The following is a 72,089-nucleotide window of genomic DNA, read 5'->3' on the forward strand; positions in this document are numbered from 1 at the left end:
CGTAGAATTTATGCTTTAAATTAAAGTGGAAAGAATTAATCTGCAATTAATATCATAATATTTTTTACTGAAACAAAGCATTTTTTTATAATATGATTACTGATAACAGAGTCACTGCGCGTTTAAACTTTATGGGCACTAAAGAATATCTTTTTTAATTTATGCAATATCTCAAGACTTTGTCAACAAAATTTTCTGAAATTCATCATGAACAGATCGATTAATTAACAATGTTTCATTTTAAATGCATCAAACACTAAGAAAATAAAACGAATCGTTTAAAGTAATCGGTCGAACACAGGTTTAAAAAAAGTACTTAAAAAACGATGTACTTAAAACTATAGGCATATACAAAAAATATATAATTAACATAAATACAATTTACTTACAAAAGCATGCAACTAACCTAAAAATAATTTAAATCATTCGTTGGTTGTCATGCCAACAGTCAGAACATAATGCGCATGCGTGAATTTTCTTCGCCAGTTACGTTAACGCAAATGCGTGAATTTTTCTACGCCAGTTGGGGTAACGCTATGCAGATTATACATTTTTAATTTCTTTTATTCTGTGTTATTTTAATTCAAAAGTACTTCAGAATGAATCTGAAACATGGATTAATTAACAATGTTTAATTTTAAATGCATAAAACATTAAGAAAATAAACAGAATCGTTTGAAATAATCCGCCGAAAAATATTAACCCTAGCCTCATTACTGTTGGGAGAAAAAAACAACTGAAGCCTTACTCATTTGGCGGTGGTAAAAATGGAAGATTTTTTTGGCGGAAAAGTTGGCGGTGGGGAAAATGGAAGATTTTTTTGGCGGGAAAGTTAGTTTTTAATTAATAATTAAAATTCTAATTAAAATTTCAAAAAAAGGGACCCCAGGTGCACATTCCCGACCTCTAAGGTATACATGTACCAAATTTGATAGCTGTATGTCAAATGACCTGGCCTGTAGAGCGCCAACACACACACACACACACACACACACACATTGAGCTTTATTATAAGTATATAGATTAAATTTTTTGTTTTTGTTTATATGTTAACTTCATATTTATCATTCAGAGAAACTGTCAGGCATTGAGACTGTATTATTTTATCTTGCATATGTTTTCACACGTTACATGACATCATAGCGCTATTAAAAACATAAGTGCGCGGTTCATTTATTTTCTAAATTTCAAATTATTGTAATTTCGCTTCTTTTATTCGTCTCGTAAACAAATTCCTTCTTTTTCAAATTTCAATGATGGAAAAAAAATGAAGCGATTAAATATTTGATGAAACAATGGAAACGGTTTGAATTTCAAGGCAGCAATGTAATCTGTTGTTGAAAATTAAGCATATATATATATATTTCAAAAATTACCAAAATATAGGAAAAGTTCGCATGATTATTAAATTGGTATAATTAAAAAAATTAATTTAAAAAAAGTTTGAAATGATGTGAAATTTATTTTTGTACAATATTTTCGAAAGTTATAGCGGAAAAGCCATCAAAATGCAGTTTAATTTTTAATTAATTAGAATTAAAATAATTTAAAAATCTCTCCAAAGTGCACATTTTCACCCTTCAAGATATACATAAACCAGATTTGGTAACTGTAAGTCAAATAGTCTAGCCTGTAGGCCATCAAACACATACACACACACACACACGCACGCATGCAAGCGCGCGCGCACACACACACACACACACACACACACACACACCTCTTTATTATTAGCAGAGATAGAACACTTTGATATCAAAACCAGTCATAAAATGTCATTTAGCTCATTCATTGTGTTTCTTAGTGTTTTCATGAAGAATAAGTATGCATATAGAAAATATACCTTTGGCAGTTTTTTTTTTGTGTGTGTGTATATATATATATATATATATATATGCTTAATATATACTAAATTATTTTATGCCATGGCTCAAATGTCCTCTTTAATTGGTCGCATAAATTTAAAGAGAGGTGAATTGTCTTAGGTGCCATCTGTTCATCTTACTAAAGTTCAAAATTAAGCAGTCCATCTTGAAATGATTCTGGTGTTACTTCAAAACGTGATATTAATGCAATTAAACTAAATAAGATTATCTGAAATATTAAGTCGTTTGTTATTATGGAAAATACAAAAGAATTCAAAATTTTGGATATTAAGAAAGAAGTGAAAAATTTATTACGAAATTTCATTTTCACAAACATAAAATAAATTAAATTTAGTAGAATTTGTTTTTAAAAATACTCTTTTGTTAGGGTGCCTAAAAAGCAAATTTGTTAAAATTTTAGGGTTTTTTTTGTTAATTTTTAGTTTTTAATTTATAATTCATTGTTATAAATACACTTGCTTCATTAATAAATAGCAAAAAAAAAAAAATCACTAATTTTCGTACAAGAAAGTGAATTGCCATTGGTCAAATGGAAATGCCAGATATAGTATTTTATTGATAATGAAAACTGCATAGATGTCGTCAATAAAATCTCAGGAATGAGAATTGATTGATGGATTTTATTGATATATACAAATATTGTGAACATTGAAAAGAGTCGAAAAACGAATTATATGCAATGTAGACATGATTTATGTTTTTTCTCTCTCAACTAAGCCAATACAATATGAATCACAGAACATATCTAGAGTTTGAACTCTTTTCGACACGTCAAAGCTATTGCAAATAAGGATCGGTATATACTGGTTATTGCGAAAGGAAACCATCTAATTATTTCTGTCAAACTAATAGAAGGGATGCAGATAAGACTAGATGCCAGAATACCCCGTTAATCGAAGAACAGGAGATGGAACAGCAATTTTACAAACTAATTAGATGTCATTTGTGAAGTATTTCTTACAAAAGCAAAAAGAGATGGGAGCAGTATCGTCAATACATCATTTGGACTGATTAATAGTCGAGAAATTTCTATAAGGAAACAGATTTTGTTTAAGGTTCGTTTCAAGATACCAGGATATTTGGCATCAGTATCGAACTACCAGTTCTTTTGATAGCATTTCGGGAGTTGACCTTCTTCTTGCGTACAGCCGACCACCCCGCCACCACTGAAGTAGCAGTATCGACAGGATTTTCAGGAGTTGACCGTTGCCTAATTGATGGTGCTATGGTAATCATTGGTAATCACAAATTGACTACGCTTACCCTCCCGAAGGATACAGATAAAACTGAATGACTGAATCCCCGCCACAGCAACACTGGCGGGAACTGTGGTTGAGTCTTAAGGGCCGTCACCGGCCACGGTACAATCCTTCCCTTGGGAAATACGTCCCATCATGTGATGTGATCGATGTGAGGTAGCCAACCCCCACCTTCTTCTGTACCTACCAAGGTGAAGAGAGACAACCACCATACCTGAAGTTTCTCATTCTCGTTTTTGAAGGGCCGCCATTGGAAATGGTACTATGAAAAAGACAATAGACCTACGGAATAACAATGTAGTGTTATTATCTAGACAAGTATGATACTGAATGCGAATGAGCAATTTTATATCTCGTATAAGGCACTGCAAATACACTAACTTATTATAACTTTTCGTTCCACCAAATATTACGGAATATGTAGTGTTGAAATCTAAGCAGGTATGATGTTGAATAGGAATAAGTAACTTCACGTTTTGCAAAGGGAACTATGAATGCCCTAACTTATTGCCAGGACATTATATTTTATCTTAGATTCAATACTTGCGTCAATATCGGAATTTATTTCATCTTTACTAATAATAATGTGAAATATCATTTACGGCATGTATGAACGATATTTTCGAAAGCAAAAAGTGATATATGGAGGAATAGGTCTCGCAGAACATGTATGAGATGCACTTGAGGGACTCATAGTATAGAACAAATTCTCCACTGCTCAGAAAAGATTTTGTTTCGGTTCTTAAGAATTTGTGGAAGTTTTCCCACAGAATAATGATGACATAATTTGGTCTAGCCTATAGGCAATTGATGTTGCATATTCATTATGATGTACGAATGCATGCAACAATTTCAATTTCTACCCTTATTCTACCAAGGTTTCCTAAAAGACATTGCAATAAAAGTCCTATGATTCTCTGATCAAAGTGTAAAGATTTTGTTTATCCCAACAAATACATAAATGTGCATGACTTAATTTTGTTCACTGCATCCTTTGACTATTTCTATAAATCTATTATGTTACGTTGTACATTTTTACTTTGGAGTTGTTTGTATTTTATATGTATGGCGTTAGAAGCATAAAAATCACAGCATATTATTTTCTTCACTTGAAATTTCCCAGTGAGATCTTAAAATATTTTTTCCTGGTTTACAAGCAAGTACTAAAAAAGAAAAAGAAAATTAATCGATTAACTTGTAATTAAATTCAAAAATGCTAAATGAATGCATTGTTCTTGACAATATATGTGTAAAAAGTTTCAATAGCGCAGCCCATTCGAGAATGTAAAATCGATTACGAATTTCTTCTTTATAAAAAAAAAAATGTGTAAACCTAATAAGTAATTCATTGAACTATTTTAATTTCATACAACAATGTATATTATACACTATCAAATATAACAAAAATCGGGAAAATACTGAAAAGTGCTAATTTTTTAATGATTATTTTATTACATAGAACTTATAGCATTGTGTTGTATGTCCCAAGAGCAAAATGAAGTTATTTTCTTTTTGTACTTTTTTTTCTGTTTCTTTTATTTTCAGTCATTTTTAGCTCCATAGATATCTTAATACTGTAATTCCTGTGCAAATGCTATTCCATTTATTCTTTAGAGTAAGAAGCGATCGGCCCTTGGCTTTCATTTTTTGACATCAGGGCTGTAGAATATCTGATAGATCTTCTGGAAAAAGAAAAAAAAGATTAAGCGTGTGATTCTTCAAGAAAACAGAATCATTAACAAAAGAAAACCAATTTTTTAAAGCAGAGTTCTAAGTAATACTGTTATAAATCTATAATATTATTTCCTTGACATGCTAGTCTTATGATTGGAAAGAGATTTGTAGACATTCTTGCTAGTCTTATGATTGAAAAGACATTTTTGTAGACATTCTTGCTAGTCTTATGATTGAAAAGACATTTTTGTAGACATTCTTGCTAGTCTTATGATTGGAAAGACATTTTTGTAGACATTCTTGCTAGTCTTATGATTGGAAAGACATTTTTGTAGACATTCTTGCTAGTCTTATGATTGGAAAGACATTTTTGTAGACATTCTTGGTAGTCTTATGATTGGAAAGACATTTTTGAAGACATTCTTGCCAGTCTTATGATTGGAAAGACATTTTTGTAGACATTCTTGCCAGTCTTATGATTGGAAAGACATTTTTGTAGACATTCTTGCCAGTCTTATGATTGGAAAGAGATTTGTAGACATTCTTAATGGATAACAGTCAATGACCTCCGAAGTTGGCGACAAACTTGTTTGGCAACAAAAATTAACTATTGAAAATGCAAGAAGTATGGTTCTATCTTAATTAGGAGCCGAGATCCGAGGATTTTTCAGAATAATTCCAAGAGATGTCATGTAAAATCGGGAAATCTACATATCTCCGGAGAGCGAGTGAGAGAATTATTCTTTCTCTAACGTCGTGTTCCCAGAACGAATCGTGTACGCTGAACGCTATTACTGTTTTCAAATTAACGATTAATTTTTTTCTTTTTCTATTAGTTTCTGTAAAAATTATTTCTTGAATATATCTTGGCTGTTTTTTTTAAATCCAGGTGTAATTTTTCTTGGAATAAATGTAGAAGTATTATCCAGCTCTTGGATTTAATTTAATTCATCGCATGTTTATGGGGAAAATATAGGTAACAATATGTAATAATTAACCTTTAGATATATTCTATGTGTTTTTCACTATTTTTTATGTAAAATGTAAAAAAAAAGAAAATACTGTAATTGTCGAATATTTCAATTAAAGATTTTGATTAATTTCCTTGTTATATAAAATTCTCAGAATCATTAGGAATTACAAACATCAATGAGTAGGATAAGTCGAAAACGCTGCGAGTACAAATGAAATTTTGTGCGTAGTATCTGTACTAAAATTGTAAATTGATAAAAAAAATTCTGGCTGAAATTGTTTACAAAAGTCTGTGTGCTGTTCCTAATGCTTGTGAAATAAATGATTAAATGATCCCAAACAGTTTTACAACTAGAAATCAAGATGTGTGTGTCATATTTTGGACCAATTAAAGAATCAATTGCCTGTAACTCTGTATATTTATGTATTTGTGAATTCTAAAACACAAACACGCAATGATATGCCAGAAAAAGCGCTTTAATACATACTGAAAAAAGTAGATAGTATAGGATTATGAATACAAACTTGTAAATTTGTATAAGATTTTTTAAAAAGTATTCATTCTCCAGAGGGATCGTATTATCGGAATTTTGGAAGAACTGTTAAGAAATTTCGGTCAGGGATTCGGAGACTATTTGTTCAAGATCTGATTCTATTAAATATCCAATCTGTACTTGGACTAAACTGGACAATGGTCGCAGATTACTTGTTTGTACTGAAGTTTTGAGACATGAATGCCTGCTCATGGAACATAAAAACTACACTCAGTCGGTGATCAATTCAGGATGCTGTAATTTCGAAGTATAAATGCCTGTTCATCTGTTATCCTCTTCAAGTGGCATTATCCTGCTCATGTGATGTTAAAACTATTCTGCGTCCGAATCAAATTATTGAAGCTGAATATTTGAAACATCAGTGCCTACTCATGTGTCATATTCGTCGTTTGACCAAGTCTTAGATTTATGCAATCTGAATATGTGGATATCTGTTTACTTGAAATCACACTGATATGCCAAAAATTTTGGAGATTTCTTATGAGGAAACTGAAAATACGTCTTAAGTATTTACAACACATAATCTTTAATCGTTACATCAATAAACATGATCAACGAAAAAGTAATTGATATAAGCTATAGAGTATATGCACTTTTGTATGTGTGTGTGGGGGGGGGTGAAATTTGATGACAATATGCACACATTTAATACATGTTTTAATTGAAATCAGTGTAATATTGCCAGAAGACTAATATTGTAAGAATATCATTGTTTTTTGTATCGCATGTCTTATGTTTATGAAAATTTTCAACAAATTTCATGGCGCTTTTTTTATAATTACCCTTTTATAATGTTTACAAATTTATAAAATGCCCATGAACAAAAAGTACGAACCATTCTATAGAAGATACTGTTATTTAATATGTATATGTTCATATATCCATACAGCAAAATGACACTAGATTTTGAATTGCAGAATTCATGTCTATGTACATTCAGTGAAGTGTCTGCGTGAAATCATGAGGATCTGATCATACATTTCGTTGAAGTGGATGTCTAAATTGAAAGATTTCATCTAAAAAATGATTGCACATAAGTAAAAAAGGACTGAGACTACATTCATAACTCTGCTTTTTCTTGATCCAGTATAATTTCGATATGTAACGATATCAATATATATCCAAAATACAAACATTTAAAAAGTTAAAATTTCATAATTCCTTTAAAAAAATTTTTCACATGAAGAATATATCAAACGAAACTATTTACTTCTTAAAATAGCAGAAAAGTAGTAAGGACACGATTATGAGCAGAATGATTAGCGCCATAGATATGCCTATAACAATTCCTAAATCATGGAATTTCCTTTCAGCAGAGATTCTAGTTTCGCACTTTTCTCCCGTGAAAGATGGGGTGCAGCTGAAAATATAAAAAAAATTACAATGTAGAGATCGAATTAAACAAGTTTTAATTATAAATGTTACAAATCCTGGCTACATTACTTTCTCATATATGAAGTATAGATAATGTATTGTCAAAAAATTCTTACTCTGAACTCCACGTTTTAGACCCCCAAACACATTTTTGATTATCTGATTGCACGTTCTTCGGTCTGTGACCAACTAGATGGATGAAATCTGGCATATGATCTTTATCACAAATTTGTAGATTTTTATCAAGTTTTGTGCAAAATCTGTTCAAAAGAAGTCCGTCTGTCCTATGTTAATATAATTTAACGCAATAACTACAAAATGAAGAGAGCTAGATGAATAAAATTTGGTACACAAATTTAACGTGTATAGTGTAGACACTTTCAAATTTTGAGCCGAATCCAACAAGTGGTTGACCTGATAACTCAAAAACACATTGACTTAACTATATAAAATTTGGTATGCGACTTTGTGACTAAAATTGAAATTCTTTCACAAATTTTAATTTAAACCGGTTGAAAAAAACACATCTAAAACAGAAATTTGATTTTTCGATATCAGGGATTAAATGCAAAGGATGATACGATAGATTCAGTACAAATGCTAAATCCTCCCCTAAAGATTAATATTTCATAACTGTTGTACCCTGGTGTCATGCAAGGTATTGTCTGTCATAATACCTTTATTAGAAATATGCGGGAAAATTTTGGTGAAATCACTCCCACTAATATAAAGGAGAATTGTATGAAACTATAATATTGTTTCCCTACGCTGTTAGTGTCATAGACAGATTTACTGAAATTCTCAATGGATGCTATATGGTAATAGCCTTGCCTTGAAAACCATTTGAAGACGAATTGGATGATTCTGACAAAAGTGCAGCTACTAGCAATTACAAGAATTATGGCGATATCTCTATTAAGAGAAAGATTTGAGATCTTTCTAAAAAAATTCGGTACCCTGTGAACGGAGATTATATAAACGGAGGAGCTTACATGAACGCAGAGAATTCTCTTTTTATAAATATTTTTTTATTCCAAAGAAAAATTTTATAATGCTGCATTTTTTATTTACTAGTGTCTTTAATTTATTTTGTTTCAAAATTATAATAAGCTAAAACTTTTCCTTAGTCATATATAATGTTTGAAATGTGTATGGAAAAACGCATGTTTGGTTAAACTAAAAGCAGTGCACTGTTACTGGGTATGTGCAGAGGAAGGAAGTCAAGATTGGATAAAAACCGAATCCTGGCATATATTTTTTTCTCTGGACAAAGGGAACTAATAATTTCGTTCATTGAAAACATTAAAGGATAAATTGCGGTAGTATAACCTCAAAATTAAATTAGTGATACAATTGATACATTGAAAAAAGGAAGGTACTATAGCTACATAGTGCCTTTCCACGGATCTTTGAAATACTTCAAGTAAATTGTACTTTTTACTACATTTAAAACATAAACTTTTTAATATTAATGAATTTAGCGAATTTTCTATCTCATAATAATAATTGTGCCTGGTTCTAGACAATATTGCCTTTTATCATATCATATTTTTATGATTTTTATTTGCTTTTCAGATTTTTTAATAAAATAAACTATTTTATAAATGTAGTACCCAGCTTAAATCGTGTTTATAAATATGTTTACTACTATCTAATGCTTCATGAGTTTCTATTTTAATTATTTTCTACTTTCATTAGATTTGCGTTCATTATAATTGGATACGATTAAAACAAAATGTCATTAAAAACTTTTATTTAAACTCACAAAATTGTGCTAAATACCTCTAACAATCTTTTACTTGGGTAAAAGGTAGGTTACGTACCTACTTTGTTCCATTCCTAAACCTTTATTAGAAATGGTTAACGAAAAATATCTGTGTCTGTTTGCTTTCATATATCCTCCTCCTCCATTGACCTTTTCAATTCATGTACTTTCTAATTTTTAATATTGCTACAAATCTATATTATTGCTTTCTTGCAATATTAGAATCATCACTGGAAAACAAGAATTACGGATTCTCTTAATGGATATTAAATAGATACTATACTCTGTTTCACCCTAACTTGGCAGTAGTGTATATTCTAGGGATGCCGAATCGCAGTCGTTATCAGGGGAACTGGGTTACTTTAAAGTACAAAGTTACTAGAAATGCAAATCACTGGCGAAACTTTATCTCGCAAATTTTTCGCCAAATAGTAAATATTTATTTACTTTATCATATTATCACTTTATCGGAGAATTAATTGTTTCCTTATTTTCATTATTTTTTTAATATTATTGATACATTATTTTAATAAATCATTAATGTTATTTCATTTCGTTTCATCGTTTCTGAAAAGAAAACCCTAAATCTTTCAATATTCGGTAAAGCGTAGTTCGGCTAATGTTTTTCGAAAAGATATCTGTATAATCATTCACATCTTTTAAAACTTTATCTAATGTTGGGATTTCATTTCTACGAAAATATGCATGGATTTTTCGTCAAATACAGAATAATGTAAAATCATCATATTTTACAAGACCTGAATGTTTGGCGGAGATGTAAAAGAAAAGTGCGCCAAATATTTGACCTTGAAGACCGGTTCTAGCCAAAGTGGAATTCATTATGTCAATCTTTTAGTTTTATTCGTTCGCTTTATTTACAAAATACTTAACATATAAGCACTTCTAACTTGAGAATAATTTTAAATACATATTGATAAAAAAAGGATTTCTGTAATTTATGATATTATTTGATAAATTTCTGCGCATTTTAACTATTTTAAAGTCGGAATTGATAGGGAACTCTTTCCCAACGCGGAGCGTCACATTTTCTACCTTTTACAATACTGCCAAGTTAGGGTGAAACAGAGTATAGGTCAATGATCTCTGAATTTATCGATCATTTGGCGATGAATTTCGTGACTCTGGAGGCCAGAATGAAGGCTCTCGAAAACACAGGAATTATGGAGATATTCTATTATGAGCCGAGATCTGAGAGATATTTCTAGAAAATTCTATCCCTTATTTGGAAACAGTGAACAACGAGATAGATCATTGCTGTTTTATAATGAGATGGTATTTAGTTAGCGATTTACCATGGGTTTAATCTCTACAAGTAACGTTCTTTTTGTGAATATTGGCTTTATTTTTAACTCCTATGCTCAATTCTTTCAAAATATTCATAGACTAAAGCATCATCTTCAACAACTAGTACTGGGCTATTTTTACTGAACTCCAACCACGCTTTTTGCGTAACAATATATTTTATTATTGAATAGTACGAACATTAAAGAATCTTTTTTTTCAAAGTTACAATAAAATGGTGCATAACTTTTATGGTATAGACTTTTGATTGAAATTAACCATTAATTTAATTTTAAAAGATTAAAATCCATTAATGAAATAAAGTGAGGTTATGTGTTCTCATCGAGAACACGAATTCCAAATTCTTACTCCAACACGAACACACGAGAAAATCCAAAACTCTTGCTCATATCAAATTTTATTTATGTAGTTTATCGCAATTTTGTGTCACCGTGTTCATGTAAACAGGAATAGACGGACGGTAGGACAGTCAACCAGATGAGATATTTTGTTTTTAATTTCATATTTAATTAATTCTAGTGATAAAATTATATGCGAAATTATATGTTTAGTTCGTCGCGTTTTTCTCTTACTATGTCCACAGAGTGGTTGGCATTATTCATTATATTTATCTAATCACTGATTTTTTTTTTCCTTTTATTCACTTATTGAAGAATTTTAGAATCCATGGAAATCGACTATAGAAATTTTTAATGAATTATACCATTTTATGTTTGCACAGTTTTCTTCTATTCATATTATATCATAAATCAAATCTCTTAAACCATTTACCTAGAGTTATAAAAAATAATTTATCGAATTAGTCATTAAAGTATACTATCTAAAAATTTGTATTAAAATTTCATCTTTTTTTTTTAAAAAAAACTTTCTTTATGTACGTTATTGGAACAAAGAACATGTTTTACACATAAAAATTTTATAAACATTATAAGAACAATTTCTACTTACATGCAATAGTATCCCCCCTCGATGAGGACGCAGTCTGCCCCGTGCGTGCAGTAGTTGTCTGGACATGACGGTTCCGTTGTTGTAGGATTTATTGTGGTTGAAGAAGTAGATGAATACTCTGAAGAATACGAGAGTCGTTACTTAAAACATTCGCATAAAATGTTTCGAGACTTTTTTTTAAATCTAATAGTTAGCTGTAAAAAGTGTTTTTTGTATGTGTATGTGAAATCTCGTTTTTTCAGGAAAGGCACCTATATAGATAAAGTTAAAAAGCAAAAATATTAAACATAAAAATTAAAATGAAATCTACGATCGCAAATTTTAAGTTATCATGTGAGAACATTATTATTTTTATGTCATTATTTGTCTTCACTAATTTAAGTATTTAACCAGTTTAAACCGGTTTGAAACAATATATATATATATATATATATATATATATATATATATATATATATATAATATAATATAATATAATGATAATTTCTTTAAACTTTCATTTTCAATTTTTCTAGCTGGCAAACAAATTTTTGGAGTTCGACCAATTTTGAGAGGAAATAACATCTATGATGTCATAGTTCTACGTCAACCTTTTAAAAACGCATCTGCTGTCAAAGAAGAATACGTAATAATAAAGAAATACTGGTAAAAGCAGGCCAACCTTATAAAAATGCATCTGCTTTGAAAGAAGCATACATAATAATAATAATAATAATGCAATGCTGGTAAAAGCAGGTAAAAAAATATATGCAATTAAAAGATGATGAAAATTGCCATTTATGCTTTATTCATTGTCTACGCGATTTCCAGCTTCAATATTCATTGCCTACGTGGTTTCGAGCTTCAAAACTTCCTAACCAAATCAACATGATATTCTCACATGATAAAAAAAATGTTGCAATAAAAATATTTATTTATTATATTCATACTGCATGCACACAGAATGGCGAATACATATTGTTTGATAAATTATTGTGAGTGTGACCTTTAACATAAATAAATCTGATAAAGAATTATAAAGATGATAGACATTCCTTTAAAAATACATCAAGGTAGTCGTAATTTCAGTACGTTATTAGCTTAAAAGCTTCATAGCTTAACGAAAGTGATTTAAATTTTAACCACTCTGTCTCTAAGGGAATTAGATGAAACACATTACAAAAAGAAGTTATAAACTCTTTCTATTTCTTGTTAATATAAATAAAGATTCAGTAATATAAAAAGTAAAAATAATAATAAAAGAAATAATCTCACAATTAAGTACTTCGGATTTTTTAACGAATTTCCAAGAATTCTCTATATATAATATTTTATATAAATTTACAATTTTAGTACAAAATTAATCAGCTGGAGTGATCTCCTTAACACTTTCTCTCATATTCTCTAATGAAGGTGTTATCTCAAAGAACGTCTTGCAAGCAATTGATATACAATAATTGCGAAATATTGGAGTGAATTTAGCATTTTGACTGAATTTATCGTTACATCCATGGTGAGTCATTTGGCGATTAAACTCTGGCATGAGTCAATAGTATCCAAGAATCAAATTTGTGTTTTAGACGAGTTTTTTTCAACTGATTAAAACAAAAATTTGACAAAAATCTCCCTTACATTTAGAAAAATCCTTATAAAATTTAATATATTTTAAATCATTGCATTTTTGAAACATCGTGTTTACATTTTTCTAAAAGAACAAACCTATAGACAATCAACACGTTGTTGGATTTGGCTCGAAACTAGACAGTTGTCAACACTATAGATCTTAAATTTGTGTGCCAAATTAAATCTATCTAGCTTTCTTTATTTTGTAATTATTGTATTAACTTCTATTCAGACAGACAGACTTCCTATGAATAGATTTTGCTCAGAATTTGAAAATCTGCAAATTTGGTGTGCGAAGTTGTTGTTGTTTATAATGGCACTTGCCATGGACAAGCTCGCTGACGAAATCAGTGATTTTAAGCCAAGGGAGCGTCTCTTGTTTCAGTAGCACCAACTAGGGCCAAGAGTACGTCTTAGCTACTCACGCATCACATTCGCTTGCACAACCCCTTTTTACAGGGGGGCACATTCACACATCTCACAGATAGAACATATGAAAAACAACCATGCCCGAACCGGGACTCGAACCCAGGATGCACAGGTCACGGGGAAGACGCGCTACCCCTATGCCAGGACGCCCGTGGTGTGCGAAGTATGCATTTCAATCGTCTAGATCAAAGCGTTTTTAAGTTATCTTTGTCATAGACAGACGGATATTTTCCAAAAATGTATTTTTCGAACTCAGGGTGGTCTAAAACGTGGAAATTCATCAAGATTTCGATTTCAAATTTAATTACTATACCTTCTCGATACTATGTATACAAGAAAGTAAATAATTTAGTTAGTGAAACCAATTCTTACCACAGTGCATTTCGTCAGAACCATCGTCGCAATCGTTTTCGCCGTCGCATATAAATGCTCTAGGAACACAGCGGGGGTCTTTTTCACAAGGAAAGTGCAAGTATGGGCAATTGTAAGCACGACCTGAAAAGAAAAAAAAAATAACCTTAATTATTCATCACAAAAAAAAACATTAAAACTGTGCATTTAATCTATTGTTCATTATTTTCATGCTAGGTTAATAATTGTTAGGGAGATTTCATATTTTAAAAATTCATGTCCAATTTTTTTGTATTTAAAGAAATTTTATTCTCCTTGAATACGAAGTATTAAAAACACAGTGCCCTGTAATGTTTGACAACGGATTCTAAAAGGTGAAATATCAGAGCAGAAAGATGGGTCATTCTCCACTTACTGATTTTAATAATAGAAGTATAGCTTTATATCAAATTTAGGATCAAATGTGTCAAAGAATTAACTGTACTTAAGAACTAGATTTGAGTCCTTTCTGAAAAATTTGATATATTGTCATGGAGATTATATAAGCGAAGGAGCTCACACGAACGAAGCGAATTCTCTTTTTGCATAGTACTGCTTGTTTTTTTTATATCTTTGTAAAGAACAAAGATTTAACTGTATTTGTTGATTATGCATTAGCTCAAAATGACTTCAATATCGATAGATGAAACGGCCTACATGTTTATCAAAAAGTTACATGGTTTGTATCCCTTTCACCAAAATTATGTGACTTTTTCGAATTTTGAAAAATATTCATCAAAATTTAGTGTGCCAGCTCGTCTTTCTTGACAAGTATTTATAAAACGAACTTCAATATGAAATTTGGTGTGTGGTTTTTCTCAATGGGATTTCTGAACTTCCGACAACGATTGCTGATTCTTTCGACACTTTTTCATTGCAATTGTTATTAAAATTTTCATTCCATGAAAGCTGATGTCAAATCTTGAAGTATTGAATTATAAAACGGGTCCAAAATTACTTATTTTCTTCTAGAAAAAACAGAATTTAGGGAAAATTATCGGAGAAATTTTTTTGCTATTAATGAAATATGAAGATATCTTTGATAAGACTTTACACTGAACAATGATCTTTATTTCAACAAAATATCTAGAGAAAAAAGTAAAAGTCACTCTTCTTCAGGTAAATTTAAATTTTATTCAATCAAGCTTGCCCCTGGGCGTGATAGATCATATAATGCCTTAATGTAAGATTGTCCACAAAAATAAGCAAGCCCTTCTTTTCTTGATGCACCAGCGGAAACATATCCACACATCTGCTTTTGTACCTATTTACCAAAATTTTCTAATTTTCTAATGAACCCATCGAACTTTTGAAAAAAAAAAGGTTTAGAAAGATAGATAAAGGTTCAGAACTTGTTTTATTTAAAATTATGCCAGTACTTTCCCTAAAACTTTGCTTTGGTTTTTAAAGTATTCTAAAACCAACTTTATATAACATAGATAAAAATACTAATCTCTGATTTGTATTGAAATACGCGTTAATCGTCTCGAAATAATCTAACGAATGATACTTACAGCTCCGCTCGTCGGAACCATCTTTACAATCGACATTTCCATCGCAGCGTTTCATGATATAAATGCATTGTTTGTTCTTTAAACACTCGAACTGATAATCTCCACAGGCTGGAACTGCAATAAAACAGAAATTTACATTTTGATACTGAAGAAACAGCAGTATCAATAGAAATCATGAATTTTTTTAAGGTATCCACCGTTTTAATAAAGGAATGAAGTTTTAATTTTGTTCTTCATTAATAATTAGAAAAACCGAAGTGTAATAAGTATTATTTTATAAAATATGTCGAATACAAATTGATTAAAAAGCTAAGATTGAATTAAAAGTCTTATAAATAACATTTTGAAATTAAAGTAAGATTTATGATTCAAAATGCTCTTGTAAAATTATTAATTGCATTTATCTTGTTATTTCAATGAATATAAAAATCAATGTCTACAATTCGAATATTAATTGGATAATTTTCGATTATTAACCGAAATAATTATCCATTTTTATATGATATTTTTCTACTAACAACACAATGAAAACTTATGATTTAAATAAAATGCTTATAAATTAAGGCAAACATTATGATTTGAAATGCGTTCATAATATTTTTAACTGCATTCATATTTTCCTGAAGATTATTTCATCACATTTAATAATTTAAAACATCGGGATAAAGAAAGTCGTGATATTAAAGCTATTTCAAGAATTGGAAATGTTCTCATTTTAACCAGCTGTCTCTTGGCCAATTATTGGTCATTCTCATCTTAACCAATTGGCGTGATTCCGGGAAAATGTTTTTCTTTAAATGTCAGTATAATATATGCTTATCGATAAATCGTATGTATGACTTGCTGTAATGAGTCCTTCAATAATCCAAAAAACAATGCTGTAATGATTCCTTCAATAATCCAAAAAAATAATGCTGTAATGATTCCTTCAATAATTCAAAAAAATAATGATGTAATGATTCCTTCAATAATCCAAAAAATAATGCTGTAATGATTCTTTCAATAATCCAAAAAAATAATGCTGTAATGATTCTTTTAAATCCCAAACTGAGATAAAAAATTAAAGTCGTATTATTTTGTTTATTGTTGATTGTTTTGAATGTTTTTATAAAACCTGGTACTGGTATATTATACTATCATTTAAAACGTAATTATTGTAGAAACATATCTGTTTGTACGTCGTTGGTCATTGTTTCAACTTTATTTTTTATTTCTCATGTTAACTGCCCTTATAATAAATATAACCTCTCTTCCTTCGATTTATACATTGGGAAAAAAAATCATTCGATTATAGATTTGTTGAAATAATGGAAACTGCTTAAATTTTATTGCAACAGTGAAAGCGGTATTAAGAATGATCTGAAAAATAATTTTAAATATTTGCCAATAATTACAAAATTGCATGATAATTAAATAAAATCATTAAAAAGACATTTTTTTAAAATTTAGAAAGGATTTCAAGGATAATTTTGAGCAATTATGTTTTTAGGTGTAATCGCAGAAAAACTATAAACTTTTGCTTTATTTCTGATTAATCAAAATTCTAAATTTTTTCTATTAAAAAGTCTTTAGCTGAAGCCTTTTTGCAAGTAAAATGCCTAAAGATTGTTGTTAAGGCACCTATACAAACAGACTAACATCCACTAACGTCTTATTATTAGAAGAAGAAATGATCATTTGCTGAAAATGTCTTCACTTTTACCTGTTTGTGTTATTCGATGATCTAAAATATTGAAATAAGTAAGATTCTGATAATATTAAAATAGTTTAACTTTTTAAATATGCTTATCTGTAATATTCAGTTGCTGAAGATATAAATATCATATATGCTTTTATGCGTGTCACTTTTAATTAAAGTAATCATTATTTTAATCATGAATTATTCACGACGTTCGTTTGCAAAAAATATTATATTTTCAGAGAAAAATACTTCTTGCTCTCGTATTGCCGTCATGATTTAAAACTTTTAGCTAAATGAAATACAAATATTTAAGCAATATTAATTTGAAATATCGTTATCATTCTAAAACGCATTTGTGCTTTCTTTTTAGCTATAAATTATTATTTATTAATATTATAAAATGATTTTTTTTAAAAATATAACTTAGCAAAGAATTCTTTAACAAAAACTTCTCCTCGCACTTCTCAGATTAATTCAAAATAATACTAAGCATACTGGGTTTGTTTAAATCACTTTTGTGCATCTTTGTAAAATACTTTTGATCTTTTTCGTTTGGTACTATACAAGTTGTTTTCTCTAAGTAGAAAAAAAATTAAAATCAATTTTTTGGTAACAGAAACTTTTCTGACTTTGGTCCTATTATTTTATCATTATTTTAACAACTATTATTTTATCACTTAGAATTTTTTAAATTTCATCTGCTTTATTTTTTTACCTTTCTCGTTTTCCTGGTAATCCAAATATTTTAAAACATCTACCGGTTGCCCCATAAATGACAGATGAATTTTGAAAATTAGTAATAATAATAATAATATAAAAAGATGGAATGCGATAGAAATGTATCGTTTGCAGCCTTATGCTTGGAAAATCAGAGAATTTCATCTCAACAAACTCCAAATTTAGTTAGCATTGCTACCGACAGATGGCGCCTCAAGACGATTTGCTAAAGACAAGGTGAACACGAAGTACTTGAAATCGCATTCTGTAACTCATTTTTTTCCTAAACAACTAGGGCTAACATTGTTGCTACAACTAGAGTTAACATTGAAAACATAGTTGCGTAATTTTTTGAAACGGTCCTTACAACATTTCCATGCCGATTTTTATTTGTCATATTTCGTCGCGCCACCTGTCCAGTGGTAATCTATACTTATATAAAGCTCAATGTGTGTGTGTGTTGGCGCTTTACAGAAAAGATCATTTGAGCTACAGCTACTAAATTTGGTACGTGTATACCTTGGAGGTCGGGAATGTGCACCTGGGGTCCCTTTTTTTGAAATTTTAATTATTAATTAAAAATTAACTTTCCCGCCAAAAAAATCATTTCTTTCCCCACCGCCAAATGAGTAAGGCTTCAGCATTTTTTCCCCAACAGTAATGAGGCTTAGACTTAACATTTTTCGGCCGATTATGTCAAACGATTCTGTTTATATTCTTAATGTTTGATGCATTTAAAATTAAACGTTAATTAATCGATCTCTCAGATTCATTCTGAAGTACTTTTGAATTAAAATAAAACAAAATAAAGGAAATTAAAAATTTCTAATCTGCATAGCGTTACCCCAACTAGCGTAGAAAAATTCACGCATTTGCGTTACCGTAACTGGCGTTGAAAATTCACACATGCGCATTGTGTTCTGATTGTTTACATCTATTTGACTTGATTTAAATTATTTTTAGGTTAGCTGTATGCTTTTGTAATTAAATTGTATTTATGTTAGTTTAAGTTCATCGTTTTTTAAGTAGTTTTTTTTAACCTGTGTTCGACCGATTATCTTAAAGATTCTGTTTATTTTCTTAGTGTTTGATGCATTTGAAATTAAACATTGTTAATAAATATCTGCTCATGATGAATCTGAAAAAAATTTGTTGACAAATTCTTGAGATATTACATAAATTAAGAAAGATATTATTTAGTGCCCATAAGGTTTAAATGCTGAGTGACTCATTTTCAGTAATCATATTACAAAAAAAAAGCTTTGTTTCAGTAAAAAATATTATTATATTAATTGCAGATTAATTAGTTCCACTTTAATTTAAAGCATAAATTCTACGGGAGCTAACAGAAAATTAGAGAGATACGGATTACGTTATGACTGAAGGCCTTCATAATATCATGAGTGAATTGAAATTTGAAGTTTTAAAATATTTTAATGAAGAAGCTATTAAAGTAGGAATTACATAAAATGTTTAATTATTAAAATTTTAACTAGCATTAAGATTGGCGAACCGGCTGGTCGCCAAAGGCGGCTAGTATTAACTAAATTTGCAATTAGGTGAGATAAAATTCTCTGATTTCCCAAACGTACTTCGGCAAACCATACTTTTATATCGCATTCTGTCGTTTTTTTAATGAATTTTTCAAAATCCATCAGTCATTTTTGAGACACTCAGTTAGAAGATGAAGTATGAATTCGTAGTAATGAAATTACAGTGCAATAATATGCGATGATATTTTTTGTATATGGTTTATTGCAAAAAAGTTGTAATCTCTGCATCGGTTTGAGTTACACTACTTTAAAACACGATCCATAATTTCGAAAGTCATAATTCAAATAAAATTGACATTTATTATCTTAAAATTAATCTTACCGCAGTTCTCTTCATCAGATCCGTCACTACAGTCCTCGTCGTCATCGCAAAGCCACGAATAATCAATGCAGCGTCTATCTGAGAGACACTGGAAATAATCTTTTGGACATTTTGGATAGTTTCTATCACCTGCAAAAAAAAAAAAAAAAAAAAAATCGTTAGCAAATATATATTTTGGCAACTTTCTGTTCTTTGCATCTAATTTCCTTTTTGACTTTCTCGTATAGTAGAAATTTTTTAGAAAGGTAGTTTAGAGAAAGTAAAAAAATCGTCAAAAGTTCGAGTACACGTCTGAAATCACCCTGCGTTCGAAAAACAAATTTTTGGAAAATATCCATATGTCTGTTTGTCTGTGACAAAGATAACTCAAAAACACTTAGAGTTCGACGGTTAAAATTTAGTATACGGTCTTTACACCAAACTTGCAAATTTCTATCAAATTTTGAGTCAAATCTATTCATAGGAAATTCGTATGTCCGGCTGTTCAAATATAAGTTAACATGATAAATGAAATAAAATTTAATGTCTATAGTGCGGACATCCGCCAAATTTTGAGCCAAGTCCAATAAGAAGTTGACCGTCTGTACTTACAGAAGCATGCATACGCCGTAATTCAAAATCGCAATGAATTAAACATATCAAATTTGGTATGGGATTTTGTGACTGCAATTTAAGTTTTGTATCAAATTTTTATTTTGATCGGTTGAGAAAAGCGTGTCTGAAACAGAAATTCGATTTTTAGATACTTTTAACAGCATTCCTGGGTTTGTTTAGTTTAGTTTAATTTAATTATATTAACGTCCCGTTTGAAGCAACACTAGGGCTAATTTGGGACGGACCTCGTAATCTTGAACCGCGGTCAGATAACGAGGACGAAACCTGAGCTGCCCCCCTCTCCACACCACACCACACCAGCGGGAGGACGTTTGGTCAGGATGGATTTAACGTGCAACAGACCCCCTTACACGACGGTTCTTCGATGGAATCGGGTGTCGAACCTGAAACCCTCCTGTTCCGAAGCCGAGACCGTACCACCAGGCCACCGCGGCCCACAGCATTCCTGGGATTAAGCGTCAAATAACGCACCAAGGATGACATGATAAATTCAATAGAACTATTAATTTCAAGGCGGAAGTTAATATTTTGAAACTATTTCACAACATGTAAGGTGTTCTCTGACATATAAAGTTTATTAGAGTGTATGCGAGAAAATTTTGGAGAGACTACACTCGCCGATTCATCAAATTTTGTACATTAATAGTCTTTCAGCTAATTTCTTTAAATCTCCCATTTATAAATAATAAATTATTCAAAATTAAAATAATTGTTGGCATCATTTTTCCTTACATTTATAGCCATTCATTTGAATCTGATTGATATTTTTGTCATGTATGCCAGGTAGACCGAGAGACGATACGATTCGTTTTACATACACGCAAAGAATATTTATTAGTATTAAGATGCACTGGCACGAACGAGCATAACCAACAACTACACCGAACAAGTACAATACGAAGAACTACGGAACTCAAAAAGGTAAAACAAACACGCGCGCGTCACATAGCCTGGAAGGTTCTCTTATCTGGCCGTTGCCAGATACATAACAGTTCCTTTCTCTAATGTGGCTGTTGCCAGATACATAACAATTTTCCATTAGTTGAAATATTGTAAAGTAATTATAAAATCTTGTTATCGTAGATTCTTGAAACTGATTTAACTTACAATTAATTAAAGAAATACTTATACAATTCATAACATTATTTCTATTCTTACTTAAAATCTAATATATTTAATGATTTTTCAGTCATTTCAACTATTTCTGATTTCTGTTAAGGGTGTTTGTGTTGGTAACTTCATAAGCCAGATAAAAACCTCCGGAAAGGAGTGTACACTTTTGTCTAGGGGTTTTCTTACTCGGCTATGAACCTTAACGTTGCGAGTTCGAACCTTAATTTACACATGTTCTTATAAGCCAGTTATGCTTAAAATAAACTTGGTCACTAATAATGAAAAGATAATTCTGTGAAAGCAATCATAAATCTTTCTAAAAATAAATATATTTTTTACTTTCTCGGATATGTAGTATAGAGAAAGAATAGTAATCGTTAAAAAATCTGAAATAGAGGTTTTGGTTCTATGTTTCAGACCTGTTCTCTGAGTTCAAAAAACCAGATTTTAGAAAAATGTCAATCTGTCTGTAGCAAAGATAACGCACAAATGCTTTGATCAAGATAAAATAAATTTAGTATATATACCATGTACCAAATTTACACCATATTTGAATATTTCCATTGAATTTCGAGGAAAAATAGCTCAGAAGAGTATCTGTCCGTTGTTCGAATATAATTTAGCGCGTTTACTACAAAACGACGAGAGATACGACTAGATGGATAAAATTTGAACACAAAATAACGTCTATAGTCTAGACACCTTTTAAATTTTGAGCCAAATCTTACAAGGGATTGATCATCTGTCGGTCTGTATCATAGACGTGCTAACTCAGACACACTGATGTAACTATAAAAAATTTAGATGGGATAAAAGTGCAGTTTTCTGTCAAATTCTTTATTCCAGTCGGTTGAGAAAATTGAGTCAAAAGCACAAATTCGATTTTTGGATACTATTGACTGCATGCCAGAGATTAACATCCAAAATAACTCGCAAAGAATGGCACGATATATTCAGTAAAAATGCAAAATTCCCGTTCAAGGTTAATATTTCAAAACTATTGCACACCAGTGCCATGCAAGACGTTCTTTGATATAAGTTTATTAACCCATTGACCGTCAAATACCCAGCATCTGAATCTTCATAAAATGGCCATTATCATAGAAGGAGAAAGCTCTAATAATTTTTACATCGCAGACGATCGATCTTAGGATAATTTTCAGAAAACGATTTATGACGTATCTGCCGATTTTCGAATAGTAATAGAAGTACGACTTTCTACGTTCGAGTCTTTATAGAAATCATTCTTTGGGACGACTTTCTACGTTCAATCCGGTTGAAGGATTAAAGAGTATGTAAGAAAGTTTAGGGGAGACCATTTTCACTGGTTTTAAATATTTCTCTACTATTTAATTAATCCTAAGATTAAAATCTATATAGAATCGAAAACTCCTTGGATTCAAATTTTGGATTCAAAAAATGTGACAAAAAATCAAATAGATTTATGGTATAACTAGTCATCTCTTTCTAGTTCTCTCATAATATTATTTATATTTAATTTCAGATAAATCGTTTGGATATAATTTCAAATGTATGGTTTGGTCAAATTGTCAGACATTAAAATCGTGTTTTTCATCTTATTAAAGTTTTTTTTAATTGCATATTGGAATCTTTCTATTAAAACTGATAATGTTCGGTTCATCTGTCTTTTAAATTTTTCGGTTTTGTAAATTGACTATTTTATTTGTGTTGTATATTACTCATAGATATTCAGCAGAATCTTTTTCCCATAACGTTGAACATTGAAAAAAATCATGCGATTAAATACTTGAAGAAACAGAGAAAATGGTTTGAATGTAAGGAAAAAAAATGTAATCTATTGCTGTAAATAAACCAAGAAAATTTTTTTTTAAATTTAAACTTTCAGGAAAACAATGCAAGTCAATTAGTTTGATACCATTAAACATACATTTAAAAAAATTTTAATAAGGTGTAAAATTCTTCTTTTTTATGTAATATTTTCGAAAGTTATCACCAAAAAATGTTTTGATATTCAATTCAATTTTTATTTAATTGAAATTTTAATTAAAATTTCAAGAGATCTTTTCATGGTGCACATTCTCACATTTCCAAATATATTTGTGCCATAATTAGTTGCAACAGGACAAAAGGCCTCACCTGTGAAACTCATCATACACACATATTCATCTTAATCATTAGTAAAGATTAGTAGAAATAATATAATTGCATTAAAATAAATTATATTAGAAAATACTTAAATTATTAACAAAAATTAAAATCTCAGTCAAAATAATTTGTGTGTATCGGTGTGATAATCATAAACAGTTATAAAATTATTGTGAATTTTCAGAAATCGATAAGAAATGCAGTCCTTACGAAAAGATGTATGGTGATATTATTTAATAGACAATGATTTCTTATTAGCCGCCTTTGGCTACCAGTTAGTTCGACGGAAAATCTTACAGAAATTACAAGTTACTTTCAATTAAATCTCTTATATGTATATATCTATATACTTATAATAAAGCTCAATGTGTGTGTGTGTGTGTGTGTGTGTGTGTGTGTGTTGGCGCTCTACAGGCCAGGTCATTTGACATAAAGCTACCAAATTTGGTACATGTATACCTTAGAGGTCGGGAATGTGCACCTGGGGTCCCTTTTTTTTGAAATTTTCATTAGAATTTTAATTATTAATTAAAAACTAACTTTCCCGCCAAAAAAATCTTCTATTTTCCCCACCGCCAACTTTTCCGCCAAAAAACTCTTCCATTTTCTCCACCACCACATGAATAAGGCTTTATTATTTTTTTTTCTCCCAACAGTAATAAGGCTAGGGTTAACATTTTACGGCGGATTATTTCAAACGATTCTGTTTATTTTCTTAATGTTTTATGCATTTAAAATTAAACATTGTTAATTAATCCATGTTTCAGATTCATTCTGAAGTACTTTTGAATTAAAATAACACAGAATAAAGGAAATTAAAAATGTATAATCTGCATAGCGTTACCCCAACTGGCGTAGAAAAATTCACGCATTTGCGTTACCGTAAAAGGCGAAGAAAATTCACGCATGCGCACTGTGTTCTGATTGTTGGCATGGCAACCATTATCAACGGACGATTTAAATTACTTTTAGGTTAGTTGTATGCTTTTGTAAGTAAATTGTATTTATGTTAGTTATATATTTTTTGTATATGCTTATAGTTTTAAGTACATCGTTTTTTAAGTAGTTTTTTTTTAACCTGTTTTCAATGATTTAAATTATTTTTAGGTTAGTTGCATGCTTTTGTAATTAAATTGTATTTATGTTAGTTATATATTTTTTTTGTTTATGCTTATAGTTTTAAGTACATCGTTTTTTAAGTAGTTTTTTTAAACCTGTTTTCGACCGATTATTTTAAACGATTCATTTTATTTTCTTAGTGTTTGATGCATTTAAAATGAAACATTCTTAATGAATCGATCCGTTCATGATGAATCTGAGAAAATTTTGTTGCCAAATTCTTGAGATATGACATAAATTAAGAAAGATATTCTTTAGTGCCCATAAAGTTTAAACGCTCAGTGACTCTATTATCAGTAATCATATTATTAAAAAAATGCTTTATTTCAGTAAAAAATATTATTATATTAATTGCAGATGAATCATTTACACTTTAATTTAAACCATAAATTCGACGAGGGGTAACAGAAAATTAGAGAGATACATATCACGTTATGACTGAAGGCCTTTATAATATTATGAGTGAATTATATGACTATCAAAATTTGAAGTTTTAAAATATTTTGCTGAAGAATCTATTAAAGTTGGAATTGCATAAAATATTTAATTATTAAAATTTTAACGAACATTAAGATTGGCGAACCGGCTGGTCGCCAAAGGCGGCTAGTATATATATATATATATATATATATATATAAATGCTCATAGTTCTCACAAGGAAAATTTTTAAGCATCAAACTATTTCCTTATACTATTATATTCATGATTCATCTTACTAGTAGAATCAAGTCCCATGACATCACAGTGTAGTGAAAAATGTTACTGAAGGTTCATCTATCTTTTAGCTTTTGTACTATTGCAGCTTAAAAACTACAGATATATTAAATAAAATCATTCTTACCCATCTTTCAAAAATGGTAGAAATTCTTGCGGTTAAATATTTGACAGAAAAATGAAAGCAATTTGAATTTCAATTATAAAAAGAAACCTAGTGTAAAAATTACTAAAATAAATGAAAATTTTGCCTGGCAGTTTAATTGGTATCATAAAAAGGACACTATTTTTTTAAATATTAAAATGATTTCGTGATATAGAAATTTCAAAAATTATGATAGGAAAATTTCAAAATTTCAATACATTTTTAGCTAGTTTATTAAAATTTCCTCAAAGCTCCGTGCTACACATTTCTGTCTTCCAAAACACGTCTCAGATAAATTTAATAGCTCTATGTAAACTGCCTGTCTTATACAGCCCCAGCAATAACATACATACGTTGATCTTATTAATAATAGAGATTAGATATATATAATATTTAAACTACCATGCTGCCCTTTTTAAATCGTATCATTTTTTAATTTCGGTGCATGATGAGTAAAGTAAAGGATTTTAAAAAATCATAAATTGATTTCGTTGATTCAATCTGTTATCTAAGTTAAGTGTTAAGCAATTGTTTTGCAATCGTTATTCATTTTCAACAAACAATTTGTTTTTTAATTCTTTAAAATACCTGAAACTTAGATCACAAGAATATGTGAAGGAACTAAACGGAAATGTATCCGTCCGAACTAAGTTGAAATGAAAAAGATCAGCAAACCAGAGAAGAGCCTATTGTTATGCCTTCAAAGCCACACCAGTGTGAGGATATTTGATCTTTTATAACCCGTTTAAAAGAATACCAATCATACCCATATAGCGAAACTTCGTTAAAATTCGGCTTTTTGATTGTGACTATTTTCCCGCGGAGATCAGAGTTTACGATTGCTGCTTATGAAGTTTTGCATTTAATAATAACCATTAATTACATATTTTTTACTCGGTTTAATTTAATTCATTTAAAAAGCCTGCTTGAAGGCACAAAATATGAATTATAAACCGGGACCTAGTAACAAAAAGGACATTATATGATTTTAAATGCCAGCTATGCCAGGTTGAATTAAATCTAGTAAAATTATGCTCATTTTCGATTCTTGAAGCAATACAAACATCGTTTTACAATGTCACAAATAATTTTGTACTGAAGTCGGATGGCATAGACGATATTCCGTGTGAAATTTTCTGCTCATAACAGCTAGGCAGCTTTACGTTTAAACTTTACATTTAATTTAGAGCTTTCACATTCATCAGATATTTTTTTGAGGATCTAGTTTCGTTCTACAAAGCTATGTTGCCGATGCTGAGGCCTTGTCATATGCACTGCAATGGCACGAAGACAACCAATTCAAGATGACAATTTTGATGTGCACCAGGTAGCCACGCTATTAAGATCTTTTTGGAATGTGGTTTCTAATTTATGATTCTCCTGTCTGGAAGGCGATACCTTATCCCCGCAGCTATTAAAGTGTTCTCTTATGAATGGAAGATTTTTAAAAAATATGAAGGAAAAAAAACACTTACTACAACGTGTTTCGTCAGACCAATCTTTGCAATCATTGCGTCCATCGCACACCCTTCCTACGAATATACATTCCCCGTCATCACATCGGAATTGATGTCTTTGACATGCAGTCTGCACAATTGATAAAACACAGTGGATTCTTAAGTGAACCAAAACAGTAATCAATAAGCTGAATTTTTCATAAGAATTCATAGTTGCAGTTATGATAGCATTCAGATCAGGAATAAGCAAAATTTAGTATCCGTTAACTGTCTTTGGTGTTTAGAAATCGTTAAATCTGTGATATCAGAATTCAAATAATCGCCTAATAAATAGTCAGAAATCATCCACAAGCATTTTCACTTTCTTGGCAGAAATTTATGAATTTTTTTTAATGAATTGTCACCTCTTTATAATCATTAAAAAGAAATCAAAAACTGTGGAAATTTGATAGTTTCTTCCTTCTTGGAATCCAGTGGCGGTTAAAAAAACCGAACTATTTCATCAAGAAAAGGCGATTGTTAATTATTCCGCAGAGCATGTTTTTGGAACTAAGAATCAAACCTGAAACGGACGTATCTAACTTGTTCGTTTGAAAGAAATAGTTTATCTTAATTTCTTATCTGCGGAAGTGGGTGAGGACACATGTCCGTGACTGAAAAGGAAATTAAAAGCAATTAAAAGCATAATGTTAGGCGTAATTGGAATGATAAGCGCCTTTTTTCCTTTAATATAATAAAACATACAAAGTTTTAACAGCATAAGAAAAGTATAAACAGCAATATATTTTTTAGTAAAATTTCAGGTCATCAAAAGGAATCTAGATATTTAAAATAATTGGCAAAAATAATTATTCCTACAACAATATCAACAGGTGAAATTTTGTCGATTTTTCATATTATGACTCAAGTGGAACATATGCATCATCAATGATCGCCTACTTTTCACTTCATTTTCAGGTATAGCTTTTAAAACTTTACCCCTAAGTACATTCTCGGCCGCGGTGGCCTGGTGGTAAGGTCTCGGCTTCGGAAAATAGCTCGGAGGATTTCAGGTTCGAGACCCGATTCCACCGAAGAACCGTCGTGTAAGTGGGTCTGGTGCACGTTAAATTCGTCGGGGCCAAACGTCCTCCCGCTGTTATGATGTGGAAGTTTGGTGAGGTGGGGGCAGCTCAGGTGCCGTCATCTGACCGTGGTGAAAAATTATGAGGTCTGTCCTAAAATAGACCTAATGTTGCTTTACAAACGGGACGTTAATATAATTAAACTAGCCCAGCGGCAATCCCTGTACTCTCTAAATTAGCCAATTTTTATTTTGAATGACAGTTTATTGCTCCTAGATACAATATCAGTCTAGTCTTGTCTCCATCCCCCTTCAATTTTCGTATCATTTCAAATATAAAAATTTAAAAAGCATCTTCAACGACTCTGTCAACATAATTCACTATCTTGCATATCTGAATTTTCTATTAGAATGTTCTGTATTTAGTAAGAAAATATAATATAAAATGCATTTTATTTCTTGTGATACGTATTTCATAAAAACTATTTATATAGAAATCACTAAATTAATATATAAATATGATGGTATTATTATATGGAACTACTGGCAGCCAAAGATGGTTTTGATAATTTCTAGTTCTATATTACAACATAAAAATGCTGAATCTGTATTTTTTATGTTCTAAGTAAAAATTTATTTTTAAAAAAATTTAAATGATTTGCCATAAATTTTCTTGAATGCCTTCTAATCAGATGTAATTCAAATGATAGCAATATAAAAAAACTGCCATTAGAAAATGGCCATCGGTGTATTTAAAACAAAGAGGGGGGGGGGGATTGGCTTGTCAAAAAAATTACGAGCAATTTTTGCATAGTAAATATTTAAGAAGTTTTTGTCTAATGTTATTCATTATGCTTTTATATATATCTCACTTGCTAACGCTTTTAAGATGTTTGTTTTGCCCCTACCCGCATTTTTTATAAAAAAACTGTTATTTTTAGTGGCATCTTTCTTGCTTATACTTTTTTTGAAAACTACAAATCATAACCGAAAATCTAATCTGGATAACCTAATGTTACAGCGCCGTGGTGGGAATTTTTTGGATATTTTGCATCCTATTTTGGAAAATTATATGAAATTTCGTGATCTTATGAAGGAAATTACAATTCATTAAATTTCTAGATTTCTAAGAATAAATATTCTAATCCGGGCATAATATATATATATTTAATATTTTTCTAAAATATTAAATTTTATATTTTGCATTTATTAAATATTATTTTAATAGTTATTAAAAGTTATTATTTAATTTGTTCCTAAAATATTTAATATTCTGTTTCATATTAGTTGTATTCTTATCAAGAGCAAATAATGTAATTCTTATCTTGATAAAACATCCAAAATTTTACTTTAATTTCTTTTTCATAACAAATATTGGTTTCATTCTGAAAGTAACACGTCGAATTTTAATTGAATTTATAATATATTCTCATTTTTAAAGGATATCCTGGAGTTCCTCTTTTTTGTTATATAATATCTTTTTTTTGTATAATTTTGTTTCATTCTCGATGAAAAGTATTATTTCGTATTTTTTACTTCATTATTTAAAATACATTTAAAAACTTTTATTAATTTCTACTACATATTCTAAGAATTTTTTGATTATAAATATTATTAAATCTAAAAATTATTATTTCTCTAATTGCATCTTAGATGGCGCCACATCTGTGAAATCAATATTTGGTTAAATTGCCATTTTAATTGAAAATTAAGAAGTCTAAATGTTTTATAGAAAAAAACTTATTGTCGTCAGGTCTGATAACATGTTAATATTACAATTATGAATGAAAATTATGACAATTTTATTGGAAATTTTTATTTTTATGGATGACAATACCAAGAGCAAATGTGGTGATGATCTTTTGTAAAGAAAAGACATCCATAACATAGAATCGCCTGCATGGTTTTCAGAGTATAATCCATCCGATTATGCCCTTGGATGTAGGGCGCATTGCAGAGCTCAATTAACCACCGCTTAGCAAAAAAATCTCGTTTGACGTCGTAGATGATGATGTAGCATTTAACTAGAATTCTTCAAGAAACACTGTACCAGAGTATGTGCAACAAGTGGTACGTATGTCTTGCAACAGTATGAATGCGTGTAGTAATTACAGCTCCACACATATTTTACTATTGTAAATATTGATTGATTACAGCAGTTTAATTATAGTACGTTATAATATCACATAAAGTACAGAAGTATTATAACATACTATTATCAAATTCTTGCGATCATTTATTTAATTGATTGAAACCATGATAAAGTTCCAATGATAATCTTGTTTATAATTCGAAGCATTACAAATTCACGTATATAGTTTTAATATTTTATATCACCAATGTTCTTCTATCAATATTAGACGTTCCTCATTGTATTTTTAATTTAGGTTAGCTTGTATTTTATATACATGCCATTAATACCATGAAACTAGTAGAGAGTATTTTTTCTTACAAAATATTATTGTTTCTAAATTTAATGGAAGCCTCCATTAAAATGTCAAAATTATTTATTAAATTCATTAATTGGTGGCGCCAATCGTAGGAAATTAAAATTTAATTGAATTATTAAATTAATTTATAATGAAGATATTAAAAAAGTGTGCTGTCATAGAGAACACATATAATGCAACATCTTATAAACACAAAACAAGAGAAAAGGAGAGCAAATCCCTCTTTTATAAAAGTGTGTAAGTCATAAACAATTCGCTGAACTATTTCAATTCCATCTGAAGTTTTAGATCATGCTCTAATACTTAAATATTAAAAAAATATTAAAGGCTCTTTTATTTCTTTTCTTTGTAATTTGATACAGAAGATTCAAAAAATATTATTGAGTGACCGAAATGAAAAATTAAATTATTTTCTTTTGATGTCCATCAAACTCCTTGATCTTCAACTTCAGTGGAAAGGCTAATTCATTCATTCTTTTGAGTACGAAGCAATTGGCATTTGACTTTCAGTTTTTCCCCTCAGAGCAGTTGAATGTCTCTCAGATCTCCTGGTAAAAGGGGGAAAACAGTCAAGAAATTGTTTTTAAAATATTAAATTTTACAATCATTTATTATATAAAACAAAAACGTTTATGCGGTTTTGTTATTTTTATTTGTAACTAGTCGCCTTTGGCGACCAGCCGGTTCGCCAATCTTAATGTTCGTTAAAATTTTAATAATTAAATATTTTATACAATTTCTACTTTAATAGCTTCTTCATCAAAATATTTTAAAACTTCAAATTTTGATTGTTATATAATTCATTCATAATATTATAAAGGCCTTCAGTCATAACGTAATATGTATCTCTCATTTTCTATTAGCACCCGTAGAATTTATGCTTAAATTAAAGTGGAAAGAATCAATCTTCAATTAATATAATAATATTTTTTACTGAAACAAAGCATTTTTTTTATAATCTGATTACTGAAAATAGAGTCACTCAGCGTTTAAACTTTATGGGTACTAAAGAATATTTTTTTTCATTTATGTAATATCTCAAGAGTTTGTCAACAAAATTGTCTTAGATTCATTATGAGCAGATCGATTCATTAACAATGTTTAAATTTAAATGCATCGAACACTACGAAAATAAAACGAATCGTTTAAAATAAACGGTCGAAAACAGGTTTTAAAAAAACTACTTAAAAAACGATGTACTTAAAACTATAAGCATATACAAAAAATATATAACTAACATAAATACAATTTACTTACAAAAGCATGCGACTAACTCAAAAATAATTTAAATCATCCATTGATAACGGTTGTCATGGCAACAATCAGAACAGATGCGCATGCGTGAATTTTCTTCCCCAGTTACGTAACGCAAATACGTGATTTTTTCTACGCCAGTTGGGGTAACGCTATGCGGATTAGAAATTTTTAATTTCCTTTATTCTGTTTCATTTTAATTCAAAAATACTTCAGAATGAATCTGAAAGATCGATTAATTAACAATGTTTAATTTTAAATGCATCAAACATTAAGAAAATAAACAGAATCGAGTGAAATAATCCGCCGAAAATTTTTAAACCTAGCCTCATTACTGTTGGAAGAAAAAAAAATTGAATCCTTTCTCATTTGGCGGTGGGGAAAATAGAAGTTTTTTTGGTGGGAAAGTTAGTTTTTAATTAATAATTAAAATTCTAATTAAAAAATCGAAAAAAGGAACCCCAGGTGCACATTCCCAACCTCCAAGGTATACATGTATCAAATTTGGTAGCTGTAGGTCAAACGGTCTGGCCTGTAGAGCGCCAACACACACACACACATTGAGCTTTATTATAAGTATAGATAAAGCTGAATGTGTATTTGTGTTGACGCTCTACAGGCAAGAACGTTTGACCAAAAGCTATGTAACTTGGTATATATATATATATATATATATGTGTGTGTGTGTGTGTGTGTGTGTGTGTGTAATGATATTTTAATTCTAATTTCAATTTAATTAATTTCCAAGATTTTATCTTAATTTAGCCCATCGTAACTTCATTCTAAAATATTCTCTTATTTCGTGACCCAATTCCACTTTCGGTTTAATTAATCCCTTTGTAAAATAATGCCCCATCTGTACTATGTATCGAATGAAAGTGATTCTTTAGTTGCCCTTGACAGAGGTCAGCATATGTATTCCATTGGCGCGTGGCCGGAAATCCCATCTTATATAAGACGAGTGATCATTTGTTCGGCCCTTTTTTTTTCTTTCTTACTTCTGCTTTTGTGCCGCGCTGCGTCTGCTTGTAAATAAATTGCTTTCCCGAGATGCATATTAAAGAGAGAATAAAGCGAAAGTAAAAATACAGCGACTCGTCTATGTCTTAAAATCTGCACATTATATATTATTTAGCCGACAGGATTCGAAATCTATTACATATATATATATATATATATACTTTGGAGAGAGTAATGCGCACCTTGGAAGGTTGGTTTTTCAAACTAATGAGATTATTAATTAATTTAAAAACCAAGCAAATTATAGCCTTTTTCGGTCATAACCCACAAAACATATTACAATACAAAAATAATTTCTATATCATCAGAAAATTTTAAAAAATTATCTTTGAAATGATATCTGTTATTTTGCGCTGTAGTTCATTTTTAAATTTTTAATTAATAAAAAAAATATTTTTAAGCATAATTTAAAACAATATGTTTTACAAAAAATAAAAATAAAATTTAACCTGGACGAGCATGTTATGCTTGCATATAAAAAAAAAATTAGCTTTTATGGATGTGATACCATCATACTGACAAAAACTGAAATAAAAGATTAAGAAGTGAATATCACTGTAAAATAAACTTAGAAAAGTTTAATTTTTATCAGGTTTATATTTCAGTTTTATCCTGTCTTGTACATATCTCTCTTATATAAAATATTAGTAATATCCCCACAGCTTTGCCCGTGGCTTAACATCCAAGAGGAAAATTTAGCTTTAAATTTAAGTCTAGCCTCCACCCGTTATGACATGGGCATGTCATTTAACATCAAACAAAATAATTTTTCATAGCACACATTTAGAAATATTTAGACTGTAAAAAGGTAAAAATATTGTTACGAAATTTCCGGGTTCGTTTGGATAGTGGAAGTTATATGGTGTGGAGAACGCTCAATAAGCAGGCGGCAGTAGAAAAAAAAAACAACGACGCTTATTTACACGAAGACACAACAACTATATACAGCATAGAGAAGACAATTATCTTCAGCCGAGACGTGCACACAGCAGCACACAACAAGACTTTACTGCAGACAGTAGCGCACAGCTTAGTTCAGCACTAGCTTGACTCCGTCGCTGCTCTGCTAATCTCTGGAAGACCCGTTGTTTATCGTCGATTCCGACTACACCTCCGGCAGCTGTAGACTGCCTCCTTTTATAGGTCTCAGGAGGCGGGGCTAGAAGCCTATCAACCATTCAGGAACTTTCGAGACGTATCTCGGTTCCTAATAGACGGATCGGGAAAATTCTCGATGTTTCAGGTATAATCTATTTTGGCGCCAAAGTTGCCAAATTCGTCGGCAAGTCGCCAAATGGTCGCCAAGCTCTGGGACCTCCGTCGCGACACCCGGACTCCGACCAATACAGATGACGTTAAAACAGTCTCTCTGATGATGGAAACAACTATGCTGGAAAGCAGCATCACAGATTCGTAACAATATGTTATGTTCATAGACAAAACAATTCACTAAAAATTTTCAATAGAAAAGCTGTTTTAAAATTTAAAAATATAAAATTTAAAAATAAAATAAATCATTGTACACACTTACTTATCAACTATTTGTAAATAAATATGAAAATAAAAAGTGAGCTTGCTACATAATATTTCTTTGAAAACTATATTGGCTGGACGATCACTTCGCTCCTCATGAAATTCGTTCTGTCTCTGTAATTCAATTGGAGTGCGATTTAAAAAGAGATGGTTAGATTAAGGTTGGATTTCCTTTCTAGGTTAAGGTTAGATTAAGGTTGGATTTTTTTCGTTTAAAATCAGACGTAACCAAAGAAATGTTTCGCATATGCATATCACAGCTCTTGCTATTTGCGAATGCGCAGTTTCAAGTTTTCACACATCAGCGGATAGGTGCAAAGCACAGGTACTGCTGTTTTACGCATGCGTGAATCGTAGAAGGAAAATAATTAAAATCTCAATAATAAAACTAATTTTTTTAAATTTTGATATGACTTCGATATACTAAAACCCACCTCAATAAATGCCCTACAAAATGATACAAATATCTTCAATATCAGTTAAGTATTTCTCGACTTTTACTCTTTAAAACATGCAGACGCTTTCAGGAGACTTCATTTTATACTATGTTTATATTTTTCATGTACACATTGCGTTTTATTCGCTTTGTGATTGGTAGATAGCGATTCACCTTATCAGTGTCACATTTGATGGTTTTTTGTTGTTGTTTTCTTTTTTTGCCAGCATTGTTTGAAATATTTTATTAAAATTATTATTAAATCATAGTAAGTATTTACATTGCATTTGGTGGTGAAGTATTTATGCATTTGGTGGTTTTAATTCACATCAAATGAACAGAAAATGAGTTTAAAGCAGTATTATTTGTTAATTCTACGTTTAGGTATTTATTAATTCTAAATGCATTCTAAAACATTTAATTCGCTTTGCTCTCTGTATATCCGCAAAATATGTTTACCTCTTAAAATAGCAAAACAGCATCAAGGCCATGATTATGAAAATGATGATTAACGTCATAGATATGCCTATGACCAATCCTAAATCATGGAATTCCAGTTCAGCAGAGATGCTCCTTTCGCACTTCTCTCCCGTGAAAGATGGAGAGCAGCTGAAAAATTAAGGATATTAGAATAGAGAGACCGAATTAAAAAAAAAATTAGAAATATTGCAAATCCTAATTACTGATTATTTAAAGAAGAATATCTTCCAATTTTATTTAACGATAAATATAATACGTTCTAAAAAAAGTCATAATTTTTATTAATAAAAAATTTTCAGGTCAAATCAAACTATAAAAACATGTGACATTGATAAAATATTCAACGTTGGCTCGCCCTTTGAAACCTTCATTCAAATTTTATTCATATTTTTTAACAACATTATATTTATTTTTAATTAATTTTGAGTACAATAAACAAAACGATACTTAATTTTTATTTAATTTCAACTTATATTGAAACTTTAAAATATATTTTGGACTTTTATTGAATTCCTCTCCTTTGTTTCTAAATGTTTACACATGGACAGATAGACAATCATATTATGAAGTGAAACGTAAAAATAAATACTAAGAAATTCTTTTTATTTATGATGCATTTTTATAATATAGCCTTTTTTTTTACTTATTTATCATTAATTTTCTTTTATTAACCAACTACTTTTAAATATTTTTTTATTTTGAAATTTGCTAACTAAAAACACATAGCTCACAGATTTTAATGATTAACTAATAATTTAATTCTAAAAATATTAAAATTCAGTAATAAAATAAAACTTGAGATTTTGGACTTTCATTGAGAAGGCATATCAACAAGAAAATTCAAATTTTTTCGCATATCAAATTTTATACATGTAATTGGTTGCGATTCTAAACCATCGTATTCATTTAGAAACCAATAGGCCTAAGCCGGACAATCCACTAGATGAAAGATTTTGTTTTTAACTTCATATCAATCAATAATTATAATAATAAAATCATACATCAAATTTATATGTCTAACTCGTTGCGATTTCCCTTTATGATATAAACTAAGACAAGCATTGTTCATTTTATTTGTTTATTCAGAGAGAGCAAAAACGTGATAATCTATGAAAATCTTGAGGTGGAATTTTTAAACGTATGAATTTAATACGTATAATTTTATTACGTGTATTACGTATAATTTTAAACGTATTAATTTAATACGTATAATTTTATTATGTATGTTATGTATAATTTTATTATGTATGTTATGTATAATTTTAAACGTATTGATTTAATACGTATAATTTTATTATGTATGTTATGTATAATTTTAAACGTATTGATTTAATACGTATAATTTTATTATGTATGTTATGTATAATTTTATTACGTATATTACGTATAATTTTAAACGTATTAATTTAATACGTATACTTTTATTATGTATATTACGTATAATTTTAAACGTATTAATTTAATACGTATACTTTTATTATGTATATTACGTATAATTTTAAACGTATTAATTTAATATGTATAATTTTATTACGTATATTACGTATAATTTTAAACGTATTAATTTAATACGTATAATTTTATTATGTATATTACGTATAATTTTAAACGTATTAATTTAATACGTATAATTTTATTATTTATATTACGTATAATTTTAAACGTATTAATTTAATACCTTTAATTTTAAACATTACAATTTAATGCGTATAGTTTTAAACGTATTAATTTAATATGTATAAGGCAGTATACGTAGTGTAGAGAAGAATTAGTAATTGTCAAAAAAATTCGAGCTCGAGATTTTGACGAATCTCCACAATGACCTTCCTGAGTTGGAAAAATACAAATTGAGGAAAATGTCCATCTGTCTGCTTGTCTATGACAAAAATAACTCAAAAACCCTTTGAGCTAGTCGGTTAAAATTTGGTATGCGATTTTTACAAAAAAAAGCAGATATCTGTCAAATTTTGAGTAAAATCTGTTCAACAGAAGTCCGTCTGTCCGAAAATAAATTAACACGATTACAAAACGAAGAGAGCTAGGTGGATAGAATTCGATAAGCAGATTTAACATCCATAATATAGACGCGCTCTTCATATTTTGAGCAAAATCCTACTACGGATAGATTGTCTGTCGGTCTGTACTTTAAGAAACATGTAAACTCGATAATTCAAAAACGCTATGTCTTAAATCTATCAAATTTGTCACGGGAATTTGCAACTACATGTGCAGTTTTGTTCCAAATTTCGGTTTCTATCGGTTGAAAAAGAAGTGTCTAAAACCCTAATTCTATTTTCGGATACTGTTAACGCACGTCAGGGATTAATCGCAAAAACTCTCGCCAAGGATGACACGAAAAATTCAGTAAAAATGCAAAATTCAGGCCAAAAGACAATATTTCGTAAGTACTGTACGCCAATACAATGCAAGAACCGGAGGGTTTCAGGTTCGTGACCCGATTCCACCGAAGAGCCGTTGTGTAAGGGGGTCTGTTGCACGTTAAATCCGTCATGACCAAACGTCCTCCCGCTGGTGTGGTGTGGTGTGGTGTGGTGTGGTGTGGTGTGGAGAGGGGGGTACCAGCTCAGGTGTTGTCCTCGTCATCTGACCGCGGTTCAAAATGACGAGGTCCATCCCAAAATAGCCCTAGTGTTGCTTCAAACGGGACGTTAATATAACCAAACCAAACCAATACAATGCAAGACGATCTATGGTATGACAAGTTTATTAGAGAGTATGCAAGACAGTCTTGGGGTGATCACTGCCGCTGATTTTAATAATTATAATAGAGTACCTTACATATTTTATATCATTTATTCGTTATAAATCAACCATCCAACTAGAACCATGAAAAAAAAATCTATCTAATTACACATCAAAATGAGCAATTTTAAAATTATAATTCAATTTTATCAGTCTATTAAGATTTCTTTATATACATTCGTAGAGCAAAGAGCATATATTAGGTACTAAAATTTGATATCAAGAGCTTATACTTACTTACAAATGTATTCACCTTCGACGACGATGCAGTCTGCGCCATGCATGCAGTAGTTGTCTGGACATGTCTGCTCCGTTGTTGCAGGGATTACTGTGGTTGAAGCTGAATGGAAAGAAATGAAGGCTGGGATAAAAAAAAAGAAACATTACTTACAAAATTCACATAAAAATTTTTGAATCAAGAAATAAAAAAAGCGATTTGTAACCAAAAAATATTTGCTGTTGTATCCCTATTCCATACACATAATACACTTTGTTAGATGTTACTAAAAATCCTAAAAATCCGAATACTCGTGGCATTCAATGATTTTCCCAGGATTCCTACGTTTTAACCGGGGGAGAGGGAGGAGAAATAAAATCTTGATTTGGAACTATACGAGATATTCAAATTTTGGATTCAATTGGTCAAAAAAATTATCTAATATGTATGATCAGTTTTATTCAATCTACAAAACACAAAACGAACATGTGTGGGATGCAGTAAACAAATATTCATGTATTGGTGAAGCCACGGTGATACTCGAGATTACTAATTTTTATACGAGAGAAAAAGGAAATAAAATTTTGATTTGGAAGCATGCGAGAAAATTTTGGAAAGACCACTCTTGCTGGTTTACTCTTAATCTTCTTCATAAGCAATGGGAGTAGTCTTCCTGATACTCTCTCGCATACTCTGTAATAAATTTTTCATGCTATTGGCGTACAATATTACGAAATATTTTTTTGGCGTGAATTTCGCATTTTTATTGAATCTATCTTGTCAAACTTGGTTAGTTTTTTGGCGATTAATACCTGGTATGCTGTTAATAGTATCTGAAAATCGAATTTGTGCAGGATGCGGCAAAAAAAAAAAAAAAAAAAAAAACTTCGGACAAAGTTATTGCATGATATAATAGAAGTTAACACATTTCTTTTTAATTTGTGTTCTTTTCTTTTCTTTTTGTCTACCACTTCAGTTATAAAATATTTTATAATATAGCTCTAATTTTATGTATTGTTTTTTTTTGAGGGGGGGGGGCTTTTTTTTAATGTCAAGCAAAAGATCTGCTGCTTTAGAGCTGTTTAAGCAAGGAAAACGGCAGAATGAAATCATTCGCTTGATTAATGTGCCTCAACAAACAGTGCCTGATGCAATCTTCGTTTCAAAGCACTTGGTAATGATGGTCGACGATCATGAAGAGGACGAACATGTATGGTGAACGCTTTCAATAACTGTAAGGCCATCAAAATCCGAGGCTTTCCATGAGAAAGATTGCTCATGAAATGGATATAAATGCCGATCAGTGTGGCGAATATCAAAAACAGAGTTTGAACTGAAGTTTTACAAGTTCCAAAAATTTCAGCTTCTCACTGAAGAAAACAAACTCGTGCAGCTCCAAAGATGCTGAAAACTTTTGAGACGAGCCACAAATCAGCATTGGGAGAGATTCCTTTTCACTAAAGAGAAGCTCTTTACCATCCAACGAGCTCGTGACTTCCAGAATGATAGGATCTGGTCTGTAGATGTTCCAAGAATCCCAGCAATTGTTGAACATCGCCAACAATTAAAGTCGGTCATGGCCAAGGGTGGAATTTGCGGCAGCTGAAAAACACCTCTGGATTTTATTGATGAGGATGCTAAAATTAATTTTTAAAAAAATGCATCAGCGGTATATTCTAGAAGCTGTTGTACTTCCGTGGGCTAAACAGCATTTCACCTCTCACACAGACAAGATCAAAAAGACAAAATTGGTGTAAGGCGCATTTTCTGGACGTGATATCATCTGGAGAGTGGGCATAATACTCTCCGAATCTCAATGCCATGGATTACAATGTGTGGTCCATTTTGGAGTCTAGGGCTTGCCCTAAACCACTCAAAAGTTTGGACTCTCTAAAGAAAACACTTAGGAGGGGGGATTGGATGGATTAAATGTAGAAGACTTGCGGCCCATTACTGAAAATTTCAATAATGGCTTGCGTCTCTGCATTGCTGCACAAGGCGGCCACTTTGAAACCAATTAAATTTATTTATTAGTAAAATCCTCTTATTATTATTTGTTATATTTTGTTAGTTTATTTCTTTTTAATAAAGTCAATAAAAATTGTTAGTCCAGGTTTTTCTGCCTCACAATGTACAACCGGACGTTTTTCTCAACCAACTGGAACAAAGATTTGACACAAAACTGCACTTGTAATCATAAAATTCCATATCAAATTTGATACATTTCATTGCGTTTTTAATCTATTGTATTTATATGTTTCTGAAAATACAGACTGACAAACAATCAGCCCTTCATTGGATTTGGCTCAAAATTTGACAGGTATCTACACCATAGATGTCAAATCCTTGTATGGAATTTTATCTTTCTAGTTCTCTTCGTTTTGTAACTACAGAGTTAATTTATATTCTTACAATCGAGCTTCCACTGAACAAGTTTTACTGCAAATTTGACAGAAATCTGCAAACTTGGTGTAAAGACTGTATACCAAATTTCAACTGTATAGTTCAAAGAGATTTTGAGTTATCTTTGTCACAGACAGACGGATATTTTCCAAAAATGTGTTTTTCGAACTCGTAGGTGTGTAAAATATGGGGAATTGTCAAAATCTCGGGTTCGAATTTTTTGACGATTACTATGCTTCCTCTGTACTATGTAAACAAGAAATTAAAAAATTCAGCCAATGATAGCAGTTTTTACGACAGTGCATTTCGTCAGAGCCATCGTCGCAATCGTCGTCGCCGTCGCATAGCCATGCTCTGGGAAGGCAGATTTTATCTTTCTCACAAGGAAAATCCAGGTTTCTGCAATGTTTTCTGTCATCAAAGCCTGAAAAAGAAATACAACCTTAATCATTCCTTACAAAAAAACATTAGAGAGTGATCTGTTGTTTATATTCTTTATGCCAAATTGTGAATTGTTAGATACTTTTTAGAATACTCTAAAACCAATTTAATAACATTGTTTAAAAAAATATAATCGATCATCTGTATCGTTTTAAAATACAAGGGGTGTTCAAATGAAAAGGTACGAAACGACACCGTGGATATAAATGAAGACTTTATTCAAAGTACACACCATAGACTTGAGCACAGCGAAGACATTGATTAACGAGACGAAGGATTCATTGTTCCCAGAATTCCCGTGGCCGAGACCAGAACCAGGCCTTTAACAGCGTCCTTAAGTTCACCGTCCAAGGTCCGCTACTTGTTGAATTCCTCTAGCACAGAAAACAATTAACTCCGATGTATACTGTGAGACACTCAGAAGATTACGTAGGTCCTTCAAGAACAAAAGATCAGGGCTACTCACGGAGGGTGTGGTTCTGCTTCATGATAACGCGCGTCCACACGTCTCCAGGGTCAAACACGCGGAACTGGCCAAGTTCAAGTGGGAGCAGCTAGACCATCCGACCTACAGCCCGGATATGTCGCCCGGCGATTTTCATGTGTTTGGTCACCTGATAAAACATCTGAAAAGGAAGCGCTTCAACTCGGACGGCAAACTCAAGGACGCTGTGAAAGATTGGTTCTCGTCACGGTCACAGAAATTCTGGGAACAATGAATTCTTCGGCTCGTTAATCAATGGGATCGTTGTGCTCAGGCCTATGGTATATACATTGAATAAAGTCTTTATACCCATTGTGTCGTTTCCTACCTTTTCATTTGAACACCCCTTGTAATCTAAAGAAGGATACTTACAAGTCCGCTCGTCGGAGCCATCCTCACAATCAATTTGTCCATCGCAGAGCTTTGTCCTAGGAATGCACTGTTTATTCTTTAAACACTCGAACTCCCGAGTTTCTGTACAGGGTGGTGGGACTGCAGTGAGACAGGAAGCAACATTTTAGACTTCAGAAATAACAGTATCAATAAGAATCACGATTTGCTTTCAAATATTCAAAGTTGCAATAAAGAAATCGAGCTCTGATCCTGTTCTTAATCAATGAATAAAAAAGTCAAAATCAAAATGCAGTATTTTCTGTATCATCTCGAATAACAATAGAACTGAAAACTTTGGCCTCAAATAAAATTCTTATAAATGATTTTTGCCATTAAAGCAAGAATTGTGATTTAAAATACATTCGTAATACAAGGTGATCAAAATTAAAACACACCTACTCTGAGCTCTCTATATAGCGAACTATTCAGTGTAATGGCTCCAAAATTGGTGAACGTATTATTCAAGATATGGAAAGACGGATTACGCGAAAAAAACTAATTCCAGAAACATCAATAGATGGTGCTGTACAACAAAAAAATATGCTGAAAGGACTCAAAATACACATTTGCAGCATATTTTTTTCGAACGTATCAAACATTCAATCACAAGGACCTTATCGAAGCTTATCAGCTTTTTCAACTGCGGATTCTAATTGGTCGATTGACATGCTTCTCACATGCCGAGTGATACTGTCTTTCAAATCTGCCAAAGTTAACATAAGTTCTCGATAAATGAGATATTTTAAGCATTCCCAAGGCCAAAAATAGCAGGGCTTAAGATGTGTAGGACGAGATGGTTAGGCTGCCGGCAAGGCATTAATTACTCCATCATTAGTAAAATGTTGCCGAAGAAACTGCTGTACACAAAGTCCAGTGTGTGGAGGCGCTTCATCTTGCAGAAAGGTAATTGAATCAAGACATTGGCGCTGTTGCATTTCGGGTACAGCAAAATATTCGAGCATATTTTGGTACCTGCTGGTCCTTTGCGTAAATTCTGAAGACGAAGAAACTCTCGAAGTGCAGCTACAGCATTTCCTTTGTTTTCATAAAACAACTTCACAAGCAAAGCGAGAAGCCATCGCTGATAAGAATAACCTTTTCCCAGCTTTATCTCTTCTATGCCTAGAACAGCAGCAGCAAACCAAGGGTTTATTCAAATTTTTGTGCTTTCAGGGCAAAATTAAAATTATAATGACAATTTCAGTTTCTTCACTTTTTTATCCTCTTTTTTTTCCCTCATTTCAGTAAAATAATCTAGAAAGAAAATATTCCATATCGCATGAGGTTTCTGTGATTTTTTACATCTTTTTAGCATGCTTTCTGTTTTACAGCGCCATCTGTCGGTATTTCTGGAACTAGTGTTTTTTTTTTTTTTTTTTTTTTTTTTTTTTTGCGTAATCCGTGTTCCTCATGTCTTGAATAATATGTTCGCCAATTTTGGAGCCTGTATATACTGAGAAGTTCGCTGTATAGAGAGCTCAGAGTTGGTATGTTTTAATTTTGATCACCTTGTATTTTTAACTATTTTTTTTTGTATGCTAATTCGTCATATTCGATATTTTAAAACATCGAGTTAAAGAAAGTCGCTATATTAAAAATTATTGTAAGGATTTGAAGCGTTTTTAATAAATCGTCTCTGACAATTTGTTCGTTTGCTGAAAATATGTGTTGTTTTGAATGTTAGTTAAATCTCTTATTCATAACTTGCCGTAATGACTCTCTCAAGAATGTAATTTTAATCCGCAAAGTGTGATCAAATTTAAAGTCGCATTATTATAATTATCTTCACGCCATTTATATTTATTTTGTATATGAACATAAAAAGTGTAAGGGTATTAAAATAATTCGACTAATGATGGGTATTGAAATATTCTTCATGAAGCCGAATTCCAGATCGTTATAATGTCATTAAAACGTAACTGTTCTAAAAACTGTCTGTTTGTACGTTGTCTATCACTACAGTGTGAGTTTGTGTTTTAGACGTCATGTTAACTGCACAAATAATAAATATTGTTATTAATCTGTGATGTTGCTTCCCAGCACAATTTATTTCATAGTAGGAAAGAGGGTTTTACTGACAGTTCTATTGAAAGCTGGTAGGATTCCCAATCAGACTCGTGGGCTTGGAGACAAACTTGGCGACCATTTGACCACTTGGCGACGAATTTGGGGACTTTGGAGATAAAATGGATGATATTAGAATCTTCAAGAATTTGGGTGGTAGGATCAATAGGAAACGACTTGTGCTTGATTATACGATACCCTTCTGTGCCCTGAAGGAAGCTATAAAAGGCCGGCTGTTCAAACTGAAATCGGCCGTCACGATGATTTAGTTGGATCAGTCCAATGAAGAGCAAGCATTGAGTGAAGCTCAAACGATTAGTGAATTAACCAGTAACTGGAGACATGAATTTGCTTACGCGGTCAGAAATATGTAGTCAAAAAGGCTCCATTGTTATTTTTCTTCTTTGTTTTTTTATAAACAGCATTGGAATTTATTTTGGGAAAACATATATTCTGGAAATCATGTAATTACCAAAAATATTAAAAATATTAATGTTAAAAATTTTATAATATTAAGTATTAAAAAGAAATTATAAGAAAAACCTAAACAATCTTTTGATAAGTACTTACTTCGTTTATATTGTTACAGAAATGCGGGGGTTCTTTTGATTTGTTGGATGAAGAAACACAATCAGCAGGCTTCAGGAATGAACGATGACTTTTATTAAACACGAAGACAAGAATACACAAACAACAAATATACAGCCGAGAGAACACAGGCAAAAAACAGCAGCCCACTACAACAAACAGCAACCCACAAGTAGTAATCGGTATAAACAACCACACCAACACACAGCAGCTTACTACAACAAACAGCAACCCACAAGTAGTAATCGGTATAAACAACCACAATAACACACAAAGCGGCCAGACAGAACTCAGCAGGAAGTGAAAATCCACATAGCTATTCACTTAAGTCTCTTCAAACGTCTGCAATTCTCCACTGTCTCCTCGCTTTAGTTGTATCCCTCTGCCGACTCAATACTACACGACTGGATACTCCTCACATGACTCGATGCTGCTTCTACAATAAACACCAGGACTCGGCACACAGCTCAATTTAGCAAACGCTTGGGCAAAGCACTTGATAATCAGAGTCAATGAACAACGCGAAGTCATTTTGACTCCCGTCTCTAGTTACGGTTAAGAGTTTAGCCGTGCGCCGAGTCTTGGAGACAAGTGTTGAAGTAGCATCGAGTGGTGTGAGGAGTAGCCATTTGAATAGTAGTGAACCGACAGTTGGATACAACTAAAGCAAGGAGGCGGTAGAGAATATCAGACGTTTAGAGAGACCTTGGTGAATATCTGCGTGGATTCTCAACTCCTGCTTTCTGTCTGGATGCTTCGTGTGTTGTTGTGATTGTTTACTATCGATTACTACTTGTGGGCTGCTGCATGTTGTAGTGTGCTGCTATGTATTGCCTGTGTATGTCTCGGCTGCGTATTCATCTTCTGAGTCTTCATGCCAATAAACGGTGCTATTCGTTATTGAGGCCTGCTGACTGTGTTACACCATACACCCATTACAAGCAAACCTCGTTCGATTTTAGCGGAATTAATTTCCGTAACAGTATGATCTCTCTTCTTCGGGTTCCAACAACATAAAAAATTCACTCGATAAAATAATTGTTGAAACAATGAAAGCAACTGAAATTTCAATGCATCAGTGAAAGTGTTCATAAAAATAATACGAAAAATATTTTCAAAAGCTGGCCAAAATTACTCCAATTAATTAAAAGAAATCCTTAAAAGACATTTTTTTTAAAAATTACAACTGATTTAAAATATTCCATTCTGTAATTATACTTTCGCAGAGTTATCGGAGAAAATCTGTAGAATTCTGCTTTATTTAAAATTAAAGAACTGTTGCATGTGAACTTGAACCGCAACTATTGCATGCGAAGATCCTAAAGACAAACACATATACAAACATCCACTAATATCTTCTGTTATTAGTAGAAATTATTGTCTGCTGAAATTATAAAATTTCTTTACTCCCTTCTCTGTTTTTGACGTTCGCTGATCTAAAGCCTTAGAATAAGTAAGATTTTGAATTTAAAACAGGTCAGTTATTTAAATATGCTTATTTGTTAGGATCATTTGTTGAAAATATAAACAGCATTTTGTTATATTACTTTTGCTTAAAATAGTCACTATTTTAATCATGAATTCATTCATGACGATTATTTACAAAAAAAATTCACAACAGAATACTTCTTGTTGTCATATGTGATGATTTAAAACTTTTAGCTAATGAAATTCAAATATTTAATTAATACTAATAAGTGATTATCGTTACTCTTGTAAAATGCATTTCTGCTTTCTACTTAGCTTAATTAAAATAGCAAAGAATTCTTTAACGGTAGTATTTTTTTTTCAACTTCACAATTTCATACTTTTCAGATTACTTCAAAGTAATATTAACCCTTTCTAGGGCCGTGGGAAGTATGCTTCCCACCAAATTTATCAATCTTTGTATGAAATTATGTAGGTTGGCATCAGTTCTGACAAATTTTTTTAGAAAAACAGAAACTGAGATGCTTTAGTTCTTTATCTTATACAAAATGATGTGTCTTGATTTGTTACTTAATTATTAATTAACCAAATTAATTAATCAAATTAAATTTGTCTAATAAGCTAAATGAATCACCTTTCTTATTCTAATTTCAAACCTAAAAATATGACTAGAAAAAAATGGCCCTTTAATACTAATACTAATTTTATTGAACTCGCCTTCGCACTTCTATATAAAATTTTATATAGAGTTTTGGAGCTTGAACGATTTTGAGATGGGAAAAAAAAAAAATCACTGCTCTTCTAAAAGTTAATGATTGCTCAATACAATAGTCACGTGATCATTCCAACATTTCAAACCACTTTTAACCGGATTTTTTTATTTGGGGGGGGGGGATTTTGGCCTTGAGGAAAACGCAGCTCGAGCAATTTTGAGATGAAAAAAACCAGCGTTTTTCTAAATATCGACGCTTGAGTAATCTGATAGTCACGTGATCGTTTCAAACCGGCTTAAACTGGTTTTTCACGGGAAAAAATTCTGCTTTCGAGAAAAAAAATTTTAAAACTCGATTGATTTTGAGATGTTCTCACATGTTATTTTGAAATTTGCGATAACAGATTTCAGTTTTCAATAAATTTGCTTTCCAGAAATAGAATACTGTCACAAAATATCGTGTTATAATATTTTGTTTAATTATTTTCTTTATTTTTTTACTATTCACCATGTCTTCCAAATATTTGTAAACATCCAAGAAATTAGAATTTCAATTAATAACAATAAAATCATAATGTGGTAAAAAGTTTACTATATAAGGGTTGCCCAAATGAAAAGTGGACAACTTGAATGAATACCTTTATTGAAAATAAAAAGAAATCGCCATGATCGTTATAACACAGGTCCCATCGTATAGTAGCAGCTCTATGCCTTTAATGTACGGTAGTTGATTCCTGAGTAAGTCCTGAACAGCTTCCTTCACTTCATTGTCCGAATGGAAACGTGTCGCCTGTAATGCTCTCTTAAGTGGCCCAAGGATGTGGAAGTCACAGGGTAACAAATCTGGACTATACGGCGGATGTTCCCACACTTCCCAACGGAATTTTTTAAGGTCGTGTGGGCTTCACGGGAGACGTACAGACAGGCATTGTCATAGAGAAGGATCACCTGTTGTGTAAGAAGGCTTGGCCGTTTGCTTTTGATTGCTTTCCTTAGTTTCGTCAGAGTACTGCAGTATTGTGTTGAGTTAATAGCCCTTGGGACAGGAAATGAATCAAGAGTGGTCCACGGCAGTCGAAGAATCAGAAACCGTACTACCGTGCGTTGTTTCGATCTGAATGCATCCATGCATAGCATGACTTCACTTCTGATCAATTTCTTCTACCATGAACAGCTTTCGTTGTTGAACGCCTTTTGCAGTGCACACCTACTGCCCTTTATATCCTTGTTCGGTGGCGCTACTATAGCTGCAGTCATTCTGACGCAGCCGCAAGTATCCACTTTTCATTTGGACAATACTAATACGATATTTTTGAATATTTTTTCTTATCAGAAAACTCTGTGATCCCAGCATAGATTTGCAACAAACCTTTTCGAAATACGATCGATAATTTTAGAAACCTTGATAGAAATGATATTTATTTTCGAAAAATTTATCTTACCGCAGTTCCGTTCATCAGATCCATCTTCGCAATGGGTGTAGTTATCGCAATGCTCAAAATAATGAATGCAATATCCATCTGAGCACTGGAAAAATTCTTTTGTACATTTTGGTTCGGGTTCATTGGCTGAAACAAAAACAAAATAAATTTAATAGTAAATATATATTTTGTGAATTTTCTGATTCTTTTGTAAACGTTCCCTCTTCTTATATTAAATTTTGATTACTAATTGAATTTTTCAGTATGTGACTTTGAGCTAATTCCTTTTATTCTAATTCCTTTGTAAATAACGAATTATTCAAAATTTCAAAAAAATCGGTGGGAGTTGTCTCTCTAAAACTTTCTCACGTACTCTCTAATAAAGGTAATTTATTAGAGAACGTATTGCAGGGTATTGGCGTACAGTAGTACGAAATATTAAACTCTGTAGTAAATTTAGCCTTATTACTGAATTTACCGAAAGATCTTTGGCGTGTAATTAGACCATTCATTCCAGACATGCATTAATATTATAGACAAATCGAACTTGTGTTTTAAGTATGGTTTTCTCAGCCGATTGAAACAGAAATTTGACACAAAACTGCACTTGTACTCACAAAATCCAATAACAAATTAATGCAATTAAGATGAGTTTTTGAATTATCGCGTTTACATGTTTCTGAAAGTACAGACCGACAGACAGATAACACATTGGATCAAAATTTGATAGATATAGTTGACACCATAAATGATAAGTCTATGTACCAATTTTTTTCTATCTAGCTGTCTTCCTTTTGTAATTATTGTGTTAACTTATATTCTAACAGACGGACAGACGGACTTTCTCTGAACTGATTTTGCTCAAAACTTGATAGAAATCTGCAGATTTGGTGTAAACGCCGTATACAAAATTTCAACCGCTTAGCTAAAAGCCTTTTTGAGTTATTTTTGTCGCAGAGCGACATTTTCCAAAAATGTGTTTTTCGAACTCAGTGATATGGAGATTCGTCAAAATTTCGAGTTCAATTTTTTTTGACGATTAATTTACTCTCTCTAAACTACGTATACGAGAAAATAAAAATTCTTGCATTACTTTTTTACGCATTTATAACTATTTATTTGAGTTTCTTGTACATATTTCTGGGCAGAGCGGGATTGATTTATGTGTGCCACAATTTCATAAGACTAATTCAGGCATTCCATGCTTGGCTGTAATTTGCCATTTTGGCGTCTCTGAATTTCTTTTTTCACTGCGTATCGTATTGAAATGATGGATATTTTTACAAAGAAACATAGTAAAATAAAAACAGTTGAGCGTATCTCAATTTGGAAAACTTAAAAAAAATGACAAATAAAATGAAAAAGAAAAAAACCGCAATCTCGCATCAGAAAGAACAAAGAGCAAAAATTGTCGGATTTAGTCTATGATAAGTGATCAATTTTTTCACGCCAAAAAAAAAGCCCATCCAAATTTTACAAACGAATGCGCAGTAAGAAAAAAAAAATGCAAAACAGCGGTATATTGTTGTCTCGTCTGGACAATTACTTACCATCGACCGAACAGCAGTTTTCAACCTTTCTACGCATGCGCTGTTTACTGGCCGTCTTACAACTGGTAGAGGGTAAACCCCCCGGTATTAAAATAAACTTCTTCATTACTAACGAAATGTTTATTTTGTCAAAACAATTATAACTCATTCTAGTTATAAAGATGCAATTTTCTAAATATTTTTCCCACCATTTTTATTTAATCTTAAGATTAGAAACAATATAGAATCGATGTTCATTTCATTTTTAGTAAACGGAGTTTGATTTTTTTAAAAATATCTGAAACTTCCATCACAAGAATATGTGAAAGAATTTAATGTTACTGTAACCCTTCAGACAGCGTTTAACTTTAGGCTTTATATTTAACTTAACCTAAACCCGCTTACGAGGCAGATATTTTGGGGAATCGAGGTATTTTTTTTTTTCATAAAGCTTCTGATGTCAGTGCTTAATCCTTTCGATATTGCTACGTTCAGTGATGGTCGGCTGGACATAAGAAGAAGGTGTCATTGCTGAGGCCTTACTAAATACACCACAATGACATGAAGACAACTAACCAAAGACGACAAATTTGATATGCACCAGATTCCTACACATTTTAGATCTTTCTGGAATAACGTTTCTAATCCATGCTTCGCCTGCCTCGAAGTCCTTTAAATTTTCTCTTATAAGTAGATCCACGTATATAAAACCCTAACGTATGTAACTGGTAATAAGATATCAAGCAGACCCGGATAGTCTGGTTGGTAGGGCTTTGGACTCCCATCCCTTAGGTTGTAAGTTCGAACCCTGCCGGCTGAAGACTCTCCGTGTGTGTGTGTGTCGTGGCTGACGCACTTATAAATCTGTCGTGGTCACAAAGTCCTCCATGTCGAGAGTAATACCACTGGGGTACTGGTTCAGAGGTGATTGTTCTCCGGTTCAGGTCTAAATTATGATCTGTGGATGAGTGAATGAAAGGCATGAATGAAGTCCGCCCCGTAAAGAAGGTTGTGAAGCTTGAATAACTAAGTCGTACTCTTGGCCCTAGTTGGCGCTACTGAAAAAACAAGAGACGCTCACTCGGCTTAAATCACTGACAGGTAAATCACTGTCAGCGGGCTTGTAAAGGGTCATAAGTCATAACACAACAGACAAAAACAGATATCAAGCTTATTACCTGTTGTCGAATGGCAACATTAGACATAAACAAAACATGATACGAATTTCAGACTGTTTCACTCAGTGAACATATTTACAGTTGTATTGAATCAAAAGGTTCGCTTAGCTTGGCTTGAATGGAACTTCAAAATACTATTAGATATATTCTGGAGATAGTTCGCCACGTCGCCAAAGAGGACATCCAATTAAAGAAGAGAAGATATTAAAGAAATCAAGAAATAGGCTTCAAACAAAAAGTTCAGTCAAGAGCCAAAAACAGGTTTAAACATTACCAGATAAGTAAGCTTGGTAAGACCAGATTAACGGCTTCTCGCCAAGCACGGTAAAATTGCGCCAATCGTGCAAAAACTCTCTAAAAGTCTGCACACTAGAAATACTAACAAACAGTTATTAAGTTGCAATCAAAATTTGTCACGATTATATTTGATGAGAAATCGCTCGAAAATTTTTCAGTTTTGGCGCCTATATATTAATCTTAAGTTTAGTTATAATCACTATGACTTAATTACCTTAAATGATACTCAAATCGTCCAAAACAATTATTTTATAAAAATGCTTTTTATTTTATCCTGAGACTAAAATAATTATCTTTTTAACGACAAATTTTTCTTTCGTACAATTTTTCATTTAACTTTAGTAAAAATTTTAATTTAATTTGATACGCTGTCAGAAACAATGCTTTTATTGGATACAAATTCTCCGTCAAAGCATTCAAGCACGTGCTTTGATCAGTTATAAAATCCGTAGTATGATTTTCCCTTCCTTTTTTTTTTTAATAATATATGCTTTTTGTAAATACCAGTAAACTGTTTTGATCGAATTCCTGTGTTTTAGTCGTATTAAATTATTAGTGAATTTTTTTAATAAATGCATGAGATATTAATAATTTAACAGTCTAAAAAGCCGATAATCTACACGAACAAACTGGTCGCCAAAGGCAGTTAGTTTAAAAAATTCATATGAAGAAAAAGTACTTACTGCAGTGTAATTCATCAGATAAATCAATACAGTCAAGTCGTCCATCGCACTCTCTTTGCAATAGTATGCACTTCCCGTTATCACACTGGAATTGGTGTTTTCCACATGTTTTCTGGACAACTGATAAAACGCAGTGGATTCTTATGTGAACCAAAAGAATGATCAGGTAGCTCAATTTTTCAAAAGAATTCATGGTTGCAGTCACTTTAGCAATGAGGCCAGGAAAAGCAAAATTTCGTATCTGTTAACTACCTTTGATGCTTCAAAATAATAACATAATTCTAATAATTATCTAAGAAAAATCAGAAACCAGTCACAAGCATTTACATTTTCTTGGAAATTTAAATGTTTTTTTATAGATTGTCGCCTCCTTATAATAATAGGAAAAACTGAATAAACTTATGACATTTAAGCTTTCCTTCTTGGAATCCAATGGTCTAGCTCCTAAACGAATTGTTTTATCAAGAAAAAGTGAATCTGTTAATAATTCCGCAGAACATGTTGCTGGAACTAAGAGTCAAATTTGAAATGAATGTATCTAACTTGTTCGTTTCAAAGAAGCAATTGGTTTATCTTAATTTCTTATCTGCGGAAGTATGTGAGGATACAAGTCAGTGACCGAAAAGGAAATTTAAACCAATTAAAGCCATAATAGTTATACGTAAGCATTAGAATGATAAGCACCTTGTTTCATTTAGTATGGTAAAACAAACAAAGATCATAACAATATCTGAGCAGCTAATATTATTATATTTTTATATATTTTAGGAAAATTCCCACTTGTCAAGAGTAATCTATATGTTTAAAGTATTGTCACGAAGATGTAAAGAACTACGCCTTTAGTTTAAGCAAACAATTTGATTTATTACAACTAAGCAACAGCTCGGGACTGCGAACTTGTCCATCACTGCTGGGGATCATATATATAATGTTTGGGAATAGAATGTTATAGAATGATCCATATATATATATATATATATATATATATATATATATAGAATGTTCTAGAACAATCCAATTTGAATATTTAAGAAATATCTAGAACCTTAAAGATTTTAAATAAACAAAAGATATAATTTTAAATGAAAGAATTCCAATCTTTGGATAAAACGCAGTGGTTGGGATTAGAAGCCTGAACCTACCGATCGAAAATTAGATTCTCTACTGATTGAGTCACGGCAATTGCTAGTTATTCTGATTTGTGCGGCAATATTTGGGAGAACTAAAGAACCATTTCTTATCCACAGATTCGGTTTCATCTAGTTTTATTTCATATGAAATCTCATGCGTGACATCTATATCATCAATGATCTCTTACTTTTCCATTTATTTCCAGTAAAAAACCTCAAAAAAAATATCCCTATCTATGTCTTCTACCTTCAAATATCTAAACAGAGTCTTCCAATGAATTCCTGTGACCTCAGATTGACCAATTTTTATTTTGAATGATAATTTATTATACCTAGATAAACACCAATCTACTTTTGTCTTCCTCCACATTCAATTTTGGAAAGAAATTAAAATTCAGAAATTTGAATATCATCTTCAATGATTCTGCCAATTTTATCCACATATAAATATAATAACTGTCATTGAATAAACTCGTCAAAACGCAAATTGTTGTAATTTTTCCACGACCAGTATACTCGTCAAAAACAGTTAAATGGTTAATATGCTCTGTATTTAATATGAAAATATTTTGAAATGTCTTTTTTTATTGTGACAAGTAGGTAGTTGACATTACTAAATTAATGTTATTAATATAATGGTATTATTATTTGGAACAACAAGTAGGCTAAAGTAATTTTTATAATTTTTAATCCAGTACCATAGTTGAAAAAAAATTGCATATGCATTTTAGCTTGCTCTGAATAAAAACTTTTTTAATACTAGGAGACATCATCCCCTGCTCGCGTTTGCCCGCCAACGCCGATGCTGTCCGATACTGTTCTCAATGTTCATCGGTTTCAGTTAGCGACTTTTTAAAATTCACTGGCCATTTGTTCAATGCTGGAAGAATATTCTTTTTATGATGAAAGCATACATTTTCCAATCAGCCTACTTTTCATTCAAACCTCAAATTGTACGTGTCGGTTGTAACGGCGACCAAAAAGCGCCAAGGAAAAACTTCGCCAATTTGGCGATTTCAATCATCAAACTATGTAGCATGTGACACTGAAAAGGAGGATTTCTCCTTCTCTAAGGCATGTGATTCGCACGTTCAAAAACTTTCATAATAAATAATAATGCATTTGAGAATATTTTTATAATTTGGCGAAATTTGAGCCATTGTCCCCGTTGTTTTCGTCGTCGCATGACCATTCTCTAGGAATGTAGCGACGGTCTTTCTCACAAAGAAAGTACAAGTTTCCGCAATTTTTGGCGTATTCTATGCCTGCAAATAAATAAATAACCTTAAATATTCCTTAGAGAAAATTTAGGAATAATACATTTGATTTGTTGATCGAAATTTCGTTCTAAGCTACAAATTGTTAGATGTACATTTAAAAATCCATCTTTTAAAAACCTTTTCTATTTTAATCATCATCATCTTCTTCTAGATTTTGAATATAAATCATAATTCATTGTTGTAAATATCACGGAATCTTTTTCAACTTTTCTTAACAGTAGATTGTTCCTCCCATTTGGACTCAAATTCAGTTAAAATAAATTGATATATTAGCATTGCGTTTTGAAAGTATTAAGATACAATAATAATAAACTGGGCCCAGTCTTATAAAGTGTGCAGCCCAGCCCTCTTGGAAATAGTTTTTTTTTTTTGCCAGGTTTTTTTTTTTGTTTTTGTTTTTGTCAATTTATATAACAGATGTCACCCTCTTCATAATTTCAAATTTGTAATAAAATATACATTGATTTAAAGCAACGGGTGTGGTCTCTCCAATACGTGCTCGCATACTCTCTAATAAACTTGACGTGCCAGAAAACACCTTACATGAAACTGTCTTACAATAGTCACGAAATATTAACTTTTGGCGTGAATTTAGTATTTTTACAGAATCTGTTGTGTTGTCCTTGGCGAGTAATTTGGCGATTAATTCCTGGAAGGAGTTAATAGTATCTACAAATCGAATTTGTGACATGTTTTCGACATGTTTTTCTCAATCGATTGAAACAAAATGTGACTCAAAACTACACTAGTAGCCACAGAACCCCATACCAACTTCGATGTATTTAAGTCACTGTGTTTTCGAATTATCGCGTTTACATGTTTCTGAAATTACAGACCGACAGACAGTCAACCCATAGTTGGATTTGTTGCAAAATGTGATGCTTGTCAACAATACACAAATGTGAAATCTGTGTGCCGAATTTTATCCCCTTAGCTCACTTCGTTTTCTAATTACCGTGTTAACTTACATCCATACAGCTGGATAGGTGGACTTCGTAAAAGTAGATTTTATTCAAAATTTAATAGAAATATACAAATTTGGTGTAAGACTGTATAATAAATTTCAACCGTCTAGCTCAAAGCCTTTTTTAGTTATTTTTGCCACAGACAGACAGACGGGCGTCTTCTAAAAATATGCTTTTGAAATTCAGGAACGTCTAAAATGTGGAGATTTGTCAAGATCCCGAGTTCAATTTTTTTTAACGATTATTATACCTACTTATTCTATACTACGCATACGAGAAAATAAAAAATAACGCAACTTAAAAATTTATTTTGATATAATTATATATTTTAAATGAATCCAAATTTAATATAATGGTTGAATAAACATGAATTGAAATTTAAAAAATAATTCACGATCGTATGTATTAATTTCTCTCAAATTTAACTAGAGCTTTTTTTTTAGATTTTAAAGATTTTAAGCTAAGAAAAGAAATAATAGTTTTCATAAAAGATTTTAGCCCTTTTGTAATATTCAATAAATTACGTGCCCTATTTACTTGCCTGTAGTTTTTCAAATGAGCGAAGATTAACGCGGGTCACGGTTAGGAGTAATCGATCTAACTGGCTAAAGGCCGGCACCGGAAACGCGTAGCAGTGAAAATTTTCAAGGAGCTAATACATTAGAATTTAAGAAAAACATTTCTTGTGAAATTTCAGAGAGTTAGTACAGTAGGATTTAAGTGAATTATTGATTATGAAACTTTATTTTGAACAACTTAAAAGAATTCAAGTAAAATACAAGGTTCTAATTAGGGATTGCAATACCGGACCAAAATTTCAATACCGGTATTCGGTATTTTTTAAATCTTAATACCGGGATACCGGTTTTAATACCGGTATTAGAAGTTTTGGAAAAAGAAAGAAAACACATGTGTTTCTTTTTTTTTATTTGCCAGTTTTGTTAGAGAGTGTAAATATCACAAAAAATAATTTGTAACTTATAAATTATAACAGTATATAATCACAAAAAAGTAAAGAAACATCTTATTTATTTAAATCACAAAAAATGTGTAAATATCACTATTCAGTTTGTGGTACTGTTACAAATTTTTGAAATGTGATCTAAAATAAAAAAAACGTAATGCATCCATTGTACTGTCATTAAGCCTGAAAAGTAATTTTGTGTAAAAATTACCAGCTGTCGAAAACGCTCTTTCGGCATCTACGCTAGTTGGTGGTACTGTTAGCAATGCGCGATATACTTTTTCCAAGTATTTACCTCTAAATCCCTCATCTTCAAATAAATCGATTTCTCGTCGGATGGTTTTGGATATAGCTGATTTCTGTATTGTATTTTGGTTCGTTGAAATTTTTTTATTTATTGCTCATTTTAATTTTTGTTCAAGAGACAATTCCTTTTCACTGTCGACAGTAGTGACATCATAATCTTCGATAATTGAACCGAATTCTGAATGTGGATAGGTTTGTGGGGAAAAATTTTTTAGAAACTTTACTCTAACTTAATCAGATTTGAATTGGTTATTTTCTTTTCATTTTCATTTTTAAAATCATTAGAATTATGTAAATACCATAAGACATTTTCTATTTCGGTATGCCTTTCTTCTGTGCGATTTTTCAATTTAATATAGTTGGAATCCGAAGCTTCTATATCCGCAGTATTTGGATTCTTCAGTTCTTTATTTTTTTTGGTATAATACATCTATTACTCCTAATTGAATTCCATGTGCATAGCACAACTGCTGATTTACGCCAATCAAGTTTCCAACTTTTTTCATAATTGTTGCTCCATCAGTCGTTATGGATACAATATTTTCTTTCAGGGATAATCTATGTTTCGCTCATTTAGATTTCAGCAATTAATTAAGCCATTAATTAGCTAATTAATTTCGCCCGTTAGGGAGACATAAAAACAAAAACGTATACTATATTGCTATGTTGGTGATTCCTGAACATATAGTGGAGACAATTTTAAAAATTTCTAGTAAATACCGAAAAACCGGTATTTAAACTTGTGAATACCGGTATTGCAAAATTGCCCAAATGGCTCAAAATACCGGTATTCGGTATCGCGGTATACCGGTATTGCAATCCCTAGTTCTAATAATTCCGATTCATTTGAAGTCTTGCCAATTCTTGTACTCGAACATTGTTTCACTTTTTAGAATATTCTAATTTAATAACAAAGATTGTTGCATCACATTTAGTATCAATAAAATATTATAAATAATATTTCTCTAATTACCAAAATGCTGGAACATTAGATTCTTTTATTCCGTAAAATTGATATAGAAATAGGCAAATTCGCTTGTGTGATAAAATAACGCTCACAGTTAGAAGAAAAGAATTCTAGTTAAAACTCATATTTACAAAAAAAAAAAAAAAAAAAAGAGTTCTGAATGAATTTTCTTAAATTGTCGTTTGCGTTTTTTTACTAGAAATTGTAAAGTTGAGAAGTGCAAATTAAATCGTATAGGCGACAAAGATAAAAACAATAATCTCACATCAGTACCGAATTACACATTAATCGTTTCGGAACAATCTAAAGCATGATATTTAACAACTTTGAACCATCGTAACAATAAATTTTTTCATCGCAGCATTTTTCAATGGAATTGCTTTGTTTATTTTTGAAACACTCAAACTCACGATATTCTCGACAGACTGGTGAAGCTGCAATAAAACAAAATTGTACATTTTTTACTTCAGAAATAGCAGTATAAACAGAAATTATTAATTTCTTTGAAGCGTGAAACGTTGTAATAAAGTAATCAAATTTTAATATTGTTGCTAATGAATAATTATAAAAATCAAAGTCTAGAAAGAAATATTTGTATAATGTTTCGAATAACAATAAAAAAAAAAGTATGATTCAAATAAATTTTTTAAAAATAAGTTTTTTGACATTAAAGTAGAGTTTATAGTTTAAAACGGATTAATAATATAATTAACTGCATTTATATTATCTTGTTTGTTATTTTGTCTCATTGGATAATTTAAAATATAGAGCTAAACAAAGTCGGAACATTAAAGCATTTATGAAGGTTTGAAATGTACGCAATTTAACTTGTCATCTTCAACAAGTATCTTGTTACCTTGAAATATTTGTTATTTTTAAATTCAGTGAAATTCCTTTTGCATAACTAGTTGTAATCGAAATATGATCGATCTTCCTTGGGTTTCAACAATGGAATAAAATCACTCGATTAAATAATTGCTGAAGCAATAAAAACGAGCAAATTTTATCGCAGCAATCAAATTATTGTTAAAAATAATGCAAAAAACATATTTTTTTAAAATTTGCCAAAATTTAAAAAAAATGAATGACTATCAGATTGGAATAAATAAAATGACAAGCTTTTAAAAGTTAAAAATGATATAAAAAATATTTTTTGTTTAATAATAATTTTTAAAATTATAAAACAATTCTAAAATTTCGCTAATTTATTTTTAGCTAATTAAAATTCTAATAAAAATTTCAAAAAAAAAAAAATCTCCGATTTGTGCATTTTTTAGAACCAGAATATGTTAGTCAAATTTAGTAGACTTAAGTCAATGGCGGCATGTAAAGCATTTAAAAATAGATGCACATGCTAACATACTCTAACAATCTCTTCTATTATTAGTAGATATGATAGTAAGCTGAAAATATAAAATGCTTTTCTCTTCTCTATTTGTTATTTCGGTAATTTAAAACGTTAAAATAAGTAAGATTCTGACATTAAAATATTTTAATTACTTAAATATGCGTATTTATGACTATCGTTTGGTGAAAATTTAAACAGCATGTATCGTTTTTCGCGCGTCACTTTTGACTAAAATAGTCGTTATTATTTAAAATGCATTAAATTATGATAATGATGTGTTAGGGTTAAATTTCTGCAAAAGAATACTTCTTTTTGTCATATTTGATGATTTAAAACTATTAGCCGAATGAAGTTCAAATATTTAAGCAATATTAATTTGTGACTATCACTTATAATGTAATTGCTTTTGTGTTTTCTTTTTAGCTTTGAATTATTATTTATAAATATTATAAAAAGTATTTGCGATTCTTTAATCGAAATTTTCATGGTCAACTTCACAATTTTATATTTTTCAAAATAATTTCGCTGGAAAATTTGAAATTGCGAAATCGTTTTACTTTCAACAATATGATGATACCAAACATGCAGTGTAGATCACAAAGTTATGGTTGCTATGTGAACTAAAAAAATTCCTCTCGGCAAGCTGAAAGGCAAAAGTAGATTCCTTTTCATCTAAGTTAATATTTCATGAATCCAATTTCAGGCGAAATTAGGGCTTGAAAATAACATTTTAGCCCCTAACTTCTAAGATATTGAAGTTATCGAATTTTTAAATTAATTTTTAAGTTAAATTTTTAGTACAAACATTGTTCGTCTTAATGAGGAGCTGATTTGGCAAATTTGATTTATTTTTCTATCTTCAATATTAAGGAAGTTATAGCGAAATGAAAATTTTCAAGCCCCCATCATTTCTACCCCCTTTGAGCTAGATGGCCGATTTACGAACTCCTCTGAATTTCTACATTTCTAAGAACATATTTCAAGCAGGTTAAAATCCCAACGAAATTAGTACAATTATCTTACTCACAAAATAACATATTTATATTCCATAGGAAATCTACCTAAAAATCAATTGAAAACACCACCACAATCACCAGACCCCAATCCAATTGAAAATTTGGGGCATATTTTGAATAAGCAAGTTCGAAAATATTAAATTTCTTACAGTGCTGATCTCAAAAAAGTCAGCTAGTGAAAGGAAAAAAGATTAAAATCAATTCGCCTTTCTCTTCACTACAAAACAATGTTAAAATCGTATTTGTTGATCAAAAGATAGTCTTTTCGGGAAATGTTATGATGATTTTTTTTCTTATTAGCTTCCACTCTGAGTGAAATATGAAATGTAAAAATGTGTTCCGTATGTCCGTTCGTATGAAATATGTAAATGTGTTTTTTAAACAAAAGTAGAACAAGAAAGTTTAAACATTTTGTTTAATATATGAAAGTTTTACTACATCTTTTAAATTTGCTTTTTAACCGTTTTCACTCGGAAAAGTAATTCGATGCATAATTATTCATCTGATACAAAGATTTTTTATTGCTCTGAAAAATAAATATACATATAAAGTTAATAATTTCTTTGAAAAATTAATTTACGTCTTTTTACCATTCTTTAGGCGCTTCTAACAATTAGAATTGAAAAATAAAAAAAAATAAAACATCAAAACGATGTATCGTCTTGAATGGTGAGTGTGAGTTACCAAAAGAATAATATTGCCTAGATGCATAGTTGACGGCCATTAACCTCATTTTCCTTACTGTATTGTGTAAGACGGTCCCTGATTGTTTATGGCTTTAACCATTTTCTTTTTATTCATTTAATTTCCGTCTCGGCCACTTCCGCAGCAGATAAAGTATTGCCGTGAGGCCGGGATAGCCTGGTTGGTAGAGCGTCGGATTCACGTTCCTTAGGTTGCGAGTTCGAACCTCGCCGGCCGAAGATTCCCCACGTGCTTGGTGGCTGGCGCGCGTTAAATCTGTCGTGGTCACAAAGTCCTCCATATCGAGAGTAATACCACTGGGGTTACTGGATCAGAGGTGAGCGTTCTCTGATTCAGGTCTAAATTACGATTACGATCTGTGGTTGGGTGAATGAAGTCCGCCCCGTAAAAAGGATTGTGACGTGTGTGTAGCTAAGTCGTTCTCTTGACCCTAGATGGCGCTACTATAGATACAAAAGGCGCCCCCCTCCCCTCAGGCTTAAATCGGCTGTCTTCGAACAGCGGGCTTGCCCTTGGCAAGTGCCATAAGAAACAACAACGAAACACAAGTATTGCCGTAGGAAATTTTGCCTTTTTTTTTCTCCCTACGACAAAATTGCTGTTACTTTAACTTTTCGATACTAGTGAGATTTCTAATTGTATTAACATTTACCTCGAAATTCGTAATACTGTCATTTTTTTCAGCAAAAGAAATCCTTTTTGGTACTTGTAAGAAATCTGGATTTTAAGAATGAAGTCATGGATATCAAAAAATTGTGACTTTTTTTTTAACCCGTAGCAGGAGAGATGAATTTCCTCAAACGGCCAGAAATATGGAGTCAAAATGACTCCGGTTTTTTTTTTTTTTTTTTTTTTTTTTGTAAGCAGCATTGAAATTTATTTTGGAACCACAATACATTCTGAAAATTCTGTAATTACCAAAAATATTAAAAATATTAATATTAAAAATGTTAAATGTTATAGCATTAAATGTTAGAAAGATGTTGTAAGAAAAATAAAACCTAAATTATCTTTTAATGAGTACTTACTTCGGTTAGATACTATAGAATCACACTAACGTTAATAATAGTTAGAATTTAACAAACAAAAATAAAATATACAATATTTTAAAATAATTTTTTGAGAATATTTCTTTATTTTTTTTACATTATTCAAATTAAAAGCAATTTCAGAGCCATAGAGTCCAGGACTCCATAAATAACAAAAAAAAAAAAAAAAAAAAACTGAAAAAGAATAATTCGTTTATATGCACGTGTCCATACTTAAATTTTTGCGAACATACTGCTGAACGAACAACTTGAAAGTACTGAGGATTCCAAAAGATACTGAGGACATGATTGTATTCCAGTACAAAATACCACGAGATGATCAGAGCTAATGAACAACACGAGATCATTTGGATTCACGTCTTCAGTTAACAGTTAATCACATTTTTCGATATATTAAGAAGATGGACGCTTCTAAATACTTTTTTGAATTGCCACGCAAAAGGAAATGTTTATAAAGTTTTTTTTTCTTAGTTGGCAATTAAAGGAATTGCATATAGAATAATTTATAGGTTTAGCAACAAAAAAATTGTCTAGCTAGGAAAGTTGCAAAATATAGAAGTCATTATACAGGTAGAATGGAAGACTAGCATGATGCTTTGAAAAATTAAATAATCTGTGAAAAAAAAAAAAACTAAATTTGAAGAAAACACAGTATAAGAACTACTAAAAATATCATTTAAAAAGAAAAAAGGTGTCAGAATTTTACAAATAATAAATTTTATGGAAAGTGAAAATGCTTTTTTTTAAATTATTTTCATAGTCAAAATATCTAAAAGAAAAAAATAATGTGTTAAAATGATTGCAAAATTAAAATAGAATTCTATAATTGCAAAATAAAGCACAAAAAAATGTCCGTTATTATTAAAGAATTATTTTAAATTGGTGTGAGAATATTTTTCATCTTAAAAAACTTATTTTTGTAAAACATTATTTAGCAGTTACATGGCCCGAATAGAAGGAACTTTTGAAAATTTTAAAACTTCGATTTATTTCATCACTGGAGGCGAATTTATTATGAACAAGGAAGAAGCGATGATGAGCTAACATCCGTTAACATCATGATACAAGTGCAAAAGAGGCTTAAATTTTCCCTTTGATCATTTTACCATGAGATTTTGATAGGGATTTCTTTGAAACATATAATCTTAGGAAAGGGAAATTTAGATATCTGTAAAAGAATATTGTAAACATTACGGATTCTTATCCCTTCATCGGAGCGTGAGAACCTGCTGCATTCAGCAGTTTTCTAGAGCGTGTGCAGCATTAATTAAATATAAAAGAGGTGGAATTGTATCAGGAAAAAGAGAAAATTTTAGAATGAAGTTAATATGGGTTAAATTAATATAAAAATTTAGAAATTAAATAAGACTAAAGTGCGGATAAATTAAGACTATTGTGTGGATTGTATTAAATTAGAATAAGAGATATTGTGTGTGTATTTGTTTGTTTGTGTGTGTGTGTGTGTGTGTGTGTGTGTGTGTTTATAAAATTTCGAAATTTGTTTAATTTTTATAAGAAAAAAAATATTATTTTCGAAAATGTTTTAATATTAGAGAAAAATTGAAAGACAATTCTTTGCGAAAATAATTTTAACGAACAGTTGGCTAACCTATTGGCTTTCAAATGGACATGCTCTTTAATGCGCAAGTTCTTTCTTCCTTCCCACAGATTAGAGTTGAAAGGTCGATTGAAAAGTCAAATATGAAGTTAATTTGATAATCATTCTTTGTGCAGAGGGTTGATTTAGAATTAGAATCAATTAAGAAAATGGGGCAAGAGCTGGAAGGTTTAATAATGAAAGAGTTTGCGAATTCTTTGAGAAGTAGGAAGTAAATAGTATATGAGCACAAATTTGTTGTTCATTAAATCTGATGAACCACAAATTCAGTTTCATCGAAGTTGTTTAAACTAATATTTCGACAGTTCACAAAGAATTGAAATTAATTACCGAAAAAGAAAATATTTGGACAGAAAATAATCAATATATATTTACTATATATATATTTAGTAAATTTGCTTAAATCTATTCTTTGTTAAGATTTAAGCAAGATTTACGATACTAATTTCCAAATACGTACCGTTTTTATTTTTTTATTTTATTTTGTTTGTTTGTTTGCTACTATAATAGAAAATGTACACATTTTTGAACTTATCTTACAATAAACAAAAACGTTTTTACTAAGGTTTAGACGATATTAAGTAATTTTTGTTTTGTTGCAAAAGTTTTATTAATTCGTGACATTTTAAAAGAAATTATTTGAGCAATCTTCTCTTAACATAATTTTTTTTTATTTTTCCGTAATTGAACATCAAAATATCCTCACAACCTTCAACTTTCTCCTCTGCAACTCCAAACTGGTAAATGTGAGACAGAAACAGGAGCTATTTCTGATTGAATTTATGTCCTATGAAATTCTTGGCAGCAAATTACTTATCCCATAATCACATTTTATTATTAAAGCCGAGTTAAAGCAAAAACCAGAGATAATAAAAGGCACACAATATGTCTTGCTAAAAAAAATTAAATTCTCTTTTCTTATTTTCATACTACACTCATGTCCAAAATTAAGGTCACAAACATAAAATCTTCAAAAAAATGAAAAACTATTCACTGTGTTGCTACGAAATTTGGCACAGAGGTATACTACAATGGAAGAAAGAACATAGACACATAACAACAGGGACAATATTTTAATTTGGAATTAAGAAATAAAGTATATCAAAATGTGTTACATTATGAATCAGGGATAAAGCATTTATCTCGGGAAAAACTTGTCTAATATGGAGTGTGACCACCGTGCACTGCTATACAGGCTTCACAACGAGCTTTCATACTGTTTATGAGGGTGTCAATAAATGCTTGGGGCAACAAAGCCCATTCTTCCAAAAGCGCGGCTTTTAACTCTTGGAGGGGATTAGGAGGGGGATTACGCTGCCCAATGACTCTTACGAGACCATCCCAAACATGTTCAATAGGATTGCAATCCGGAGACCTCGAGGGCCAGTCCATACGTCGAAAACCACTTCCTCAAGAAAATCAACAACGATCTGGGCTCTATGTGGACGCGCATTATCATCCATAAATTTGAAGTCTGGGCCAAAAGCACCCCGGAACAACCGCACATAGGCTTCAAGGATCTCATCCCTATAGCGATGTGCATTGACAGTACCCGCATCGAAGACGTGCAGTGGTGTACGACTGCCCAACATTATGCCACTCTAGATAAGGATTCCTCTGCCACTAAATCTGTAAATTTTTTTTTACGTAGGAGAGATGATAGCGAGTTCCTCGCTCTCGCCAGATGAAGATTCGACGAGTGTCACTCTGTGTGGTAAATCTCGACACATCACGGAAAAGAATACGCCCCCATTCTTGCTGTGCCCAAGACTGATGTGTTCAGCACCACAACAGCCGGGCGTTTCTGTTGGATGCAGTCAAAGGGACGCACTCAACTGGTCGCCGAGCATAAAGGGTCCTCTCTGCTACATGTCTGTATACTGTTTGTCTGGAAATTCTTATTCCAGACGAAGCAGCAAGGTCACGAGCAAGTTGAGGAGCCGTTGTCAGCCTATGCCGTCGTGCGCTTAATGCCAAATAGAGATCCTGTGCAGGCGTCGTTGCTCTGTGACGACCTTGGTCGACCTTCCTGGTTACAATACCACTTGTTTGGAATTGATTCCACAATCTGGATACCACTTTCGGTGCCACTCGTAACCATTGAGCCACCTCCGCTTGAGACTGCCCAGCTTCAAGCCTACCAACGGCTCTCCGTCTCAAAAAATCGTCTAAACGATTATAAGAACTCATTCTCACTGGAAACAAGCAAAATTTTTTTGTTTTAATGCAATATTTACAAAATTGCTGGCAAAAATCAAAGATGCCTAAACGGTCTAATTTCAGTTGTTCCTCAAAAGCTAATGCTAAACAACATTTTTTCCCACAACAAAGGTTAATATCGTGTTACCGATCCTTCACAATATATAAAATATAATTTGTTTAAATTTTACTGGGAGACATTTAGAATTACTTCGAAAAACATTTTTGTGTCCTTAATTTTGGACATGAGTGTAGTTAAGTATGTCTTAACAAAGTAAACAAAACAAAGAGCTTATCATCCCAATTATGTAGTTCGTTTCGTCTTCAATTACTTTCATTTCCTTCTCAAACAAGAAGTTGTGTCCTTGTACTCTTCCGCAAATAAAAAGTGAAAATAAAGCAAACGCTTCTCCCAAACGAGCAACTGTGATCCATTCATTCATAGCTCCAATAACACGTTCCTCAGAAGGATTAGTGATCTTTTCTGGAGTTGGTTTTTTAGGAGCTTGTTGGACATTGGGTTTATGAATGAAAGTGTAGATATTCAAAATTTATATTGTTTTTGTTTTATTTTCTTTCATTGTGAATAGGTAACGGTTTATAAAAATCTTTGAAAAACAAAGCAAATGAAAGCGTTTATGAGAAGCTCCTGATTCTTTGGTGATTTTTTTTAATTGTGTAATCAAAGGTTTAATAATTTATGAGCAACAAACTCAATTAATCAATGCGAAATTCTACTTATTCCTGATCTGAGTGCTGACAACGATGAATTCTTTTGATAAATTGATTTTATTGATCATTGTTCTGATTCATTTGAGAATCCACTGTGTTTTATCGGTTAAGAAGCGATGTGGCAGAAATAAATTCCAGTGTGATAATGGGGAATGTACTGCAATAACAAAAATGTGCGATGGAGAAAATGATTGCGAAGATCGGTCAGACGAAACACACTGCAGTAAGTGTTTTTTTTTTCATGTAATTTTATTTTAATCTTTCACTTATAACAGACACTTTAATGGTTGTAATGGTAAGATATTGCTTCGAATCGAGAAGACCATGGGTTCGAAACCTTTTTCCAGAAAAATATTTGAAATGTGTAGCTACCTGTTGAATTTATCTTGGAATAATGTCTTAATCTGGATTAATATCATGATCTTGGATTAATGTATTTATCTGGATTAATGTCATTATCTAGATTAATGACTTTATCTGGATTAATGTCGTTATCTAGATTAATGTCTTAATCTGGATGTCTCCATCTTGGATTAATGTCATCTTAACATGTCCCCATGTTATTGTGGGACACGGCTTTGGGATCTCAGCATCGTCAACGATCGATATAAGGAATGAACCTCGATTCCGCAACGTATTTGTAAGATAGGTTAATTTAGTGTACATTAGATATAAAGTCTAAAGTTAAACGCTGTTTAGCTGTTCTGGGGTGAAAGATTGCACACGGAGTGTCGTCTAAGTCATTGATTACAATATAAAATTATTTAGTACATTTTTGAAAAAGAATTCCATATTTTAATAAATGGAAATAAATGTAGTTATAATAGCTAGAACTCAACCTGATTTAGCAAAGAATTTGCAAGAATTAAAATGACAGATTGATTGTCATTAGGTCGCAGTTACGGTTTAAAATTCATATCATGTTGCTTCAAACCAACACCTTAGTTGAATTAAATGAAACTAAGGGAAAAAATATCATAATTAGTGGTTTTATTACGTATTTCATAATTTCAAATGCAGATATATATACATGACAATGGTAAACTCTGACATCCGCGAAAATTGAATCGCAAACTAGTGGCCGAATCTTAACAAGGAATCGCCATAAATGTCTGGCTGGTATCATTTAAATTAGTTATAAAAGATCATATATCCTCGGACTGGTGTGGCATTGAAGTCTGGAAAATGGGTCATTTCCCATTTACTCAGTTCGTTCATTTGAACTCGTCTGGCGTTTTTTTAAACGAGATGCATTCTCTATGAAATGCCTCCATACATTATAGTGGTGGAAGTTTTGGTTATTTTTAAAAACTGAAAACAAACCTTTAGTGGAAAACAAATAACAATTGTAAAACACTTTTATTAATTACGTATTAAGACTACGATAAGCAATGTGATTTTCAAAACCATTTTTCAAAATTTACTTTGCTGGTATTAAAATTATTTCCTTTACTTGTCATTTACTAAAATTCTAAAATTAAAATTGAAACTTATGGGTGTCCTTTCTTAATTGCATTAAGTATTAAGTGTGTGCGTGTGCTTGTGTGTGTGTGTTGGTACTATGCAGGACAGATAATTTAGCCTTAACACTAATATGCAGCTCGGAGCTTTTGGAAATTTTAATAGGCATTTTAATTAGTTGAAAGATGAATGAAATTTTTAAGTTTTTCTGCCATAGCTTTTGAAAAAATTGCGAAAAACTGATTTTTACACCGTTTTAAAATTTGAACAAATATCTTTTTGGTGGTTCAAACTAGATGTCGTGCAAAATTTTTCTTAACTTTATTAACAGTCGAAATGAAAAATTATAATTCTTAATAACTGCTTCATAATTTCATATTTTGTTTAACTATAATTATCTAACTTAATTGTTTCAGAATTTTGAACAATAGGTTTAATTTTTGAAAAATTCCTGCTTCCATTATTCCGTCAAATTTTTAACAGCAAAACTTTTTTCTACTGCTGAAAAATAAGGAAAAGGATTCAGTTTAATATCTATGTAATTTCGACATTACAATACTAAGAAAGCTAAAAGTTTTGATGAACTGGATAATAATACTTCTATTGGCGTTATGATGTCATGGGACTTGACTCTATTAAAAAGGTTCCTATATACAAAGAACAGAATAATGAAAGTCTATTGAATTAACTCGGCTTTGAAATCTATCACAATTTGATGCTTGAAAGTATTTCCTCGAGACAACTATAAAAATAGTTTTACATATAAAAAATTTAATTGAAAGTATACACAACCAGTTTTCCTTGCGAACCAAATGAGCATCAAATGAAGCTATTAAGTAATTATAATAGTCTATTAAAAACATCAATATGCATATGTTGAAAACATACAAGCAGATACATTTACATTACTTTTCAATTTCTGATATATATTTCTTTACAAAAAAACAAACAAAAAATAGTTGTTCTTTTCTTGTCATGGAAAAAGGAGTCTTTCTGTTTGTTTGTCTTTCGCAGAGAATTTAATTATTGTTAACATTACTAACATTATTAACACAATCATTTATAATATAGTTTTTTTTCAATGCAACACATCTTATCTCTATTAATAATAGCGAGAAATATATGTGTACGTATTGGCGCAATGCCAGTTCATTTGATCTGTAACTAGTAAATTTGGTACATATTATAGTATCAAAAATGGAAATGTATACCCTGGAACAATGTTTTGAAATTTTAATTAAAATTTTTGTTAATTAAAATAAGTTGGATGCTAGGTTTCCTGCGATAACTCCTGAAAATATTATTGTACAAAAATGAATTTTATACTGCTTTAAAAAATGTCTTTTTAATTATATCAAATTAATTGTCGCACAATTTTTTCCTCGATGTTGGCAATTTTTAAAAAAAATAAATACTTTTTGCTTAGTTTCCAATAATATATTGAATTATTGCCCTAAAATTCAAACCATTTTATCCGTTTCATCAAATATTCAGTCATGTGATTTTTCTTCCATTGTTGAAAGTTAAAGAAGAAAGTTTCTGCTTAATATCTGTATAGTTTACAAGACGAAAAAAAAAAGTTTTATTATTTTATCAAGATATTTATAAGATAGATGAATCACACAATTAAGTTTTTAATAATGTTATACTGTTATGAGAGTGGTTTCTATTAGGAAAATTTATATACACAATAAACAGAACTCAAAAAATACAATTGAAATAACAAAGCCTTTAATGCTGACAACATAGCCGAATCATATATATGAAGTTATATCTGAACGGTTTATGTAAAATTAAATATAACCAGTATTCTCGAAGAACCAGCTGGTCGCCAGGGAAGACTAGCATTATATAAAATTAGATAAAAGAAGTGGTGTGGTGGATTGTAATGAGCGATGATAGAACCTGGGACCTTGTTGTTCGCAGCCCAGTAACATGACCACGATACAAAAGCAATTGCTCGGGTTGCGTAGCTGTTAACTGGCTTATAAGCTTTCACCGCAGACTCTCCCCCTCCAGTGAGTCGAAGGTGAGACGAACGGTATGGCTGTTCAGTGGTGATGTATTAGCTGTTGATTCTAATGCGCCTGTACCCATCTGAATAGCGCCAAGCGTTATGGCGTGCGTGGGTGAGTGGTTGCTGTTGCGGCGTCAAGTGAGTCTGACGGCTTTGTGTTGCTGCGGCCTTTTTTTGTGTGTGTTGCTGCGAGAAGTGAGGCTGACGACTTTGGTTTGCTGTGAGTAGATGGCGCCACAACAGCTGTACTAAAGTTGAAGGATCACATCCGGATCACCTATGCTGCGGTTTGGCGATGAGCGAGGATAGAACCTGGGACCTTGTGGTTCGCAGCCCAGTAACATGACCACGATACAAAAGCAATTGCTCGGGTTGCGTAGCTGTTAACTGGCTTATAAGCTTTAACCACAGTGGAAAATGGGTGAAAAAAGAATCATAACATTCATTAAAATTTGTATTTGTTAAACGAATTTTACAGCCACAGTTTATTTTTGTTGTTTTTATTGTTGCAGTGGATGAAGACTTTCCAAAATGTCCAAGTCGTTATTTCCAGTGTATCTCAGACAGGCGTTGCATCGAGAAAACATGGCGCTGCGACGGGGAACAGGACTGTAGTGATGGATCTGACGAACGGTATTGCGGTAAGATTACGAAAATGAATGTCAAGTTTATTTCAATTATGACTTCTAAAATGTTGGATCGTCTTTAATAAATAAGGCTATGCAAGGATCACAAAACTTTCTTGTAAAAAAAATATGCAAAAATATCATAGTACTTTATTTTTTTTATGATTTTATTGTTATGAATTAATTTGCAATTTTTTATGTGCTTTTGAAAGTCTGGAATGTAAGGAAAAGAAGAAGGATAAAAAAAATTAAGAAAATGAACTTTTGAAAATTCTAACTACTAAAAAAATAATACCCGCTCGAGAGAGAATTCAAACTTCGCTCCCGCAAAATTTGTTGTTTTTTAAGTTGTTTCCTACTGAGTGAAGACAACTTCTCCACTGCCAGATGGAGAAAAAAAATCAGTAACATTTTTCTTAGAAATCTAGACATACTTTGCATGAAATTAGTTTACTTCATATTCTCTGCCAAAACATAACAGCACGTATTTTTGCCATTCAATCAATTCGTTGTAGGTTTTTCTCATCCGCTTTTATTTAATATTACACTTTATTATTTGCAATAAAATGTTTTAAGCGAATTCATGTGTTGTAATCGTACCAAATTACAAAGTGAAATGTTTTTTTGTCAAAGAAATACATCCATATTGATAATTAAACAGCCTAAAGATTCAATAATCTATACTGGTATCCAAAGTTGACTAGTATTTCTTATTACTCTTCGATTTTTCTAATTATTTATTAAGAACAAGATTACAACTTGATTCCTTTATTAAAACTTAGAACATTTAAAATAAATCCATGATTTCTATTGAAACCGCTGTTTTTGCAGTATGAAATGTAAATTTCTGTTCCATTGCAGTTTCAGCCTGTAAAAGACATGACCTGGAGTTTGAGTGTTTAAATAATAAACAGTGCATTCCCATGACGAAACGCTGCGACGGGCAAATGGATTGTGAGGATGGTTCCGACGAGCGGAGTTGTAAGTATCCTTCCTTAGACTATTTCAAAACGATAAATATGTCATTTAACGCTTTGAGAGATTAGTGCTTTTATCTACGTTGTTTTATCAGTTTCAAAATTCTCTAAAAATTAAAGCAATGCTGTGGGGAAAAAATTTATACAATTTCAAATAAAAAAAATTAAATCTGCTATCGCAAGGAAAAAGGAAAGCTCTAAAAAAGCTCTATAAAAGGAAAGCTCTAAAAAATTTCTTAATTTAGCATGAAAATAACGATTAGTGTTTCCTCTAATGTCTACAATCCTACTCTAATGTTTTTCTACAGTGAATATTTAAGGTGTTTTTTTTTTCAGGTAAATACTTCGCTAAAGAATGCGACAACCTGCACTTTCCTTGTGAAGAAAACCCACGCTGCATTCACAGAGAATGGTTGTGCAACAGTATAAACAATTGCGATAACGGCTCTGACGAAAAGCACTGTAGTAAGAACTGTTATTACTGACTAAATTTTTCAGATGATACTTGTATGATAAAGGTTAAAGCCGTGTTCTAACGGCCCGTGTGTCTGCAAAAGTGGCACACTTTCTCCCCTTGCCTCTCTCTTGCGGTTTTCCGGGGTTCTTTGATGTCTGTCCAGTTTATCGATTGTTAAACTA

The 72,089-nt window shown here is 31.3% G+C and overlaps 3 protein-coding genes across 9 annotated transcripts in view; 1 reads left to right on the top strand and 2 right to left on the bottom strand.

Moving 5' to 3' along the window:
* Positions 1–4,598: 4,598 nt before the first annotated feature.
* On the bottom strand, positions 4,599–27,819 carry LOC129988585 (very low-density lipoprotein receptor-like). 2 transcript variants are annotated; one of them, XM_056096837.1, is made up of 7 exons: positions 27,272–27,819; positions 19,964–20,092; positions 15,691–15,804; positions 14,159–14,281; positions 11,756–11,873; positions 7,556–7,705; positions 4,599–4,827 (listed from the first exon to the last, which is right to left on the bottom strand). In XM_056096837.1, exons 1-7 carry the CDS (start codon positions 27,462–27,464, stop codon positions 4,749–4,751), a joined length of 906 nt encoding a protein of 301 aa, XP_055952812.1. In that variant the 5' UTR covers positions 27,465–27,819; the 3' UTR covers positions 4,599–4,748. The 2 variants fall into 2 exon arrangements, with proteins under 2 accessions (XP_055952812.1, XP_055952813.1); XM_056096838.1 differs by lacking the exon at positions 7,556–7,705.
* Positions 27,820–31,099: 3,280 nt separating this feature from the next.
* LOC129989270 (low-density lipoprotein receptor-related protein 8-like) lies at positions 31,100–52,296 on the bottom strand. 3 transcript variants are annotated; one of them, XM_056097678.1, is made up of 7 exons: positions 52,091–52,296; positions 48,425–48,550; positions 42,170–42,289; positions 41,168–41,296; positions 38,490–38,613; positions 35,469–35,618; positions 31,100–31,314 (listed from the first exon to the last, which is right to left on the bottom strand). In XM_056097678.1, exons 1-7 carry the CDS (start codon positions 52,281–52,283, stop codon positions 31,236–31,238), a joined length of 921 nt encoding a protein of 306 aa, XP_055953653.1. In that variant the 5' UTR covers positions 52,284–52,296; the 3' UTR covers positions 31,100–31,235. The 3 variants fall into 3 exon arrangements, with proteins under 3 accessions (XP_055953653.1, XP_055953656.1, XP_055953655.1); XM_056097681.1 differs by lacking the exon at positions 41,168–41,296 and having other exon boundaries at positions 38,490–38,592; XM_056097680.1 differs by lacking the exon at positions 41,168–41,296.
* A 13,765-nt stretch (positions 52,297–66,061) lies between these two features.
* The window catches only part of LOC129989347 (low-density lipoprotein receptor-related protein 8-like), a 15,720-nt gene continuing 9,692 nt past the window's right edge, over positions 66,062–72,089 (top strand). For all 4 annotated transcript variants that reach the window (XR_008785756.1, XR_008785757.1, XR_008785758.1 and 1 more), the window contains exons 1-4: positions 66,062–66,592; positions 70,360–70,488; positions 71,335–71,454; positions 71,787–71,915. Coding sequence is in view for 1 of the 4 variants with exons in the window: in XM_056097834.1 (XP_055953809.1) it covers positions 66,403–66,592; positions 70,360–70,488; positions 71,335–71,454; positions 71,787–71,915 (568 nt within the window). In the remaining 3 variants the exon portion in view is untranslated. The remainder of the gene's footprint in view (positions 66,593–70,359; positions 70,489–71,334; positions 71,455–71,786; positions 71,916–72,089) is intronic.

This window comes from Argiope bruennichi, chromosome 10 (genome assembly GCF_947563725.1).
Source record: "Argiope bruennichi chromosome 10, qqArgBrue1.1, whole genome shotgun sequence".
In the NCBI taxonomy this organism is placed as follows: domain Eukaryota; kingdom Metazoa; phylum Arthropoda; class Arachnida; order Araneae; family Araneidae; genus Argiope; species Argiope bruennichi.

Bases quoted from the DNA above. Each gene is read 5' to 3' on its own strand.
- LOC129988585 (XM_056096837.1), bottom strand. From the start codon at position 27,464: ATGAATTCTTATGAAAAATTCAGCTTATTGATTACTGTTTTGGTTCAC. The intron at 20,093-27,271 runs GTAAGTGTTTTT...TTTTTTTTGCAG, and splicing joins GTCTGACGAAACACGTTGTA to GTGATAGAAACTATCCAAAA. The intron at 14,282-15,690 runs GTAAGTATCATT...TTTTCTTTTCAG, and splicing joins TGGTTCCGACGAGCGGAGCT to GTCGTGCTTACAATTGCCCA.
- LOC129989270 (XM_056097678.1), bottom strand. From the start codon at position 52,283: ATGAATTCTTTTGAAAAATTGAGCTACCTGATCATTCTTTTGGTTCAC. The intron at 35,619-38,489 runs GTAAGTATAAGC...TTAATTTTTCAG, and splicing joins GAAGGTGAATACATTTGTAA to CTGCTCTCCATCTTTCACGG. The intron at 31,315-35,468 runs GTAAACATATTT...CCCTTTTACCAG, and splicing joins CTGTTTTGCTATTTTAAGAG to GAGATCTGAGAGACATTCAA.